At 35.0% G+C, this 72089-nt stretch overlaps 1 protein-coding gene and 1 non-coding gene across 2 annotated transcripts; both read left to right on the top strand.

Annotated features, from left to right (window-relative positions):
• The first annotated feature begins 25585 nt into the window (after window positions 1–25585).
• LOC121228615 (small nucleolar RNA R71) lies at window positions 25586–25692 on the top strand. The gene has a single exon (XR_005926191.1). It is a non-coding gene; the product is annotated as a small nucleolar RNA R71 (small nucleolar RNA).
• A 39571-nt stretch (window positions 25693–65263) lies between these two features.
• Window positions 65264–68141, top strand: LOC107948599 (ACT domain-containing protein ACR10). The gene is made up of 6 exons (XM_016883213.2): window positions 65264–65647; window positions 65908–66126; window positions 66220–66325; window positions 66517–66853; window positions 67048–67332; window positions 67654–68141. The coding sequence occupies exons 1-6, from the start codon at window positions 65494–65496 to the stop codon at window positions 67789–67791; spliced, it is 1239 nt and encodes a 412-aa protein (XP_016738702.1). The 5' UTR covers window positions 65264–65493; the 3' UTR covers window positions 67792–68141.
• The last annotated feature ends 3948 nt before the right edge of the window (window positions 68142–72089 follow it).

Genomic DNA, 72089 nt, shown 5'->3' with positions numbered 1-72089 from the left:
TTCAACAGCCCCGTTCATCTTTGGGCGATAGGGCGAGGAATTATGATGCTTTATTTGGAACTGCTCGCACACTTCTTTCATCATCTTATTGTTCAGATTCGTGGCATTATCTGAGATGATTCTTTCAGGCAAACCATATCGGCAAATGATTTCCTTTTTCAAAAACTTGCACACTGCAGTCTTCGTCACATTGGCAAACGAAGCGGCTTCAATCCATTTTGTGAAGTAATCGATAACCACAAAAATGAATCGATGTCCATTTGAAGCTTTTGGAGAAATTGGCCCTATGACATCCATGCCCCACATAGAAAAAGGCCACGGAGAAGTCATGACATGAAGGGGTGAAGGGGCTACATGAATTTTATCGCTGTAGATTTGACATTTGTGGCATTTTCTGGCAAAATTGATGCAGTCACTTTCCATTGTCAGCCAATAATAACCGAGTCTCATGATCTTTCTGGCCATATTGAAACCATTGGCATGCATTCCGCAAATTCCCTCATGGACCTCTTCAAGTATTTTTCTGGCTTCAACATCATCCACACATCTCAAAAGCATCTGATCCTTTCCTCTTTTATACAGGATATCCCCATCAAGAACAAATCCCGCTGCCATTCTTCTAATTGTTCTTTTATCGTTCTCATTCGCTTGTCCGGGATACCTTTGATTCTTGGTATATTCTAAGATATCATGGAACCAAGGTCGTCCGTCTACTTCTTTCTCAATGCTACAACAGTGTGCAGGGACCTCGTATATGCTCATTTTGAGGGGCATTATTTCTGCTTCTCTACTTGCTTTGAACATTGAAGCCAAAGTGGCTAGGGCATCAGCCAGTTGGTTCTCTTCTCGTGGGAAGTAATGAAAAGTTATTTCTTTGAATTCCTTGATCAATCCAGCCACTAAATCGCTGTACTTAATCAATTTTGAGTCCCTCACTTCCCATTCTCCACGGATTTGGTAAATCACTAGGGCTGAGTCCCCGTACACCTCCAAGATCTCGATGTTTCGTTCGATAGCTGCACGAAGCCCCATGATACAGGCCTCATATTCTGCGATATTATTGGTACAGAAGAAGTTCAGTCTTGCAGTGAACGGATAATGATTCCCGTCTGGTGATACCAGGATTGCTCCAATTCCATGCCCTAAAGCATTTGACGCACCATCAAAGCACATCTTCCATGACTTCTCTTTTGATGACTCGGATTCTATTTCTGTGATGCACATTAAGTCTTCGTCTGGGAAATCGAATCTTAAAGGCTCATATTCCTCTGTCGTTCGAGTTGCTAAGAAGTCAGCTATTGCGCTCCCTTTTATTGACTTCTAACTTACATAGGCAATGTCATATTCCGAAAGGAGGATCTGCCATCGTGCCATTCTTCCTGATAGTGCCGGCGATTCCATCATGTATTTTATTGGGTCCAGCTTTGAAATTAGCCATGTCGTGTGATACAACATATATTGTTTGAGTCTCCGAGCTACCCAAACCAGAGCGCAACAATATTTCTCAATGGACGAATATTTTGCCTCATATTCAGTGAACTTTTTGCTGAGGTAGTAGATCGCCTTTTCTTTTCTCCCTGACTCATCATGTTGCCCCAGTACGTAACCCATTGAGTTTTCAAACACGGTCAGGTACAAAATTAAGGGTTTTCCAAGGGTCGGTGGTACTAGCACAGGAGGATTAGACAGATACCGTTTTATCTTATCGAAGGCCACTTGGCACTCCTCGTTCCATTCTCCCGGGTTATGTTTTCGAAGGAGTCGAAAAATTGGGTCGCATTGGTTGGTAAGTTGAGCAATGAATCGAGCAATGTAATTCAACCTCCCTAAAAATCCCCTGACTTCCTTTTGTGTGCGCGGGGGAGGTAATTCTTGGATGGCTTTTATTTTATCTAGATCAACTTCGATACCTCTTTCACTAACAATGAAGCCTAGCAATTTTCCCGAGGTAGCCCCGAATGTACATTTGGCTGGATTAAGCTTTAGCTGAAACTTTCTCAGCCTTTCGAACAACTTCTTGAGGTTCATCACATGTTCTTCTTCTCCTCGAGATTTAGCAATCATATCATCGACGTAGACCTCTATTTCCTTATGCATCATGTCATGGAATAATGTCACCATAGCCCTCTGATATGTTGCCCCAGCATTCTTTAACCCGAATGGCATCACCTTGTAGCAGAACATTCCCCACATTGTTATGAAGGTAGTTTTCTCCATATCCTCAGGGGCCATCTTGATCTGATTATACCCCGAGAATCCATCCATGAAAGAAAACAATGAATGTTTTGCTGTGTTGTCCACCAACGTGTCAATATGTGGCAAGGGAAAATTATCTTTTGGGCTTACTCGATTCAGGTCACGGTAATCCACGCACATTCGTACTTTTCCATCTTTCTTTGGTACCGGGACTATGTTAGCCACCCATTCTGGATATTTGGAGGCTTGTAGGAAGCCAGCGTCAAATTGCTTCTTGACTTCCTCTTTTATTTTCAACAGCATTTCGGGCCTCATCCGTTTTAATTTTTGCTGGATAGGCTTGCATTCTGGCTTTAATGGGAGCTTATGGACCACTAAATCTTCATCTAGCCCTGGCATGTCCTGGTATGACCACGCGAAAACATATTTGTATTCGCGGAGTAAAGTGATCAAACTATGCCTGGTACTTTCTGAAATAGAAGTCCCAATCTTCACTTCTTGTTTCCTCTCTTCAGTGCCCAAATTTATTGTTTCCACAGATTCTTCATGAGGCAGAACCTGTTTGTTCCACCATTCTTAACAATTCAGGAGACGAGACATAATCTTCAGCATTTTCTTCGGCTTCAAATTCTCCTAAGCAAACAGCCTTCTCAAATCAATTTCAAGATTCGTAACGGGCTTATTCATGTCGTCAATATCTGAGCACCTGAAAGTTGAATGGAAAAGGAAGCTATCGGGGGACATCCAAGTATTGGAAACAACAAACAAAATGTTATGTCATGGCAATGAGGCAAATGTAAGGATAGGCTATGAAATGAGAAAATGATTATGAAATTAGTGATAATGCGAAAAATCTTGACAAAATGCATCTTCATTGATATTCACTTAAATGATAAAGAGCGAATGCAAGCTCCTACAAAAGAATTCTATTATATCTAAGGACACAATAGAATGTTAATGTTTGAGCATTACTCTGAAGACTTATAAACTACAAGAAGGTCCTCGGCAGTCCAATTGTTCAACATGAAACCAGGGGGACAAAGGCGTATCCTTGAGACATCTTTACTTGTGTCAGCTCCTTTGTCAATGACATTTATACTGATGTTCTGAAAACCCTTTCTGATCATTAACATTGTACCTTGTGCATTGTCCTGCCTCGGGTATATCATTCTCGCAGACGTAAATGTTCTTGACAAAGGAGGGAATTCCATAGGCTCCCATTCTGGTTCTCGGCCTAAGGTTCTCGCGATCCTTCTTTCTTGATCTTTCTTCCACTGTCTTCTTCTTTGACGCATGTCCGGCTGGAACCCCAAACCGTATCGGGCCTTATGATGCACTGGTTTTAGAGCCCTGACTATTCCTTGTAGATATCTCCCTAAACCTTTTCTCACTCGAGCTCCCCTTCCTACAGTCAACTTGACACCCATTCTAGTATTTCTCGACAATTTAGGCACGGGAATTTTGTTTCCCTCAGTGAAGAATGTGGCATTGACGAATTCAAGGGATCGGAAGGAGCATTCCACTACGTCCTTGCTCACTTCAAGGTATGGCGCATCAGCAGAGATAGATGCGACAATGTCTTCTTCTCCCTCGACAGTGACCAAACAGCCATCCATGATAAATTTCACCTTTTGATGGAGGGATGATGGGACCGCTCCAGCAGAATGGATCTAGGATCTTCCCAAAAGGTAGTTATATGAGGATGTAATGTCCATGACTTGGAACTCGACATCATATATGTAGGGACCCACTTCCAGAGGGATCTCAATTTTTTCCATGACTTCACGCCTTGTCCTGTCGAATGCCCTTACCGTAGAATGACAGGGCCTTAAATGGGACAGATCCATCGAAATTCTGGAAAACGTGGCCAAAGGCATAACGTTGAGTGCCGAACCATTATCAATGAGCACGTTCGGTATTATGTAGCCCTTGCAACGGGTTGTGATATGCAATGCTTTCACTGAGCCTCTACCATTGGGCGGTATTTCATCATCACTAAAAGAAATGAAATTATCCGCATTCAAGTTGTTCATCCACCTATCCAATTTTTCAACGGATACATTGTTTGCCACATAAGCTTGATTTAACACTTTCAGCAGAGCGTTTCGGTGTGGTTCTGAATTCAACAGCAGAGATAATACCGAGATTCGCGCTGGCTGCTTACTCAATTGTTCTACCATGTTGTACTCACTGTGCTTGATAAATTTTAAGAATTCCTGTGCTTCCTCCTCGTCCACAGGATTTTTAGCTTCTTGTTCAGGCGCAGTTTCATGTTCATCATCGGTCACATGCATCAGTGCTTTTCCTTTCTGTTTCAAGTCACTGTTCTTCTTTATCTCCTTCGAATAACATCTTCCACTATGAGTGAAATGACCTAATTCCCCGACGCTTCCAGTCATGGCTTTGGGTTTTTCATCTTCAGGTGTGATGATATTAACGTCATATTTCCATGGTACTGCTTTATTGTCCTTGTAAGGGAAAGAAGATGGTACTTCGATTATCATTTTTGGTTTCACCGGCTCTTTCGTTGCATCGTAATAAATTACTAACGGTTGATCAGCGCTATAAGGGGGACCTGATGACTGGCTATCAGAGGCGCATACTTCTCTTTCATTGGTCTCTTCCCTTTTGTTAAGGATCTTAATCTCCTTATTATCCATCCGGTCTTGAAGCAACCTTTTAAATTCCTCACACGACTGAATGTCGTGTCCCACAATTCCATGGAAATTGCAAAAACTTTGACCTTCTTCTCCGAGAATTCTATCGGAGTGACAAAGCAATCCTTTCTTAACCAGTACCTCCCAGATTTTCTATAGAGGCGTCCTTATTTCCGAAACACATCTTCTGACTTTCCATTCGTCCACTTTCCCCACTATGCTCACATCCCTTTCGATATGGTTAGGGAATGGGTTCCTCGTTGCATTACTGGCACTATCAAATCGTAGGATACCTGCATCAATGAGTCCTTGAACTCTTCTCTTAAAGGCTAGGCAGTTTTTCGTGGAATGTCCCTGGTTTCCCGTATGGTATGCACAACTAGCGAATTGTATGTTTTAACCTCAGCGAACGAGTATGGAATATGCAATGAATGAATGAATGCATGAATGTCAAATGACTGTTAGTCATGAAAGAAATGCAAAAAATTGGTGTTAATTTCAAGATAGCCCCTATTTAGGCATTTCCTTAATCAAAAGAGTCTATTACACAACGTTTCGGTCACTCGTGTAATTGACTCCTCTATCAGAAACCCCTTTTTGGCAACCAATCTCTAATCAACCCTTTCCTAACAAGATGTATATGATGCATGATGAAAATAGAAATACAGACAAATAACATTGGTTAGCAAAACACATATGATCAGAGAAAAATAGTGGAAAATCTAACAAATTAAGCTACTTGGTCCAATGGACTCGATTCCCTTGCATAGAAAGCGAAAGTGCAAAAGGTAAGAGGCGTTCCTCCCGTGCACTTATTTTGGTGACTACTAAACGGACGGAGGTTCAGCATGGCTCTAGTTAGGTGGCTCGTATGGTTCATTATATGCGGTTTTGGTTCTAGATAGGTACTCGAATTGCCCGTACTATCATCTACTAAGATTAACACGGAGCCTCGGTCATAGCCTATCACAGGCTCACGAGTTCAATTCGAGGGGTTACATTTACTTATGCCTATGCGGAGGGACAAGTTAACTCACGAAAGCATAAATCATATGTAACCCGAAAGTATTCACTAGCCTGTACGGAGGGACGAGTTAACTCACGAAGGCGTAGCGTTTACTTTCACTTAAACGGACGGAGCCCGGGTAGAGAGCTCATGTTATGCGAAAATGCAAGTGCACGGTGTGTGGGGAACAACTCATAAACCTTTACGTTTCACTTAAAGAAACTAAACCAAAATTAAAACCATAAAAATTAAAAACTGAAAAACAACCAAATAAGCAAGTTAGAAGAAATATTTACAGCATGATACAAATGCATGAATTTTGAAAACGAGATTTTCGGATCACGACCAAATATTTACTTTGAACAAGGAAATTTGAAAATTTTGACAAAACGTGTTTAATTCCAGACATGACTCTCAAAAAGGCTTTCCCCAGTGGAGTCGCCAGCTGTAGCGACGTAAAAATTTTAGCTTAGCTTGGTCGCTAATTGTGGCGATTTATTGAAAAAAGTTTGAAATTTGACGTTTGATTTTTGAAATAAACAGGGAGTCGCCACCGATCCTTTTTCCTAGGTGTGATCGGACACCTATTAGATCTCTTATTAAAACAAATAAAAGGCTAAGTTTAGGTCTACGTTGAAATCCAGAGAAAATTTAGGGTTCGGGAGTCGATTACACGCGAGGAAGGTATTAGCACCCTCGTGACGCCCAAAATTGGTATCTTATTAAACACATGTTGTCTTGATTTTCAAAAATACGAATTCAATTTGACATTTAAGTGTGATCCGATTGAAGGAAATGAGAAGTTGCAAGTTTTTTTGTTTTTTAGAAGGACGTCCCGTTTTTAACACGAGCCGATTAATTTCACCCAACATAGCGATGAAATCAATGACTTAATGTTAAAATCGGTACATTGCCTTATTCTTAAAATTAAAATGTAAAAAGTTTTTAAAATGATAGTAAAAAAAATCCAAGAATATTATTGTCAAAAAATGCGAATAATGATGTGAATAATAAAATATATAAAATATAAAATATCAAAATATCAAAATATTAGAATAATAATAATTAATATTGACAAAAAAAATAAAATAGAAATAAAAAAATGTACATAATATATATATTAGAAATAATAATGATGTTTAAAAATCAATACTATTAATAATACTACATCAATATGTACATATATAAAAAAATACGTAATAATATTAAAAATATGTACATAATATAGTGTTAAAAATACATACATAATATAATTAAGATATATACATAAGATAACACGTAAAAAATATATATATATAAATAATATAATATTAAAGATATATACATAAAATAGTATAAAATATATATATACGTAATATAAAATTTAAAATATACCTAATATATTAAAAGAATATATATAATATAATATTAAGAAATATAATAATAACAAAAAAGAGAGGGAGAGGGTGGGTGATTTTCGGCCACAAGGCCGGCCATCGTCCAGTCGCCGGACTGCCGCCGGCGCCACTGTACACGGCAGCCGGACCTCAAAAAAACTTTTTCGGTAAAAATGGGTAAGCTTCCTCCTTTTATTTTTTACTTTCGTATAAAAGAAACAAAATAAGATTGAAAGGAAAGCAATAAGTAAACAAAGAACTTAAAATGAGAATAGACAAAGAAACCTCTTTTGCTTTCATTTTTGATTAATCTCCAAAAAACTAGCTTCTCCAAAAACTAGCCTTCACAATAACTCTTCTCCTTGATTACTTTAAAAAGAAACCTCTCCAAAAATCCTTTACAATAACTTTCTCTCCCAAAAACTCTCCAAAAAAATCTCCCCCCAGTATACAAAATATGAGAAGGCTTATATAGCCATTTACAAAATATTTTTTTATTGTTTATGTCTTCATTTGTAGGTACAAGTGGTGGTGGAGAAGGTGTGGCTAGTGGAGTTGGTGGTGGAAAAAGAGTGGCTAGTGGAGTTGGTGGTGGAAAAGGTGTGGCTAGTGGAGTTGGTGGTGGAAAAGGAGTGGCTAGTTGAGAAAAGTTTAAGTTGTGGGCTAGGTTTTTTTATTTTGATTTGGGCTTAGGGTTTGGGCCATTGGGGTTTTGATGTAAATTGGGCTTTGGATAGTTAAGATTTTGGGTTTTGGGTTTAATTTTAGTGGGTTAGGTAAGGCTAAATTGGGTTTTGATGTAAATGGGCTAAAATTGGCCTACAACAAAAGTGATAGCTGAATAGTGTGATGAGATCTCCGACTACTCCTAAATCTGAGCAAGCTTCAATAATCACTATAAAACATGAAAAAGTAAACAGAGTAAGCTATAAAGCTTAGTAAGTTCGTATAGTAATAAACTCAACTTACCATATATACACAATTTAAGCAATTAGCATATCATAATATAACTTATATTAATCCACAAACTTATCACATATTCATTCACAAGGTTAGATATGAATTTCACAAGTTTCTTTGATTCAATGCTTGTATGGTTCATGTACATACATGTAATAACTCGTATCAATCTCATAATCATCTATATCCTTTATATACCCGTTGAATCATTCAGAATAATATCAGATACCCAGGAATCTCGTACCCTAAGTGCCAAATACATAGCCGAAGTTATCTCAATCTCATATCTCATATAATGCTTACTCTCGAGCTATCAACGGGTTTGCTCACACAAGCTGACAGTCATGACGTAGTTACATGGTGCTGCTCACACAAGATGACGAGAATTCGCAACACATGCCAGATAACTTAGCCACCGGTAGGACGTACAGACCAAAATCCAATACACATAACCCTTAATGACATGTCGTTCGTATCCTAATCTATTCCTAAGGTTCAACCGAGATTTCACATTGTTGAATCTTCGTCGAATATATTCGTAAGGTCGTATTCACAATTAATTCAATAATAAAGCATTTAAAACACAATTATATTAATGTTTATTAGCATACGAACTTACCTCGATTCACAAAAACGATGGAATGAATCGACTAGTCCAATACTTTGTTCTTTCCCTGATCTAGATCCGAACTTCATTTTTTTTGATCTATATAATATCAAATTTAACTTATTCAATTATCATTCTATTCAATTTATCTCAAAAATCATATTATGGCAAAATTACACTTTTGCCCTAATATTTCAACATCTTTACAATTTAGTCCCTAGCTCATAAAAATACAAACTAATGCAATTAGGTCCCTAACCATGCTAGCCGAATTTCTCTTATTAACATAGTAGCCCATATTTTTTATTAATTTCACAATTTAAACATGAATTTTTCACAATTTACAAATAAATCCCTAATTTGCAATTTCAACCAAAATCACTTAACAAATGTTATTTATCTAACAACAACCATTCATTTTCTATCATCAAACATCAAAATACACACATATTCATCAATGTTAAAACCCTAAACCTTTAACAGTTATGCAAATTAGTCCATAGGCTATCTAGATTAAACTACAATGACTCCAAAAACATAGAAATCATTAAAAACGAATCAAAATTTACTTACATGCAAGGAGGGAGCTTAGCCAAATGGATGAACCCTAACAATGGATTTTTCAACCCTAACAATGGCTTTTTCTTCTCAAATTATCAGTGGTGATATCAACTAAAGAAGATGATACCTTTTGTTTATGTTGTTTTACTTAACTTATTTATTAATTTGCTAATTTAACCTTAGTAATTATTCTTTGAAAACATCTATTTAGTGTCCATAAATGTCCACTCACTATAAAAGCCATCTAATTACCACATAAGGACCTCTACTTTAAGTTTCCATAGCTATTCAACACCTTTACCTATTAGAACACAATTTTTGCAATTTATGCGATTTAGTCCTTTTTATCAAATTGAGCACTCAAACGATAAAATTTCTTAACGAAATTTTCACACAATCATACTATCATGCTGCAGACATTAAAATAATAATAAAATAAATATTTTGACCTTGGATTTGTGGTTCTGAAACTACTGTTCCGATTTGACTAAAAATGGGCTGTTACAAAGTTAATAGCATTAAGCACACTTAAGACACATACATATTAATGACTCATACTAAATAAGAATTAATAAAAGTTGTAGAATTATAAATAAAATGAGATGGAAGATTTGACCTTAAAAAGCCTACATGCAAATGTTGTACAGGTTTTCAACAATTTCATCTTACATTTCGGCCCTTCAAGCTTAGACCATTCTCGAGTCCTTTTTGTCGAGTCACATTATGTGACCACGCTTACATCATACCCTCCCTCTTGAAATAGATTTGTCCTCAAATTGGGCCATTTGCTCGAAAAAAATTAATCCAATCACGGCCTTTTAAAGGACACTCCTCGAGAGCTGATTTGAGGAAATTACTTTTCTAGACCTGAAATCCAAACATAGTTTGAAAAGAGGAATGGTTAATTGAACACCCCTTATTGTACAAACATACGATTATAGGGTGATCTACCCTTAGAGCCTTTTTAAACCCTCCATATTTAAAAGGGTATGTCTTCGAGTTGTCACTTACACAGAAATGAAATAGATCAAAGACATTTCAGATTAGGAACACAATACATTTTCCCAAATCCCCTTTCAAAAATTGAACATACAAAACTCTGGGATCAAAAACTTGGCTTTACCTTTGTAATTCATCACAATTGAAATACTTCATTCTCGGAAACAAAGATGAAACATTGAGTAAACAAAAGTTGTTTACACAATTACTCAAAATAAATTCATGATGCTTGACTTCTCTCAACAATGACTTAAAAAAACAAACTCTGGGTTTAAAAATGTAATTTTAATCTATTGATTCACCATGAAACAAATGTCTTCTTTTCAAAAATATATCACCAATATTAACCAAAGAAAGGTTGGGTGGATGAATTTTCACATAAGAATCACTCACAAACTTTTCTTAAAAAGGAATGATCAACCATAAAAACTTTCCACAATGAATCAAAGGTGTCTCAAAATAATTAAAATCAAATAAATGAAAATTTGTATGTGACAATTCATTTTTGAAAACATTGGACCACGAAAATAATTTACCGTAAGGAAATTCTTTTAAAACAAATTTAGAAACAAACTTATCATCAAATTTTAAAGAATGCCTTCTTAAATCAAATTCCACAGTTTCCTTACCTTCTTTACCTTTTTGTTCTTGTAGAGAAACTTCAGTTTCCCACTTTCCTCTCTCACACAAATGGAATTGTCTTTCGAGAGTGGAGTAATGTAATGAAAAATTCGGCAATAGATTTTTGAAAACATGTGGCAAAGAAACACAACTAAACAAAACTGTGTTATGATTGGTTAGTACAAATTCACTCCTTACTTTTGCTTTGATAGTTTCTTGCTTTTCATTTTCTTCCCTCACTAAAGCTGTCTCCAATTTTACCTCGGATTTATTTTCACTCAACATACCATCAATCAAACTTTTTTTTCCTTCAACTTTATCAAATTCTTTTTCTTTTTTTTTCTCACTTTTTTTTTCGTGTTCTTCAATCTCTTTTTCTTTTCTCTCAAGCTCTTTCTTTCTTAATTTTGTAATTTCTCTTTCACTCGAATTTTTTTTCAATTTTTCATTATCTTTTTTTTTTCTCTCAAACTATTGTGATTTTATATCCTCACTCTCTTTTCTTTTCTCACTAACTTTTAACTTAGTTCGATCTTTAGGAATTTGTTGTGGTGTTAAAGATGCCAACATGAAGGTTTTTCCATGGAATCTGAATGAGTATCGATTGGTAATTCTATCATAGTTAGCTCGTCTTTCAAACTGCCATGGTCTCCTCAACAGGACCACCCAAACTCTAGGATATGAACTCATTAAGAGTAAGAGACTCAACCTTATATGCCAGTGAATTCATTAAGTCCGTCTTAATAGGACCACCCAAACCCTGGGATATGAATTCATTAAGAGCCATAACTCAACCTTATTCATGTACATTGTTCGCCATAGGGATAAGTAAAATGTACACTATGAGTCTTTCCATGGTTTCGTTATGCCTCTTTTTACCATTGTAAGCTTAGCTCTTAGCAACGCAAATTGCGACTTGTGAGTCACATAATAGAGATACGGGAGGTGTCAGTTTTTCCCATAAAGGAATCTCTGTAAGTAGATTATTAAGCCACTCAGCCTTTTTCTTAACTAAGTCTAGAGCTATAAACTTTGGTTTCATACACAAATTGTACCTTTAAGGTATTTAAGCAAATGCTTTAAAGCATTCTAATGCTTATTGCTAGGATTATGGGTATATCTACTTAGTCTATGGGCTGCATTAGCAATATCAAGCCGAGTGTAGTTCATCAAGAACATAAGGCTTCCAGTAACTTTAGCATATTCTAGTTAAGAAATACTATTTCCTTATTCTTTATCAGTTGCATACTAGAATTAAAAGGAGTTTTCAGAGGGATTACATCAAAGTTATTAAACTTATTTAGCACTTTCTATATATAGTGAGATTAATTTAAAGCAAATCCCTTTTTTGATTTAGTAACCTTAACTTTTAAGATTACATCCACCTCTCCCAAATTAGTCATATCAAACTTGGTAGATAAGAAATTTTTGGTTTTGTTAATGGCTTCTATATTAGTACTGAAGATTAACATGTCATCCACATATAGACTTATGATAACACAATCAGAACCAAACATCTTAGAATATATATGTACCATTAACAATAAAACCAAAACTAAGAATAGACTTACAAAATTTCTCATACTATTGTTTTGAAGATTGTTTGAGACCATACAAAGATTTTTTGAGTCTGCAAACTTTATCTTCCATACCATGTGCCACAAAACCTAGAGGTTGCTCCATGTAGATCTCCTCGTCCCAATCACCATTCAAGAAAGCCATCTTCACATCTATTTGATGTACCAAGAAATTTTGACTTAAAGCTAGAACAAACAAAACATGAATGGTTGAGATCTTAGTCACAGGAGAATATGTGTCAAAATAATCTATTCCAAATTTCAGAGTGAACCTTTTTACAACTAGTTTTGACTTATACCTCTGAATTGACCCATCTAGTCTAAATCTCTTTCTAAATACTCATTTATTTTTGATAGGTCTAAAACCTCTAAGCAAGTCTATTAGTTCCCAAGTGTGATTAAATGTAATAGACTCTAGCTCATCATTAATGAAATCTCTCCAAAAACTAGCATCTATTGATTTTATAGCTTTATAATAGGTTTTTAGATTCTTATCTATAAAAAATGCATGAGCAATAGAATCATTTGTCAGGTCTAAATAACTAATATCAGTTGCAAAGGATGTAAGAAAATCAAGTCTGAAACTAGTTACAGTTCTTTGTCTTTTACTCCTCCTAGGTTCAACATCATTGTTAAGAACATCTCTATTATGTGTACCAGAAGAAGATGCATGCTCATCTAATTGTATATCAGTTCTTATGTTAGATTTTTTTAAAGGAAAAACATTGAAGAAGATGCATGCTCATCTAATTGTATATCCGTTCTTATGTTAGATTTTTTTAAAGGAAAAACATTCTCAAAGAAAACAACATATCTAGATTCACATATAGAATAATCATGCAAAGAAATGAATCTATATGTAGAACTATTTCGAGCATACCTGTAACACTCCAACCTCGCTGGCAGACTGAGGCATTACACTTAAAACAGACTTAAACTTAGTTCGTACTTTTATTAAGGTTTCAACATATGCCCACTGAACTGGGACATTAACCTAAAAAGTTTTAAATGAAAAAACAATCAAATATGTGATACGCCATATAATATAAAACATAATTGAAAACAAATTTTTAGCTGAAGCTTTACAAAGTTGACAGGTTTGTATAAAAATTTAAGACGAGTTATTTCCCACACAAAAGTTTAAAATACAACACTGGTAGTTAAATATCGTCTAAATTAGTTTGGCGTATACTATTAAAAATGATTCATAAACCATAATTTATAAAGGTTTGACCTATACTTCAAGAGTACATAAACATTGTCTTTAAAATAGTGATTTGATGAAAGATGTAACTTATTGAAAATGTTGGTTACAAAATAGAGTTACATGTCACCCACCCAAAATGAAAGTATATGCATGTTACAAAACAAACATAGGTGAGGCTTACAATAGAGGTCGCGCTATTTGGATGAGTTATTTCTACAAGCCCTATATGCCGAGGTACCACTTGGAAAAGGGAGAGGAAGAAAGTAAGTTTGAAAGAACTTTGTGAGCTCCAGAACTAAAATGCTCGAACCTTTCCAATCAAGTTACAAGACAGAGATAACACATGTATATATATACATATAAATTATTAAGTCAACATTCTACACGTAGAGACATTTGGGTGTATACCCTTATACATAGATCAATGGAGGATACCTATCATTGGCGGATAGTATCCCCAAGCGAACTCTATTATCGGGTTAATACCTTTCGCCCTTACTTTCCCAAAAAATAGTTGCCTTAACATCAATAGAATAGATACTTCCTTTAAGAAACATGAACGCTATGAACTTTAACCCTTATCATCTCAGACATATTATTTGACCGGTACTTGCACGCTTATCGAATTCACTTTCACTAGGGCGAATATTGTACGCCAAGCACAATAACTTAACAGATACGCTATGTACATAACTTAGTAATAAGATTAAGATTTACCACTTATCATGCTATATTATCATACACTGCAATTTCATTATCAAACGTTCCTACCCATCGTTTAATTCCTCTCTTTAGATATACATAACATGCAACAAATCTAGGTTCACATTTTTCTACTCTTTTTCTCGTCCTTCCTTATGCTAACCTCGAATCCCATGTTTACATATAAAAACAGATATCATACTCTATATTATTTCAAACACATACATATTCCAATAAGTTTAAGGCTCTTTGCTATGGTTAACAACTAATATACCCTACCGATGGCAGCACCCATATCGCCAGGCTGGTTAGAAACTAACATGCCCTACTAGAGACCAAACACACACGCCAATCTGGTTAGCAGTTAACATTCCCTACCAATGGTCTATAACAACTACCACTTTGGTTAGCAACTAGCATGCCCTACTAGTGCCCTATCATATTCGGATATCGAGTTAGCACAATAAAGAAGTCATGTCTATTTCCTATTACTTGCATGCACATGCAGATGATTATATGGAACAACTTACCATATTCCATGAAGATAGTTTCACTTGAATTCATAAATTGTAACTATGACAATTAGAACTTAACCGTATACAAAGATTCAAAGGAAACTTACAGACAACTAACACAAACTGAATACTCATAGAAAATCTCAAAGTAGTTGGTTACACCATAAGGCTTTTGCTACACCCCATAACCTTTACTTGTTATTATGACACTCACAGGTTCTTTTCTAACGAGGTTATTCCCTATTAATTGAGGTACAATAATAAAAACAAAGTAGAAGAATGAAAAAGAAGGACCCTTACAGCACCAGCCACACGGATATTTATAGCCCTTACAACTCTCACAATAACCCTTTACGTGACCAACCATGCAAAGCTGAATCAGCACCCTTTTGTGGCAGACATAATTATTTTTAGGAAAATCCTACCTTAAACATCCATTGCACTTTAGTTAATTTTTAACTATATCTTAACAAGAAACCAATTAAAACTAAAAAATATACCCACGTGCTAAAAAAAAAAACTATCAGGTCAATGACCTAACAATTAGCCACTGGCAAATACTAATAGAAGGGTTTACTGATGCAGTCACAAACCAACTAAAATTTTGACTAAGATAAGTGCACCTGCAATTAATAGTATAGCTACGGTGGGCAAAGATATCGTTCCCACGAAGACTAAAAGTATTAGTAATTACCGCCTTTCTATTATTTAACTGATAAATTCGAGTGATTGATTAAAACTAAAATTAACTAAATTAATTAATTATGAATGTGACAAATAACAAATGAGGAAAATAACCGGTTAACAACGAAGAAACAAAACAATACCTAGGAAAGAATTCACCTAGATTTCATTTGTCACTATCAATCTAAATTACGCAATTTCTTCACTTAGTATCTTGATCCGTAGAAATCCTTAAATTATGCTAATATCTCTCTTCAAGAATAAAAGCAATTGACTTTAGGTTGATTAATTGAAATTTCTTTCTATTTAAAACCCTATTTTCACATTAACTCGATCTATAGATTCCCCTATTAGATTTAACTTTAATTTGGTATATTTATGTCATCCTATTTTTAGGATTGCAGGCAACTTCACTCAATTACATTAGATTTATTCTTAAACAGGGTCTATTCCTCCTTTGATTTAAGCACATCAAACATGGATCAATAGTCTAGAAATATTAAACTAAGAATTAAGCACACATAATTGAGAACAAGATCTAAGTCTTTATTACATAAAATAAAAATCAAACGACAGAATCCATCATAGGGTTCATTTCCCTAGGTATTTAGAAAATTAGTTCATGATCACAAATAAAAACATCCAAAATACATTATAACCACAAGAAACAAAGAAACTAATAATAATGTCCAAAGAAATCAAAAGGGAATCTTCAATCTTGAAAGAAATCTACTTTAGAATCGGTTTTAATGATGTTTTTCAAGTTATTTTCTTGAATATTCTATGACGGCTCACTCCTATCTTCTTATTTTTATCATATATAAGCCTCAGGATGCCCGAAAAACCCTAAAAATCATGTTTTTCGACTATTTGGAGTGCAATTCGTGAAATCGATATAGCCTACCACATGGCCATGTGGCATCCCGTGTGGATCACACGGGTGTGTGTCCAGGTCATGTGGAATGGTCCAGCCCGTGTGACTTCTGTAACTCGCTCCAATTTTTCGATTTTGGCTCCTTTTGCTCCTAAATGCTCTCCTAAGTATAAAAACATGAATTTAAAGAATTAGGAGCATAAAGTTTACCATTGACATCAAATAATCACCCAAAAATGCATTAAGAATGAGATTAAAACATTTTACTTTTAGCACCTATCAAATATCCCCATACTTAAAAATTTGTTTGTCCTCGAGCAAAATTCTCAACCCATAATCAAGTTAACTTCTCTCAATTTATTGTTTCCCCCGATAATGTATTAGGATAATTTACAGATAATCATGCATTGAAAATTTACACGAAAATGACACCAAACAGCACAAGCAATCAAAACAGAGAATTTTAAGCTTTAAAAACATTAAACATCTCCCTTATCTCAATAATTACCTGAAATTCAACCTCAACAAGAAATAACATCCTCACTAAAGATTCACTCAAAGTGCTTAAGGTTCAAGTAATATGCACTCAGTTGTCAAATGAGAAATGTCATTACCATAGGCTTGCTTGAAAAATCAAATCTTCACCACAATAGAATGAGATGACACACCAATCAAGAAGTCTTTACGAGACTGTAATGGGGCTTGGGTTAAGGGTATGGAAAAGATTAGAAAAGTTGGTTATAATTGAGAGTCAAGTTGATAAGTTACCAAACTAGAAAAAATCAAATGCTGAATTAAATTGATTTACATCAACAAGAAATAACGAATAAAAATGAGCTTTTCAACACAATATGAAGATAATGATTCAACCTTAATCAATTTTTTTTCATTTTTTTTGATTTCTTGATTTTTTCTCTTTTTCTGTTTTTTAGAGAACAAATAAAGTTCAGCAATAGAAAGAATGAAACATAGTCAAACAACTAACCAAATTAAATCTCAACAAAAAGGGATAATTTACAACATAGATATGAATTATGGGTTAACATTAACGAGATATAGAAAAAGAAATAAATATATTAGGATCAACAGGGTTTACTAGGGGTTAATACAACAGGTAAGTTGATTAAAGGTTAGATGGGTTAAAGCCTAAGTGCCTCTATCATTTCAGTATATAAAATCAATAATGTGATCTTGACATGTATAAACGAACAAGTTCTAGAATAACAAATCAAGTTGACATATTCACAACTAAAAATAAAATGAGCACGAAATAAAATATATGCTATATAAGCTCAAAAGCTCACAAAAAAAATATGGTTTTGATGTAAAAATTTCAAAGTTAAAATTTCAAGATAATGGTTCAATTTAGGGAGACAACTTAAAATAATAATTTTTGAAAAATAACTTATCATGCTTGACTCTCTCATGTCTTAAAGTACAAATCATAAAATTCACAAAAATCCACAAATTATTCCAAAGCAAAATAAATACAAACTCCAAATTAAAAAAGAAGAAGAAAAAACCAACTTCAATGATAGATGTGAGAAAATTGTTGAAACACAAACAACAATTCAAGGATTTTATCGCATAAGCATATAAACAATCTCCCCACACTTAAGATGTACATTGCCTTCAATGTACAAACAATTATAATCACAGAATAAGCAAAATATCATAATGATGGGAGATAACTGAAACTGGCTTGAATTTGGATGAATCTGCCAGAATAATGAAAACTGAAATAGTAGGCGAATCTAAACAATATGTTTACGAGAAAACTAATAAGAAAATGGAAAAAAATAAATAGGATAAAGATATAACAAACTTGAAAAGACAACCAACAAAATAATAAAACTAAAGTGCAGAATAAAAATAAAACAAAACAAAAAGTGTCACAAATAAAATAAAAACAACTAACACAAAAAATAAAAGTACATCTAAAAATAAAAATTAAAATAAATAAACAAAAAACTAAAATAAATCAGTGACCAATGTCCGGTGGTAAGTCCAAATCGTGAGGCGCAACATCAAGTGGAGAAATATGGAAATGCTAACACATCCGCTACAGATACGCCTCAATGCCATCAAACCGTGCTGACTGCTGCTTGACATACTCATAATGTAACTGCTTAAGTTGATCTATCCTCACTGTCTATGGCTGCTCAAAGTGTTCAAACTACTCGAAAATATCGCCAAGTGTAATAGCGAGCACAACAGTAGGAGGACTTGGAGAAAGAGTGGGAACGGGTCGCGGTGGTGGTAGTGGGGGGTCATCACCTAGATGTTCATCATCATCGTGTTGTTGAGTCAGACATAGCAATACATATCGATCATCAGAAGGCCTAGGCTTATGAGCGACCATCCTCATATGTTTCATAATATTCAAGCCCTGTAGTGTTATGTCCCCAATTAAAGAAAGAGTACCAATCTACTCGGGGGTCTCAAGGAGGCCGAAGTAACGAGGTAAGGGTGTAACATATGGGCCTAAACAGATAGGTCCTCTTTGTGAGCACTAACTTTGATTACGACAATACTGGGCTACGAGGTGGTTTAGACTGATCGGGTGTTGCCCATGCATGCTCCATAAGAAAATGCATTTAAAGTGCCCACGAAGCTCATACTCTTCTTTTGGCCAGTCAAAATATGAGCTAAAATGGCGTAAATGTATCGCAGGGCTGGAGAGAGGCATTGAGCCTTAGACTGGCTTGGGTTGTACTGAACGACAACTTTAAAGATGTTCAACCAGTAGAGGAAGGCCACTTGATAAATGTTTCGTGAAAGGTGGAAAACTCGAGCGTGGTCAAGAAATCATCAAAATATAGGCCAAGGGCAACATCGAATCTCGCAATACTAAAATGTTGAGTGATACCCCCAAGACGGAATGATATAGCTCATGGGTCATCCCCCAATGATTGAACCATCTCTAGAAAAAAAGTGGAGCAAAACTCTAATGTAAGCTCAGCATATGTTAGCTCCACGATCGCGAATAACCGCTCTCATAGAATCGCGTCTAGTAGAGTATGAACTAGTGTAAATAAACCCACAATCGAAAGGGCTACCTAATCAATACATTGACCCAAACCTAATGCTATATCCCTCAAATGTCAGTATCTCTCTTCACAGGGTGGATGGTCGAAAGTGAGGTACCAATGACGAATTGTCGAAGATGAGGAAGATGAAGTCCAGTAGCTTTTTTTTTCTTAGATTGAGCGGGTACCTTGCTTTTGCCTCGTGTGTTTGACATTATGTACCTAAAATAAAATATAACAACCAAGTATCAGAGAGGCAATAAAATCAACACCACCAATTAATCTAGAAAAATAAAAATAGAAACACAATAATAATAAAACTACAATTGATACACAAATAATAAAACTATACTAATGATAATAATAAACCTAATAAATACTACTACTACTAATAAAATAATAACATTAATAATAAAAATAATAAAACAAATAATAAAACAACTAATATGAAAATAATAATAACATAAACAAAAACAAACGGGGTTTACAAACAGTGGTATTAGGGGTTGATGATGGCGATGATGGTCGACGGAGGACGACGATCGGTGTGAGCAGTGGTGGTTGACAGGCAGGAAGAAAGGGGAGCGAACGGTGCGTGAGACGAGGACAAAGAGGTTGGCGGTGGGATGAGAAACGAGAGTAAGGGACGACGAGAAAAAGGAGGAGGGAGAAAATCACGATGGAAAAATAGAGGTGTGGAGGCCAAGGTGAATGACGACGGGAGTTATGTAAGGGAAAGTGAAGGGTTGAGGTTTTTTTGTCCACGAATGTGACGGGGAACATAAAACAGACAACATCGAGAAAGGAAAAAAGGTAGTGTATCGATGCTGCAAAGTTACAGATCTGATCCCTCACATGTTATTTCCTTGACTGAAGTTGAAATTCAGCCAGATTTATTGTACAGTGAAGAATTGATCCGAATTTTGGCTTGTGAGATTAAAGAGTTGAGAAATAAAAAAATAATGTTAGTAAAAGTCTTATGGCATCGACACGGGGTTGAAGAAGCTACGTTGGAACCTGAGGATGTTATGAGAAAGTAATATCCAAACCTATTCACTGGTAAGATTTTTAGGGATTAAAATCCCTAAGGGGGGAGAGTTGTAACAGCCCGATTTTGAGCTAAATCAGAATAGTGATTTCAGAACAAAAAATACGAGGTTAAAAAATTATTTTAATATTATTTTTGGTGTTTATAGCATGTGATTACATATGTGTGAAAATTTCATGAGCTAATTTTAGCGTCTGAGTGTTTAATTTGACGAAAAGACTAAATCGCGTAAAATGCAAAAGTTTCATTCTACTTGTTTAAAGTGCTTAATTGCCATGGCTTATTAAATGGAAGGTCCTTATATTGTGAATAAACCATTGATAGTGGGAATGAACATAAATGGGCATTAAATGGTTGTTATTAAATATTAAGGTTAAAATTGTAAATTGGTTAATTAAGTTATATTAAATAAAACAAAGGCATTTTCATCTTTATTTTCCTTCATCTATAGCCGAACGCCGAACATCAAAATAAAAGAAGCCAAAGATGATGTTTTAAGGTTTGGCCAAGTTGATGCTCAATTGAAGGTCCGTTTTTGTTCCGTTTTCGATGATTTCTATGTTTTTGTGATCGTTGCTTTAAGTACTAGCTAGCCCGTGCTTTAATTTTCAAATTTGTTAAGGATTTTATGAGTGTTTGAATCTATATGTTTTTGAGTGTTTGAATATGAAATATGAAAGCTTGGTGTTTGATATACATGTTTTGTAAAGTGATTTTTAGTAAAAATGCATATTAGGGATTAAATTGAGAAATTTGTAAATTGAGGGGTTGAAATGTGAAGTAAATGAAAAAATGGGCTGCTAGGGACCTATATGAAATTCGACTAGGCTTGGGTTTAATGAAATTTCATGAATTTTGTGTATTTGTGAAATAAGAACTAAATTGAATAAATGTGAAACATTAGGGGCTAAAGTGTAAAAATGCCTAAATAGGTATTTTTGGATGAAATTGAATAAATAGGTAATTAAATTAGTTAATTTTGAATTCATATAGATCCTGAATGAAAGAAATCGGGTATAGATCGAGGAAAATCGAAGGTTATCGAATAGTCGATCTAATCCTTCTATTCCAACTACGAGGTAAGTTCATATGCAAATAAAAGTCTTTAAATTGAATTATACATGCTTAATTTTCGTTGAATTATTATGAATGTTGAATGAGCAAGTACGAGCAAGAATTGATAGAGTTATGACATCCGAAAGTCCCGTACGAACCTTAGGAATAGTTTAGGATACAAATGTCATGACATTAGGTTACCGAGATGTGATTACATGTAAGACCATGTCTGGGACATTGGCATTGTATTGTGATTACATGTAGGACCATGTTTGGGACATTGGCATCGTTATTCGATTTTGTGTAAGACCCTGTTTGGGACAGTGGCATCGATATGTGATAACATGTAAGACCATATCTGGGATATGGCATTGTACGAGCTATATGTGACTGCTGAGTATCCTTAATGATTCCAAACGGTTCAACGGGCAAAGTCAAATCAAGAAAGAATGTGTGAATGAGTTAAGTAACTCAGGTACGTACGAAATTCATAAGAGAATTGAAAAGAGAAGTATTTGATGAATTTAATTATGATATTGAATATGTGCACTATAAGAAAGGTTTGTGAGCTTTAATGTGTTTTAGCTATGCTTAGCATATTGAATTGATACGTAAATATTCATATGATGACTTTATTTGTATATGGCTTATTAAGCTTTTAAAAGCTTACTATGTTTATTTTTCACAATTTTATAGATTATCGAAGCTAGCTCGGACTCGAGAAATCGTCGAGGAACGTCGTCACACTATCTATTATTTTGTTGGTACTTTTTGAAGCTTTGTATATATGGTGTATAGCATGTATAAGCTAGTGTCATTTTGATATGTTTTGAGATATGATATTAGCCATTTGTATTGGCTTGTGAAATGATGTAAATGTTGGTGTGTATGGCCATTTAAGTTGGCTTGAATTAGGTGTTTGGTAAGTAATTCATGATGTATAAGTTGTCATATGTTTTGGTTTGTTTGGTATGGTTATATGGTTGCTCAAGTAACTAGTTGTCATTTGGTAAGTTAATGCTTGAATGATGATATATTGTGTCTTGGTTTTGTGATGATGAAATAGTATAATTTGAAGCATGAAATAGATGATAAGATGATAAGATGATGAGGAAATGCATTTAGAAATTATGTAAGTTTGATGATTTTGGCATATTGATTTGGCATGTTTTGGCTACCTATAAATGTATTGAAATAGTACCATATTGGTTGCTAGGTGTGCTTGAGAAAAGGGTGGCAAATTGGCTTTGTAAATAGCCTATTTTTGTCCACATGGGCAGAGTCACAGGCGTATGTCTCAGTCGTGTGCAACACACAGTCATGCTCCACGGTTGTGTATCCCTTGGGGTACTCTTCAAATTTAAGTCAGTATACCCTACAGGTTTGACACAGTCTAGACACATGGGCGTGTCTACTAGCTATGTATGGCATACGAGCTAGCACATGGGTGTGTGGTTGGCCGTGTGACCCAAGTCAATAACCCTTCCAGTTTTCCCACGGCCGTGGCACACGGGCGTGTCCTCGGCCGTGTGGTGCAAGTCAGTATATATCCCCTGTTTTCACACGGTCTATGAAACGGGTGTGTCTGGTGCACAACGGCCTGTTCACACGGGTGTGTGACCCTTAAATGATTGAAAATTTTATAAGTTTCCCAAAGTTTGTAAATGTTATCGGTTTAGTCCCAAACCACTTTTAAGCATGTTTTAAGGTCTCGTAAGACCTTATAAGGGACAATATGGATGAGTTGAATGGATATTGATTATGAATGCATAAATGTATGTGAATGATGTGTATTATCTGGTAATGCCTCATAACCCTATTTTAGCGATAGATACGGGGTTAAGGGTGTTACATAGGTTGCCTCCCGAAAAACGCATATTTAGAGTCTAAGCTCGACTTCCCTTTTTAGCTAATGGTTAAGGTGGATCTCGGAGCCAAAGCTCCTTTCTCTCATTGTCAATATTAACACCAAAATAAAGTTTGATACAAAAACTATTTACCTTGAATGTGCTGTAATCAGGGTGTGTTACTCAATGGTTCTGTATGAGAATACGCTTTGTACCACAAATGGGTTCAACCCTCTTGATTTAAGCTCTGAAGGGAACATTCATGGATCTGATTTGTCTAGCAACACTTTCTCCCCAACTTTGAATTAGTTTGCTCTCTTTAGATGCACATGGCATTGTTTAGTTTTTTCTTTGTGTTTTTTCGATTTCTCATCAGCTTTCGCTTGCCATTCATCTAGTTCATTGAGCTGTACCATTCTCTCTTCACTTGTCTCTTGGTTTCTGTCACTTTAAAACAGATGTTTTTTGAACATGTATTCATTAGTGGTTTCCTACAAAGAATGTCGAGCCGCATGATTATTGACATTAACAGAATAATGACTATTATCTCGCTCACTAGAAACTCTAACAAGATCATATGCTTGAAGAGTAACCTTTTCATCACCTACACTCAACACAAGTTCACCATTACCTACATCAATAACAGTTCTAGTAGTGGCTAAAAAGGGTCAACCTAAGATCTTGGGTACCTCAATATCCTCATCCATGTCATGTCCAATATAACAAAATCAACAGGGAATATAAATTTATCGACTTTAATAAGTACATCTTCAATAATACCTCTAGGATACCTATTTAATCTATTAGCTAATTAAATATTCATCCTAGTGGGCTTTGGTTGACCGACCAAGTTGTTTGAACATTTTACAAGCTATAACATTTATACTAGCCCCCAAATCAACCAAAGCTTTTTCAACATTTAAACTACCAATAAGACAAGGAATAGTAAAACTCCCTAGATTTTTAAGCTTGTTGGGTAGTTTGTTTTGGAGAATGGCCGAACAATCCTCATTGAGCTTCACAGTTGACAAGTTGTCTAGCTTTCTTTTATTTGTTAATAAATCCTTTAAAAATTTTGCATATTTGGGCATCTACAAAAGAGTTTCAACAAAAGGTAAGTTAATATGCAATTTTTTTAAAAGCTCAAGAAATTTACCATATTGTTCTTTTATGTGGTCTTCCTTCAATGTTGCTGGATATGGAATTCGTGGCATGTATTCTCTAACCACCAACTTATGCTCTTCCTTTCCTCAACCCATTATTTTTTCAACAGTTTCTAAATTTATCTTCTATTTAAGCTGGACTAACCCTTCCATGCTTCGAACAGTGATTGCATGGATTGCTTCTTTGGGTTAGTTTCAATGTTATTAGGTAAGCTATCTTACTGTCTTTCCGAAACTAATTTAGCAAGCTGTCCAATTTGATTTTCAAGCCCTTGAATCAATGCTTACTGATCTTTCAAAGCTATCTAAGTGTTTTGAAATTGAGTTTTGGACACTGAAATAAATTTAGCTAATATCTCCTCAAGGTTTGGTTTCTTTTCTTGTTGATAAGGTTGCTGAAAACCCGGAGAAGGTTGTGACATTTGATTTCTTTGACCACCCTAAGAAAAACTTGGATGACTCCTCCATCTTGGATTATAATTATTGTTATGGGCGTTAATTTGAGGTCTAGAATTGTTACCCATAAATTTGACTTGCTCATGCTCCATGTTAGAACAGAAAGGTAAACATTCTAAATTACTCATTTCCGCTCCATTCGCATCGCATTGCACTATCGGATTCACCTACTTAGAAAAATTTAAACCATAAATTCTTTTACCAAGAGCTTCAACCTGATTTGCTAACATAGAAGCTACATCAATATTAAAAACACTGACTATTTTAATCAGTTTCGTTCTCATGACTTGTCATTGATAGTTATTTAATGACATCTCTTCAATATACTCTTGAGCTGCCTCAGGTGTCTTATTATTCAATGTACCGCTAGTTGTTGCATCAATTAGTTGCCTAGTCGAGGGATTCAATCCGTTGTGAAAGGTTTGAACTTGTAACCACAAAGGTAACTCATGATGGGGGCACCTTCTCAAAAGACCCTTAAATTTCTCCTATGCATCATATAATGTATCCAAATAAATTTGATCAAAAAAAGAGATGTCATTCCTTAACTTAGTTGTTTTAGCTGGTGGGAAGTACTTCAACAGAAACTTTTCAGTCATCTGATCTTAAGTCGTGATAGAAGCCCGTGGAAGTGAATTCAACCACTATTTTTCCTTCCTACTGAAAGAGATGGGAATAACCGTAAGTGTATGGCATCATCAGACACACCATTAATCTTGAATGTGTTGCAAACCTCTAGAAAGTTAGCCAAGTAAGCATTTAGATCTTCATCTTGCAACCCATCAAACTGGACATATTGTTGTACCATCTGAATTGTGTTCAGCTTTAGCTCAAAATTGTTTGTAACAATAGTCAGTCTGACAATACTCGATTCAACCCTAATCTTGGTAGGCTTAGCAAAATTTAACATAGTACGAAAAGCAGGAGGTGCAAGAGGCTGTTGATCATTTTGATTATTTTCCATCTCTATAGTAATATCATTTTCCTCTTGATCGTCTATTAAAATCTATTGATCTTGCTTTGCTTCTATAACCTCTGTACGATTTTTCCGAACATTCTTTTCAATTTCACTATCAAACACTAGCAGTTCTAATGGTTTCCTCTAGTCATAAACTAAAAGAACCTGTCAAAATCAAACAAACGAAAAAATTAGAATGAAAAATTAAAAACAAAAAATAAAAAAGGCTAAATTAATAGAAATAAAATTTTCCTAATATTTTAGTCCCTGACAATGATGCCAAAAACTTGATGCAATCATAAACCAACTAAGAATCTAAGGCAAGTGCACCTATCAATTAATAGTATAGCTACGATGAGCAAAGATATCATTTTCGCAAATACTAAAAGTACTAGTAATTACCGTCTTTCTATTATTTAACTGATAAATTCGAGTGATTAATTAAAACTAAAATGAACTAAATTAATTAACTACGAACGCAGAAAAGAACAAATCAAGAAAATAACCGATTAAAAACCAAAAAGCAAAATAATACTCAAGAAAGAATTCTCCTAGATTTTTTCTGTCACTATCAATCTAAATTACACAATTTCTTCACTTAGTATCTTGATCCGTAGAAATTTCTAAATTATGCTAATATCTCTCTTCAAGAATAAAAGCAACTGACTCTAGGATGATTAATTGAATATTCTATGACGGCTCACTCCTGTCTTCTTATTTTTGTCATATATAAGTCTCAGAATGCTCGAAAAATATTAAAAATCATGTTTCCATTGTTCAGAGTGCAACTCATGAAATCGGCACGGCTAGCCACATGGTCGTGTGACAGTCCGTGTGGAATGGTCCAGCCTATATGGCTTTTGTAACTCACTCCGATTTTCTGATTTTCGTTTGTTTTTCACTCATTTTGCTCCCAAATACTCTCCTAAGTATAGAAACATGAATTTAAATAATTTGGAGCATAAAATTCACCATCAACATTGAATAATCACCCAAAAACACAATAAGAATGAGATTAAAACATGTTAATTTTAACAACTATCATCCGCCAACACAAGATCTGCGAAGAGAATCCACTGATTGGTGGGTTCTCCACAACGACCATGCCAAGATGTATAGATCAGTAACCTATACTTCACCAAAAGAAGAACCTTCAACTAGGTCTTTACAAACTTACCTTATTAGCTAAACAATCTGCCAATCATGGCGTGACAACCAACACTAACTTAACTTGTCGGTTAGGGCGTAAATCAAATTTCTTTGGCTTATACTTTAGCCAACAATCGACCCACACAAACCACCAACTTGGAAAATACGCTGGATGGGGTGTTACAATACCCAACAAATATAGCATCAATAGTTTTAGGTCTGATAATGCTCTTTTTAAAAGCAGGCAAGCTTGCTTTTGCTAAGCACCCCCACACTTTCAAATATTACAAATTAGGGGCATAACTTTTCCATAATTCATATGGGGTATATTTTATTTTTTTATGAGGCACTTTATTAAGAATATGGTTTGCAGAAAGTACAGTATGCATACTATCAGGTAAACCAAAACTTAGGGGTAAAACATTCATAATTTCTTTTAGAGTTTTGTTTTCCTTTCAACTATTCCATTATGTTGTGGGAAATAGGGAGCAAAAAAACTCATAATATCGTCTATTTCAAAAACCTCTTTAAGAAAATTAATGTCATATTCACCACCTCTATCGGATCTAAGACATTTTATTCTCCTATCAAACTGGTTTTCTACTTCTGCTTTATAAAGAAGAAAACTTTTACCAGCTTCATCTTTTGATATTAGAATATAAACCTTTGTATATCTAGAGTAGTCATCCACAAAGGCTATATAGTAGCGTTTTCCACCTTTCCTCTCTGTGTTTTTAAAGTCTACTAGATCAGTATGAACTAACTCTAAAAGTTCAGTCTTCCTATCAAGAAGAGTTTTTAAGGAAGGTCTAGCACGCTTGGTTTTAACATAGATTTTGCATTTATTAAAGCTACTACTATCTAGATTAGGGAGCATATTTATTTTTATGAGTTTTTTTTACAGAATGAATATTCATGTGACCTAATTTAGCAAGTCACATATCAAGGGATTCAATAATATAAGCATAAGTGATGCCTTTATTATTATTAAGCATAGTCTTAATCACAAATAAACCTCCACTCAGATAACCTTTCCCAACATAATCTCCATTACGAGAAAGTAAAAAATTATTAGATTCAAAGACTAATTTAATGTCTACCTTATTTAGTAATTCACCGCTGATCAAATTTCTACGCAGGCAGATACATAAAAAACATTATTTAATGCTAATTTTTCTATAAAATGTTGTTGAGAGTGATAACTAGATAAAAGCTACTTATCACTTGATAAAGAACAAATTCAATTTATTTTATTTAATTACTTATCACTTAATAAATAATTATTTTATTTTATTTAATTTTATTTTACTATTATATTATCTTTTAAATATTGTACGTTTACTCTTTATCTATTATTCATTTTTTTGAATATTTTATTTAATCATTCTCATTTTTATTCAGTAAAATTTTGTGTGAACATCAATATTTGAATTTAAATATCAATATAATTTATTCCAAATATTTTATATGTATATTCAAAATGCTTTAGAATTTGTCTTTTAAAATATGCAACATGATCTCAAAAGCTCTTAGTCAAAAAAAATAAAATCAATTAAGCTATTAGAGAGAAAGTGCATCCAATTTGGTTTTCGATGACAAAAAAAAATCAATTAGGTTTTTTGGTTAATGGAAATTGTTAATTGATTTTACCATTAAGAGATGTTGACGTGATTAATGGAAGCAATTAAAAATTGACATGTGCCATGCCACATGGATAAGTATATTGTGTGGTGTCAATCAATAAAAAAACAGTTTAAAATTTATTTAAAAATTACTAAAATGAACATTTAGAATGAATCTAAACAAATGGAAGTTCAAGTACATATAAATATGGACATTCATTTATCTATATTCATTCTAAAGATGATTTAAAATACCATAAAATTTATTAAAAAATATAAAATTATTAGAAATTGAAAATAGCGAATTTATAAAAATTATTAAAAATACATCAAAATAATCAATTACGATAAAAAAAACACAATTATTAAGAAGTAAAATGAAACTTGGCACTTATATGTTATAAATATCAAATTAAGCATTAGTTTCATCCAATATTATCAAATTATTGCTCAACTTTTTAAAAGTTTTAATTGAAATTTTAAATATTAATATTATATCAATCAAGCCTTTCATTAGTTTAATCGACATTTTAGACATTAAATATCAATTCAAATATGACGTTAGCGTATGAATCAAATTATAAATATGCATATATCAATTATACAAGTATTAAAAAAATAATCTAGTACCAAAAAGAAAGAAAATGTCAATAAAATTCAAAACATGGAAAATTCAAACTATTTATTTCAATAAATAAACACTTGGATTTTATTTTAGGATAAGATTGGAATAAATTTGTGGGAGATGAGTGTGTAACACAAATGGTAATTCATTTAGTTTTGGTTTCATTTTGGGATTTATGGATGACAGCCCATCATTTTCAACCTATTTGTGAAGAGTTAAAGAGTTGAGACTTGTATTGGCTCCACTTGTTGGATGGGGGTTAATGTAGGTCCACATGCTTGGAAATTCACAACACTATTTTCACTTTGATTGGATTATCAAATGCATTGGACCCACAGTGAAATTGAGATAATTATTGTAAAGTGAAATTAAATAATACAATTATGATAAAGACATATGGTAAAAATTTAAATATCTAACATTTATAAAATTAGAAATAAATTAAAAATATTGTAACAAGATTTATGTCAAATTATGGATTTTTAATAAATAATTAAAAATTAAAAATAATGATAATAATATGTCAAATATTATTTTTATTTATTCTTGATACAGTTATTATTTTGTTTAAATGAAAAATAAAAGTTAAATGATAAAGATATATATTTTTTGGGGTATTAATAAAGATCTTTTCCATCTATATAAGGAACAATTTTTGTTATAAATGATAAAAGATTATTTAATATAATATCAACGCATTATTTTACTTAATCATTTATAAAAATATTTATTTATTATCATGAAAATACAAAAAACATTATTATAAAGAAACATTTTTAAAAATAGAATTTTATATGTAAATTTATGAAATTATCGCAAGTAGTTGAGGCAACTATTGTTTAACCCAAAGATTTGGGAGCATGGCGTCATTCACATCTCGAACGCAGAATTCACTTCCACTGGTTAGCCTGTCCCATTCTTTCCCTCTATCAAAGTGGCCGCCACTAACAGCAACCTTTATTCATTATTTATTTTTACTTTTGAAGCTAACTATTGAGTTCTTTAGTCCCCATTTGCATTCAATAATATAATTCCAATACAAAGATCATGCTTACACCCTTAGAGAAGAGGATCCACACTGGGTGGAGGACTGATGTCTTTCAACCAAAATTTACTCCAAGGATGATGTGCTAACTAAAAATGTTGATGCATCATTCGATTTTTCTAAAAGGGTGCATAAGTTAATAGAGGCAAGTATGACCCAGGTTTATTATCATTAAATTCTTTGAGATAAAAATTAGATTCAATTATTATGATCCATTTAGATTATCTATTAATATAAGTTATTTTCTCGTATTATGATCCAACCACATGATTCAACTTAATATTAGTTAAACATTAGATAATCAATAAGCTAATATTTTCTTTACATTTTGCTTTGCTTGTAAAAACCGTGAGAATATTATACAAAATGTATTAATGTAAAAAATAGAATTTTATTAAACCAATTTTTTTAAAAAATTACAAGTACATTTGACGATATTATTGCACTAATGGTATTAGACCCCAATATAGGCCACATTTCCTAAGCGTCAAACTATTCGGGCTAAGTCTAATTTGGACCAATCTCTTCATAAGGTGATGTAGGTAGATGAAATTTGTGACTTGAACATCATCTTTGTAATACCCCACACCCGTACCCTACGCCGAGACGGAATACGAGGCGTTACCTACCTTGAACACATGCATTCCTACGTTTCTAAATCATCAAGACCTGTTCAAATTTAAAACTTTGTCTAAACTTCTTCAATATAGCCTACGATACTCCAAACGTTCATTTAAAAACCAATTAGGACCAATTCGGGTCCTTCAACAAACTCTGAAAAATAACACTAGACACAGGGCATACACCCGTGTGGGAGGGGCAACATGCCCGTGTGACTAAATCGACATGGTCGTGTTGTTGGCCCGTGTGGCTCACACAGCCTAAACATACAGGGACACACCCATGTCCTTTACCCGAGTGGAATTAATTTCAATTTCGAACCTACAGGGGTTTTCACACGGCCTAGCACATGCCCGTGTCTATGGCCCGTGTCCCTCACACGACCATGACACGCCCGTGTTCTTAGCCCGTGTGCAAAAACCCGGACATTCTATTTCTAACGTCAGCAATTCTTAAGGGTCATCACACGGTCGAGACACACGGCCGTGTTTCAGCCCGTGTATTTACTATCATGCATACTAACTTACAAATTTCACGTGCAGGGGACACACGGCCGGATCGCACGCTTGTGGGGCATACCGTGTGTCACACACGGTCTAGACACACGCCTGTGTGTCTACCTGTGTGGGCAAAAAAAAATAAGGCTATCTACCAAGCCTCATTGTCACCCTTACTCACATAACCTACACAAAATCAATCAACACTAATATAAGAATGATCCATATACAGCCACAATAGACAACATTTTACATATGCAATATACTTATCCATGAAAATAACATCTTTTATGTATATATAACAAAACAAATATTAGCCCTCATTCAAGGCTTATTACAAAATAAAGGGTTTTAGCCCAAGCCAACACATTTGGCCAATTCCCAACGACACAAAACATTAAAGCCTAAGCCTTATACATGCCATACTCAAAACAAGTAATCTAACTATACCGAGTGCTTCGGCTGATAGTGTGATTGTTGGCTCTGACGTCTGTTGGTCCTTGAGCTATTTAGGCGGCGCTATAAGAAAATGGAAAGGAATAGGGTAAGCATAAAACTTAGTAAGTTGCATGCAATAAATATAACAACAACTTTACCATTCATCATCATACTCATAGTACTTAAGTAGGCATAAGCACAACTTACTCATCACTAGCCAATACATTTCACATAGTACATATTGAGCTCACATCTCATACATTTCAAATAGGTACCTGTACCACTCACAACATGATTATACTTTTCTTATTTAACTTAACCTGTGACTCTTCCCGTTGAACCATTCGGAATGCTATCGGATATTCATTAAGCCTAAAAAATAGGGTATAATACCAATTCCATGTTCCAGACACGATCTTACACTGGCTCACAAGTCAAGTCGATGCCATGTCCCAAACATGATCTTACACTGACTTTAACATACCCGTGCCGATGACATGTCCCAAACATGGTCTTACACTGACACATCTTGTAGCCGATGCATGTCCTAGACATGTCTTACACTGGCTTACATCTCGAGGCCGATGCATGTCCCAGACATGTCTTATACTAGCTCTCGTTTCAATGCCGATGCTATGTCCCAGACATAGTCTTGCACTGGCTCTCATAATGTGGTCGATGCATGTCCCAGACATGTCTTACATTAGTACACAATTAACCCGAATGTCATAGCATGAATATCTGATTTGTTTCTAAGATTCACCCGGAAGTTCTACTATCCCAAGATTCATCATACATGATCATTTCCACAAACAAGCAATTTATGCTATATCAATTCAAATACATATAATAACATTGTAGTTGTATTAATTACATACAACTTACCTCGGTATACAAAATGTAGGCTACTTGTTTGGCTTAGTCCACTTGCTTTGCTTTTCTCCGGTCTAGGCCCGGATTTTGCAATTCTTGATCTATAATGATAAAAATTCACAAATTTAATCATTTTAATGATCTAGGTACTCAATATTTATAATTGAGAAAATGACCATTTTACCCCTGGGTCTAAAAATCGATTTTTTATCAAATTTCTTCATATCTTAAGCCTAGTAGAACCCTTTTTACTCTTATAGCAACCCAAAATTTCCATTATTTCTCACATCTATCATCTAATTTTCAACTTATGCAAAATGGTCCTTAGTTAGGGTTTCCTTGAAAACTTCTTCACAAAAATTGTTTATTACACATCTAATACTCATATTATTTCATAAAATTTCATAAAACTACATGAACACTCTCATGGTAAAACCCTATACTTTCAACCATTTTGCAAAATGGTCCCCTCATTTGAAAGCTCATGCTTCAAGGGGTCCAAAAATGTAAAAATCATTAAGAAAATTATCAAAACCACTTACTTGAGAGAGGGATAAGTTGTTGAAACTTTCAAGCTTCCCAAGCCCCTCTAATGGCTGATATTTTGGTGGGAATAAAGAAAGAGTAAATAAGATGAAGGTAAATTTTTATTTTATTCAATATATTCACTTAAGTCACCAACCCACCTAATTTCTTTGACTTTTCTATTTCCTTGTCCCCATGGCCAGTCATGCTATTCTAAGAGGTCTAATTTCCCTTTAAAGATCTCCAATTAAGGTCCTCTAGCTATTTGATACCCTTAGCTATCAAAATAGGACTCTTGCACTTTATGCGGTTTAGTCCTTTTTCGTAATTAAGCTCATAAACGCTAAAATTTCTTCACCAAATTTTTTATGCACTAATATAAACATGATATAATCTTATAATAATAATAAAATAATTTCTCTACCCTCAAATTAGTGGTCTCAAAACCACTGTTTCGACTAGGCCCAAAATCGGGCTGTTACAATCTTTGGTTTTCAAGGTATGATTGAGGATTTATCGAGAACTGTTTAATCGATAAAACCATAGTCATTTATTTCGAGCATGGTTCTATTAGACCCAAGGGTGATTAGTCGGGGTCAAACCCAAAAGAAAACCACTAGGGGCACTCAAAAAGTTAAACCATTGGAAGAGACGCTTCGTTGCCAAAAAAGGATGTAGTGAAGATTATAGCTAATGGTTATCCAAAGAGAGGAGTGGTGCAGACATTACGTACGGGATACTGTGGGAATTGAAAGTCTTGAGAAATATGAAGATGAAACGTCCATAAGAGTAAGGTCAGCCTTGGTTTCTTTTTTTTATCTATTTTATTTTATGGCTTCTTTGAACATTATAGTATGGAATAGTCAATGATGTGGTCATCCTAGATTCCATAAAATTGTTAAAGAGTTGTGCAAGACCTTAAAGTGAATATCTTTGCCTTTATGGAAACCCATGTTAATGGTTTAAAGTTTGATAAAACTATAGTTAAGATGGGATTCTCTTTCTCTCATAGAGTTGAAGATAAACTTGAATGGTTAAGTTTCTTTGGAGGCATTATATAATCTCTCAATTTATTCACTTACAAGTAAGGAATGTTGCTAAGAAGGAGGTGTTTTTCTTAATAATAGTTTTTGGTAGTCCACAATGATCTAAAAAGGGATTTTTTGTGGCTTACATTAAACTAATTTTGAAGAAGCTTTAAGGGATTAGGTTTTAGCAAGGGAATTCAAATCAATCTTTAATAATGATAAAAAGAAAAATGGATATAAGATTCTGACGAGAAGGTGTAACTTGTTTGAATATTTTGTTTACAATTACAATTTGTAAGATATAGGGTTTGTTGGTCTAAAATTTTATTAGAATAAGGGCCAAATTTTTAAGAGATTGGACAAGTCTATCTATAATGGCTTATAGGATTGTTTCTCTCAAGATTCAACATTTTATCATCTCCAAAAACTAAAATTTCATCACAAGCCTATGCTTGGTATTTGGCTATCCAAGGATACTAACATGAGTTTGGTTGATTTCAATGATTTTGACTAGATAGGTAATATGGATGATGAGAAGAGTAAGTTTAGATGGTGCTTTTGTTTGGCTTTGAATCTGGTTTCTTGGTCTCGTCTATCTAGATCTTCCACTAAAGGTGTTAATTCTAGTGCAATATGAAATTTAATACACTTGAACAAATAACTAATCAAGGCATAGATAATAACTTAGTTAAGTAACTCACTTATCAACCAACCAATAAAACGATTTAGCACATGATTGAACTTAGATTCCACATAATCATTTTAACAAAAACATGGTAGGCATTAATCTATCATAATTTGATACATCAAATTAGGCTTTCTAAAACATTTAAGGAGCTTATTCTCAAGCAATTTAGGTATCTATTCTATTTTTATTTTTAATTTTCACTATCAATAAACATTTTTGCTTAGCTTTACTTGTCTTGGGACCCAAATTGGCAAAATAGTGCTATAGGGAAACTAACAAGGTGTTTGAGTTAGTGTAAGGAGATGAGAATGTCTCGACCTTGAAGAAAACAACATCTAATGTGGGTGTCACTATACTAATGCTATGGAAGACGTGACATCGAGTCCTTTTACTTCAAGGATGGAAAACTTCAACAAGAAATCAATTTGGAGCTTCTTGTCAAGAGAGTCGTGACACCAAGCATCCGAGGTCGTGATATCCTTGAAGGTGTTGAAGTGAAAAAATCGAGGCCATCACCAATGATTTCGTGGCACCTAGACTCTTTAGAACCAAACTTGTGTCACTGTCAAGGGTGTCATGACACCGAAGTCTAGATGTTACGATACTGCTACTTGACGGGGAGAAAGTTGTTGCAGGGGTAGTCTTTTGTCCAACATCAATTGAGCACTTCTGCCGTTGGCATGTGAACACTTGGGTGGAGAATCAACACTAAAATAATCAATCTACTTATTGTGTACTGCAAGTGTGACAGGCTAGTTGTAATATTTTTAGTGTTACAATGGAACACCCAAGTATTCCAAGGATCGAACCTAAGAGAGTTTTGTGACCAAGTGATTCTAATCTATAACATGCAATTTGGGAGTCTAGCTAAATACTCACTAGGTGTTACATTAGAGCAAGTCATAGTTGAGGGTGGATTACACTAATTAACTATCTAACAACAGAAAAGGACCAAAAATCGTAAATCACACAAACTATGAAAATAACAAATTCGATAACAGATATCGGTTGGTTGATTTCCATGTTGTTGGTTAACCTCTGAATTACGGATCTAAATCACTAATAATCCTAAATTTGCTTAATTTTACCTCTCGACCTCACTTTTATCAAAATAGATAAATTAATCTAGTTTATTTCTCGACTTCACCAAACTAACCCGAGACAATCAAGTTGGTACCCAATAAGATCTCCTCTCAGTCTCACTTACCTAAATTTTCCCTTAGGAGCGTCAAATCTAAGTTTTAAATTCTATTTGATTTAGTACATATTTTTCTCTTTAGTCATTGAACCCAAAAATCAACTACCCAACATTTCCATCAACTAACCACCTAGGATTTAGCTACTCATGCTCATATCTAAACACATTAGTAGCAAATAATCAAGCAAAAATGGCATTAACTTAAACTCAAAACAAAGTAATAAAAACCCAAGGTTTCTTGCAAAATCTTGGAGAACACAACAATGGAAGTAAGGTAAATGAAGAAAAACATCAAAGATATTATTTTTAATAGGTGAAACGAAATAAAGCTAAATAAGATTAAGCTTAAGGATTAAAGTGTAACTACAAGGAAAGTTGAGGTGTTAAAAAGCAATTAGTATCAAGCTATAATAAACTTAACTAACTAACTACTTAACATAAAATTAGAAAAAGTGAAGTAAAAACCTTAAAAAGATGAAGAAAATAGTAAACCCTAAGTTAAAAAGATGTAAAAGTTGAATAATCTAGAGTAATTTTTTCTTTTTCTCAACCAAAAGAAGCCTTTTTATTTTGATTACAACCCAAAAATTGTGTACAAAATACCCTTTAGTGTGTATTTTTATTGGTGTTGGAGTTGGACAAGAACTACCTCTACAGTCAATTTTTTCTTTCTCTCAACCAAAAGAAGGCTTTTTGCTCTGATTACAACCCAAAAATTTTGCCCAAAATGCCCATCAATGTGAATTTTTTATTAGTGTTGGAGTTGGACAAGGACTACCTCTGGAATCAATTTTTGTCTCCTCTCGTAAGGGGTATTGTGAGACTTATGGTTTGGTATTGGAATATAAATGTAAGTCTTGAAATGGGGGGTCTTTAGGTGTCTAGGTATTGCGATACCACTGTAGATGGCCTTAATCATCTTTGTTTCAACACTGTCAGGGGTATCACAACTTTCATGCTTCGATATTGCGATACCTCTTTTAGGTGATGTTTCTGTTCATGTTCGGGCCACAGTTGACTCCCTACAACACTCAATCAACTATTAGGGTCCCTATGACACATTTGGCCAATTCAAGTTTTAAAAGTAACATAAAACACACTAATTCACTTATTAAAGCAAAAAGCTAAAACTAAATAAAAAAACACAGGAAAGACATTCAAATTGCTCGAGAATAAGCTTATTAAGTGTAATAGAGAGCCTAATTTGACGTATCAAATTACAACATATCATCAGCCCAAGCCAAAACACAACTTTTAAGGGCATTTTTTTCTTAAATTTGGAATTGTATCTCAGCTGATAAAAGCATTTTTGGCTGAAAACTTTAAAAGTAGCCAAATTTTCTTTCATCTTTTAAGATTAGTAGTTAGTTTCTTCTTAATCTTTTAGGCTTTAGTTCATTAAATTTTCTAAGTTTTAGTTGGTTTGGTTGGTAGTGTAGTTAGTTTTTACTGTAGCTTTTCTATTATTTGCACTTTGATACTTAAACTTTGATTTGTATTTTGATTTTCATCCAAATCCCTTAATATATTTTAGTTTCATTTGCTTTCCAAAGTATAAAAATCTGAACTTGTATTTTCACCTCTATTGTTGTTGTTGTCATCTCCTCGAAGCAACCATCAAAGAAATTCCTAACCTTTCTTTCACCTTACTATTGTGCTTATTTTAATAAATGATTTGAGTATGTGTTGGACTGTTATTTTCATAAAAATGATGTTTGGTAACTAAATCTATTGTGGTTGGTTGAGGAAAATGTTGTTTGGTTAGTTTTTTGTACAGAGACTAAATTGTAAAAATTGAACTAAATCGAATAGACTTCAAAATTCAGAATTGACACCTTTAGGTGAACATTTAAATAGGTGGGATCGATAGGAGATCCTATTGAGCATGAATTTAGTTATCCCGAGTTAGTTTGGGGAAGTCGAGAGAAAAATCAAACTAGATTGTCTAATTTGGTAAAATGGTGATTGAGAGGTAAAAATGAGTCAATTAAGAGTTTAAGCCTTTAAGATCCCTAATCCAAAGCTAATCAACAACATGGAAGTCAACCAAACACTTGTGTTTCCTGGATTGTTGATTTCGTAATTTTGACTATTTTACAATTTGGTCATTTTCAGTGTTAGATAGTTAATTTAGTGCAATTACCCGTCTCGATTGTGATTTTCCGTAATATGATGCTTAGAAAATAGTTAGTTAGACTTCCTTTTTGCATGCTTTGACCATTAATCACCTTGTACCTAAACTCTCTTGGGCTCGATCCTTGGAATACTCTATAGTGTTCCATTGTAACACTACAAATATTACAACTCGACCTATCAAAATTGCAACATATTGCGAGATATTTAATTTTAATTGTGTTGACTTATAGCCTCGGTGCACGTATGTTAGGGCGTAGTCAGGCATAAAATTCAAAAGATAAAGGTTGAGAAAATGTTCATTAATAGATAAAAATATGATGAACCGCAAGAGTTGAATCCATCTTCCTCCACAAGGTTCTAGCAAAAGTGAAAAAAAAATCTACAATAAAAAGAATATAAAAAGAAGAGAAAATAAAAATGAAAACCTAAACTAAGGGTGGGTTTGGATGGGCGGTGTGTTTACCTATGGTTAGTGTAAAACAATGGTAGAGGTGAGATTAGATACTGAAGCGATATTGTAACGTAAGACAAAAAGTAAGCTAAACGTACTGCACTGCACCCCACTGCCCATCCAAATCCACCCTAAGAAAAGAAGAGTAAAAATTGTCTAATGTCTAACCTAAGCCAACCTCCCAAATATTTGATATAGGGTTGTATTTATAAGCAAAAAATATTTAACCTAACATTGACAATTATACCCTTAAGTGACTTAAGCTTGTTTGGACACAAAATTTCCTTTGCAATTTTGCATTCGTTAGGCTTCGATGTCATGACATTCAGGCTTTGGTGTTGCAACACCCATGGTAGTTTTCATAAAGAAGGCTTAAAGGACACTCGGTGTCACGACACGACCTTACTAGTGTCGTGACATGAATGTTAGGTCATTGGGTTCCTTTCACTTTAACATTTAGCTTGAAGTTACAACCTCGAGGGCTTGGAATCACGACTTTGTGGCTTAGTGTCATGACACTCTATACTTAGTGTTACGACATCTAACAAAAGCTAGTCCAAGTTGAGTTTTGCTGAAGTTCAACTTCCTCAAAGTGGTAGAAAGCTTAGTGTCATGACATACAAGCTTTAGTGTCGCAACCTCGGCCTTAGTAGAAGTCCTCTTTGATTTTTGACCTCAATCACCTCTCTACACAAGCTGAAATCAATCATTAGACTTCTAATGACACAATTTTGCCAATTTGGGTGTCAAAAGTAAAGGAAACAGAGTAAAACTAAATTCCAACATAATATTTATAAGTAATGAAATGCAATAAAAAACGTCATAAAACACTTGAAAACCAGCTTTTTAAGTGTTAAAAGAACTTACTTTGACATATAGAAACACACAGATCAAGCATTTGTTACAAAATTTGTAACACCTTATACCCATAACCCATGCTGGGGAGGAGTACAAGGCATAACCTAACTTGATCTCATGCATACAACCAATCTCAAGTCACCGAGACTCGATTCAAATTTAAAACTTTTTCAATATCTACCTTAAACTTCTTATTATGGGCCTATGAGCCTCAATCGACCGTTGAAAACTATTTGGGACTATGCCGGGTCCTTAAACCAACTATAAAAATTTTGTCCTTAAAATAGGGCACACGCCTGCTTGGAAGGGCAACACGTCCGTGTGACCAACTCGACATGGCCGTGCTGATGGCCTGTGTGGCTCACACGACCTAAGCACCCCAGGACACGCCCGTGTCCCGCACTCGTGTAGAATTAATTTCTAATTCACACCTACAGGGGTTTTCACACTGCCAGACACACGCCCGTGTCATTGGCCCGTGTCCCTCATACAGCCACGACACGCCCGTGTTCTAGCCCGTTTGCAAAATATGGACATTTTGTTTCTAACGTCAGCATGCTCATAATGTCACATGGCCAAGGCACACGCCTGTGTGCTGGGCCGTGTCCTTCACACTGGTGAGACACATGGCCGTGTCTCTACTCGTGTGTATATTACCATACATACTGACTTGAAATTGTTACGTGCAGGGGACATACGGATGAACAACACACCCATGGGGTTGACAGTATGTCACACACGGCCTAGACATACACCCGTGTATGTACAAGTGTGGACAAAATGAGGCTATTTACCAAGCCTCTTTGCGACCCTTACAAACACCTATTTATATAAGATCAACCAAGTTCAATACCAACATAATATGCATAGCCAAAACAACCATAACCATTAGGAATTTGCATCATCACATTGAATAATAATTAGCATTAGCCAACATTCATGCCCTATACAAACTGAGTATCATAATCACATATGAGCCAACACATTTTGGCTACTTAACCAAAACGCTAAACAAAAGACTCGAGTCTCTATACATGGTAGTAAACAAAAAAATTAAACTAACCATACCAAGGTCTTGAGTGATAGTGTGATCGAAGCTCTAGCTTGGCGGCACTATAAGGAAAAAAAGAAAGAAAGGAAGGTAAGCATGTAAGCTTAGTAAGTACATATATTCAAATAAAGTGTAATTAAAAGAAAACATATTTATCAAACGATAAATTAACATGCATAAAAGATTTGAGTCACTTAAACTTCTCGATCTTATTCTTCCTTTCATTTATATATGCTTAAAGACATCTCATCATAGACTCAGGCTTTATCCATGAGTTCAGTCTACGTACCTCATCAAATTTTCACTAACTAAATCTTTGTATTACCAGTTAAGTGCTCGGAATACATAGGAATACGTAGGGAATTTTTATATAAATTCCATATAGATAGTTAGGGCTACCTCATACTATGATGTGCTCACATTTGAGGTACTCACGAGCCTTTTTATCAGGTAAGGACCTGGACCCCATGGCTATTATGTAACATTCGCTCATTGAGCCACTTACGGGCCTGTGCACAAAGCCAATACCCGAACCCATGTTACCTATAAAATTCATCTCATGAACTCAGACTCAACTCATGAGTTCAAACCACATAATTTTCATGACATGTCCTATCGTATCCTATGCTATATCTAGGGTTCATTGGGATTTCATGTTTAACCGAATAGCATCGCATTTGCTCGCAACGTATTATACTCGAAGAACATGTCATTTACACATTCATGGCAACAATTTAAACTTTAGATACATAACCACAATAAGCTAATTGCACATGTATATCATCAAGGTATTTCTAAGTAAGTTTTGTTAACACATTATTTACATATGTACTTACCTCGATACAAAATGATGAAGACGAGCTTAGTCCTCGTAAACTTTATTCTTACCCCGATCAAGACCCGAATTATGTTTCTCGTGATCTAAATTAATAAAATTCATTTATTTCATCAGCACATCGATTTATACACTCAAATTTCATAATTAGGAAAAATCACTATTTTGCCCTTAGACTTTCATAAAATGACCATTTTACCCTTATGCTTGGAAATCGATTTTTATCGGACTTCTTCATATAATAAGCCTAGCCGAACCTTTTTTACTCTCATAGAAATCCAAAATTTCCACTATTTAACACATTTATCATCTATTTTAGAACTTATACAAAATAGTCCCTAATAGGGTTTTCATGAGAAATCCCTTAACAAAAGTTGTTTATTACCCATCTAAGACTCATATTATTCCATAAAATTTTAGTTATTAACACACATAATTTCATGGTAAAACCCTAGACTCTTGTCTATCTTGCAAAATAGTCCCCTCATTTGAAAGCTCATGCTTCAAGGGGTCCAAAAATGTAAAAATCATTAAGAGAACTCATGAGAATCACTTACTTGAAAAGGCTTAGAGTTGCTGAAATTTTGAAGCTCAAAAACCCCTCTAATGGTTGAAAATTTTGGTGGTAGGAGAAGAGAATGAAAGGATGAAGTAATCTTGTCTTATTTTATTCAATTAAGTCACCAAACCACCTAAACTTTTGACTTTTTGACCAAATTGTTCCCTATAGCAGGCCAAGCTCTTAGGAAAGGGTCTAATTACCCTTTAGAAACCTCCAAATTAAGGTTCATAGCAATTTAACACCTTTAGCTAATAATTTAGTCTTTTGTACTTTATGCGATTTAGTCCTTTTTCGCAATTAAGCAAGCAATTGCTAAAATTAATTCACCAAAATTTTCATGTACTTATCTAATCATGCTACAATACATAAAATAAAATATATAAAAAAATAATTTCCTCAACCTCGGGTTAGTGGTTCCGAAACCACTGTTCTGACTAGCCCCAAAGTCGGCCTGTTACAATTCTCCCCCTTTAGGGATTTTCGTCCTCGAAAATCTTACCGGTAAAAAGGTTTGGGTATTGGCTTTTCATGATTTCTTTGCGTTCCCATGTGGCCTCTTCAACCCCATGTCTTTTCCATAACACTTTCTCAAGGGGAACGCACTTATTTCTAAGTTTCTTAACTTATCGAGCTAGTATCTTACCAGGTTCCTCACTAAAAGACATATTCGATCTAATCTCTACTTGAGTCGAAGAAATCACATATGAAGGGTCTGAATGGTATCGATGTAGCATGGACACATGGAATACGTTATGGATCTTTTCCAATTCCGATGGTAAGCTAACCAATAGGCTACCTACTCGATTTTCTCAATCACTTCATATGGTCCGATAAAACACGGACTCAGTTTTCCCTTTTTACCAAATCTAAGAACCTTTTTCCACAGAGATTCTTTTAGAAATACCTTATCACCGATTTGAAACTCGATCTCTTTTCGTTTCGAATCCGCGTAGGATTTCTGTCTATCTGAAGCGGCCTTTAAACAATCACGAATCACCTTAACTTTTTCTTCAGTTTCCTTGACTAAATTGACCCCGTGAATCTGACTCTCTCTAAGTTCAGTACAATATAAAGGTGTTCGACACTTACGCCCATACAACGCTTCATAAGGTGCCATATTTAAAATCGATTGAAAGTTGTTATTATAAGCAAACTCCACCAGTGACAAATATTTTTCCCATCTGCCCTGAAATTCCAATACACAACATCGGAGCATGTCTTCCAAGGTCTGAATTACTCTATCTAATTAGACATCGGTCTGCGGGTGCAAAAGTCGTACTAAAATTCAACTTTGTTCCCAAAGCCTCTTGTACCTTTTTCCAAAACCTCGAGGTAAATCTCGAGTCCCTATCTAAAATAATCGACAAAGGTACCCTGTGTAGTCTCAAAATCTCAGAAACGTATAAGTTAGCCAATCTCTCAAGGGAGTAGTCAGTATGCACTAGTATAAAATGTGCCAACTTTGTTAGCCTATCACAATAACCCAAAGAACATCCTTTTTCTTTGGGGTTATCGGTAAACCCATAACAAAATCCATAGTAATTCGATCCCACTTCCATTCGGGGACTGTAATAGGCTGAAGTAGACCTAAAGGTACTTGGTGCTCGACCTTTACTTGTTGACATACTAAGCATTTGGATACGAACTCAAAAATATCTCTGTTCATCCTCGGCCACCAATACATTTTCTTTAAGTCATTGTATATTTTCATACTCCCAGGGTGTACTGATAAACAACCACTATGTGCCTCATTTAAAATCTTCCAAATTAATTCGGTGTCCTTAGGAACACAAATCCTATCCCGGAATCTCAAACAACCGTCAGAATTGACTCGAAAATCCGATTCAACATTCGACTCGCACTGGGTTCTCTTGGATAGAAATTCGATATCACTCTTCTGAGCCTTAAAAAATCTTGAAGAAACGTCGGTCTAGCTTTTAACTTTGCTAGAACTGAACCATCCTTCGACAAGGTCAATCGGGCATTCATTGCTCTCAAAGCAAACAATGATTTTCTACTTAATGCATCGACGACCATGTTCGCTTTTCCCAGATGGTAATCTATAATCAATTCATAATCTTTTAATAGTTCCAACCATCTCCGTTACCTCAGATTTAAATCCTTTTGGGTCATCAAGTACTTAAGGCTTTTATGATCGGTGTATACATGACATCTTTCCCGGAACAAATAATGTCGCCAGATCTTCAAAGAAAATACTATGGCGGCCAACTCTAAATCGTGTATTGGATAGTTCTTCTCGTGAGGTTTCAATTGTCTCGAGGCATAGGCCACAACTTTGTCCTCTTACATAAGTACACATCTTAACCCATTTAGAGAAGCATCGCTATAAATCACGAATTCTTTTTCTGATTCGGGTTGTACTAGCATGGGAGCCTTAGTCAACAACATTTTTAGCTTCTTGAAACTCTGTTGACACCTATCCGACCATTCAAACTTAACTCCTTTTTGCAGCAACCTTGTCATGGGAGTCGGAATCATAGAGAAATCCTTTACAAAATGCCTGTAATAACTAGCCAACCCTAGAAAGCTTCTAACTTCAATCACATTACTTGGCAGTTTCCATTCAACAATAGCAGAAACCTTGCTGGGATCAACCCTAATACCATTGCCCGAAACAATGTGGCCCAAAAAGCCGACTTCTCTAAGCCAAAACTCACTTTTGCTAAATTTGGCATACAACTGATTATCCCTCAGAGTCTGCAAAATGGTTCTCAAGTGTTCGGCATGTTCTACCTTGTCTCTAGAGTAGATCAGGATATCATCTATGAATACAACTACAAACTTACCTAGATATGACCTAAATACTCTATACATTAAATCCATAAACACAGCAGGGGCATTTGTTAAACCGAAAGGCATGACGAGAAACTCATAGTGGCCATACCGCGTCCTAAAAGCGGTTTTAGGCACATCTGCCTCTTTAACTCTCAATTGGTAGTAGCCTGATCTCAAGTCTATTTTAGAAAACCATGCTGCTCCCTTCAGTTGGTCAAACAAGTCGTCAATTCACGGCAACGGGTATTTGTTCTTGATCGTTCTCTTATTTAACTGTCAATAATCTATACATAACCTCATAGATCTATCTTTCTTTTTCACAAATAACACCAGAGCACCCCACTATGAAAAGCTTGGTCTCACGAAACCCTTGTCGGTCAATTCTTGCAACTATGACTTTAGTTTTTTTAGCTCAGTTGGAGCCATCTGATACGGAGCAATCGAAATAGGCGTGGTCCCTGGTATTAGCTCTATACCAACTTCAACCTCTCTATCAGGGGGTAACCCAGGCAATTCTTCTGGGAATACATTCACATACTCACTTACAACGGCACTGACTCAACCTTTAATTCTGATTCCTTTGTATTCATTACAAAAGCCAAATAAGCTTCACATCCTTTCCTCAAACATTTCTGGTCAGGCATTGCAGATATTACAATAGGCAAGTTTCCCAATTCACCTGATTCAATCTAAAGGATTTCACCATTTTTGCATTTCAATTTAATAGCCTTTTGTCTATAGTCTACTACAGCATCATGGAATGTCAACCAGTCCATACCCAAAATGACATCAAACTCATCAAATGGTAACAACATCAAATCGGCCGGAAAGCAATGACCCTTAACTACCAAAGGACATTTCTTACATACCTTATCGACTATCACATGTTTGCCTAATGGATTCGACACTTTAATCATAAACTCCGTAGACTCAATAGGCATATTCATGTTAAACACCAACTTCATGCACACATATGAATGAGTAGAGCTAGGGTAAATAAAAGCAATAACAGTATTATCGTAAAGAGAAAATGTACCAGTGATCACATCAAGAGAAGATACATCTTCACGTACACATATGGCATAGGTTCTAGCCGGAGCCCTAGCTTCAGACCTTACGGTGGTATCTCTCATCACATTCTTACTACCAGCCCTAGCTCCCACATTCTTCAGAGGCCTTCCTTTAGATTTTGTGCCGCTTGGCCTTGTACCTTGAAATTTCTCTTTGTCAGTCATCTCGGGACAATTTTTAATAAAGTGATCTTGAGAACCACATCGGAAACAGGATCCATCTTTCATCCTACACTTGCCGAAATGGTTTTGACCACAATGTTGGCATTCTGGTTTAGAAGGTCTAACATTGCCCACACTCATTACAGATGTCGCCCGAGAATTAAAATCCAAATCTTGCTTCTTACAGTCTCGATGTAAATGTCCTGCAGATGTGTGGGCACCAGAGTAGACGTCTCTGGATTTCTTAGACTGAGATGGAAATGACTTGCTCGCATGCCTCTTCCTTGCATCTCTAGTTTTAGCTTCGATTTTCTTCTTTTCCTTGATTAATTCCTCAAATTTATAGGCCCGATCAACAAGTACCACGAACTCTTTCAACTCAAGGACACCCACTGACAATCTAATGTTCTCATTGAGTTCGTCTTCGAACCTTCTACACATCTTAGCCTCAGAGGATACACACTCCTGGGCGTACTTACTGAGTCGAACGAACTCTTTTTCATATTCGGAAACCTTCATGCGGCCTTGCTTCAAATCGAGAAATTCTTTGCGCCCTTGGTCCATAAACCACTCACTGATGTATTTCTTCCAGAATTCCTCTTGAAAGAACTCTCATGTGACCCTTTCGTGAGGCACCACTGAGACTAACGTCTTCCACCAGTAATATGCTGAGTCCCTCAACAACGATATGGTGCACTTCAAACATTCTTTAGAAGTGCAAGATAATTCATCGAATACCCTGATGGTATTCTCCAACCAGAATTCTGCCTTTTCAGGGTCATAATCTCTATTAGCACGAAACTCCTTGGCTCTATGCTTCTGGATCTTATCCACTGAAGGTCTATTCCATCTCTCAAAGTCTGTACCCTGGGGTACTACGGGGACAGGTTGAGGGATAGGTGGGGGTGGAGGGGGTTGAGCATTCGGGTTCGCTCAGACGAACTCCGTGTACCACTCATTCATCATATAGAGAAAGACCTCCCGGGCCTCTTCTCCTCCTCCCTTACTAACCGTGGAAAGTCGATTGTCAGATGGCACCACCCCTTCAGTGGGAGCTGGTGCATTACTTTCTACGTCATCCACCATAAATTGATCGGGATCCATTTTTATAAGAAAACACATTTAAAAAGGTCAGGAGCCGTCACACTATCACAATTTTATTTATGGCATGTATATCTAGAATCATACACATGCTACGTTAGTCCAGACTAAACCGTAACTCTGATACCACTAAACATAACACCCTATACTCGTAACCTACGCCGAGAAGGAGTAGAAGGCATTACCTAACTTGATCTTATGCATACAACCAATCTAAAGTCACTGAGACTCTATTCAAACTTAAAACTTTTTCAATATCTACCTTAAACTTCTTATTATGGGCCTACGAACCTCAATCGACCGTTGGAAACTATTCGAGACTATGCCGGGTCCTTAAACCAACTATAAAAATTTTGTCCTTAAAACAGGGCATACGCCCGTGTAGAAGGGCAACACGCCCGTCTGACCAACTCAACATGGTCGTACTAATAGCCCGTGTGGCTCACACGGCCTAAGCACCCTGGGACATGCCCGTGTCCCTCACCCATGTAGAATTAATTTCTAATTCACACCTACAGGGGTTTTCACACGACTAGACACACGCTCGTTTCATTGGCCCTTGTCCCTCACACAGCCATGACATGCCCGTGTCCTAGCCCGTATGCAAAAACATGGACATTCTGTTTCTGAAGTCAGCATGCTCATAATGTCACACGGCTAAGGCATACGCCCGTGTGCTGGGCCGTGTCCTTCACACGGTTGAGACACACGGTCGTGTCTCTGCCCGCATGTTTATTACAATGCATACTGACCTGAAATTTTTACATGTAGGGGACACACGGCTGAACAACACGCCCATAGGGCTGACCGTGTGTCATACACGGCCCGTGTGTCTACCCGTGTGGACAATATGAGGCTATTTACCAAGCCTTTAAACCACCCTTATAAACACCTATTTATATAAGATCAACCAAGTTCAATACCAACATAATATCCATAACCAAAACAACCATAACCATTAGGAATTTGCATCATCACATTGAATAATCATTAGCATTAGCCAACATTTATGCCCTATACAAAATGAGTATCATAATCACATATGAGCCAACACATTTTTGGCTACTTAACCAAAACACTAAACAAAATACTCGAGTCTCTATACATACCAGTAAACAAAACAATCAAACTGACTATACCAAGGTCTTGAGTGATAGTGTGATCGAAGCTTTTGAAGTTACTGGATCCTCGATGCTAGCTTGGCTACACTATAAGGAAAGAAAAGAAAGGAAGGTAAGCATGTAAGCTTAGTAAGTACATATATTCAAATAAAGTGTAATTAAAAGAAAACATATTTATCAAATGATAAATTGACATGCATAAAAGATTTGAGTCACCTTAGACTTCTCAATCTAATTCTTCCTTTCATTCATATATGCTTAAAGACATTTCATCATAGACTCAAGCTTTATCCATGAGTTCAGTCTATGTACCTCATTAAATTTTCACTAACTAAATCTTTCCATTACCCGTTGAACGCTCGGAATACATAGGAATACGTAGAGAATTTTTATATAAATTCCATATAGATAGTTAGGGCTACCTCATACTATAATGTACTCACATTTGAACTACTCACGGGCCTTTTTATCAGGTAAGGACCCGGACCCCATGGCTATTATGTAACGTTCACTTATTGAGCCACTCACGGGCCTGTACACAAAGCCAGTACCCGAACTCACGTTACCTATAAATTCATCTCATGAACTCAGACTCAACTCATGAGTTCAGACCACATAATTTTCATGACACGTCCTTTCATATGCTATATTTAGGGTTCAACGGGATTTCACGTTTAACCGAATAGCATCGCATTTTCTCGCAACGTATTATACTCGAAGAACATGTCATTTACACATTCATGGAAACAATTTAAACTTTAAATACATAACCAAAATAAGCTAATTGTACATGTATATCATCAAGGTATTTTTAAGTAAGTTTTGTTAACATATTATTTATATATGTACTTACCTCGATATTCTTACCCCGATCAAGACTTGAATCACGTTTCTCTTGATCTAAATTAATAAAATTCATTTATTTCATCAGCACATCGATTTATACACTCAAATTTCATAATTGGGCAAAATGACTATTTTGCCCTTAGACTTTCACAAAATGACCATTTTACCCCTATGCTCGAAAATCAATTTTTATCAGGCTTCTTCAATAATAAGCCTAGCCGAACCCTTTTTACTCTTATAGAAATCCAAAATTTCTACTATTTCACACATTTATCATCTGTTTTAGAACTTATACAAAATAGTCCCTAATAGGTTCTTCATGAGAAATCCCTTCACAAAAGTTGTTTATTACCCATCTAAGACTCATATTCTTCCATAAAATTTCAGTTATCAACACAGATGCTTTCATGGTAAAACCCTAGACTCTTGTCTATCTTGCAAAATAATCTCCTCATTTGAAAGCTCACGCTTCAAGAGGTCCAAAAATGTGAAAATCATTAAGAGAACTCATGAGAATCACTTACTTGCAAAGGCTTAGAGTTGCTGAAATTTTGAAGCTCAAAAACCCCTCAGGAAATTTCGGTGGTAGGAGAAGAGAATGAAAGGATAAGTCATCTTGTCTTAATTTCTTCAATTAAGTGACCAAACCATCTAAACTTTTGACTTTTTGACCAAATTGTTCCCTATAGCCGGCCAAGCTCTTAGGAAAGACTCTAATTGCCCTTTAAAAACCTCCAAATTAAGGTTTGGAAATTTAACACCTTTAGCTAACAATTTAAGACTTTTGTACTTTATGTGATTTAGTTCTTTTTCGCAATTAAGCAAGCAATCGCTAAAATTAAATCACCAAAAGTTTCTTGTACTTAACTAATCATGCTATAATACATAAAATAAAATAATATAAAAAATAATTTCCTCGACCTCGGTTTAGTGGTTTCAAAACCACTATTTCGACTAGCCCCAAAGTCAGGCTGTTACAAAATTAATCAAAATGGAATATGATAAGAAGAAGCTTGTTGGAAAAGGAAAGGAACCTTTTATTCCCCAACCTCTGAAGAAAAAGAAAGCTTAAAGGAAGAGAAAGAATCTAGAGTCAATTCCTATTAATGACTTTGATTTTGAAGATAACATGCCCTTAGCAACATTGACACCTCAAGCTAGAAAACACAAAACCAAAATACCTAGTGCCCCATCCACTACCAAAAAGAAAAACAATAGGATGAAGGCTGCAATACCTGAACTAGTTCAACTAAAGCCTAAGTTCTTTTGTAACAACCTGATTTTGGGCAAAGTCGAAATAGTAGTTTTGGAACCATTAACTCAAGGTCAGAGAAATTATTTTTAATATTATTTTATGTATAGTAGCAGGATTATATGAGTGCATGAAAATTTTGGTTAAATAATTTTAGCAATTGCATGTTCAATTGCGAAAAAAGATTAAATCGCTTAAAAGAAAAAAAGTTTTTTTCTAAAAAATGGTGTTAAATAGCTAAATAATCATAATTAGGGGCTTTTAATGGAAAAATAAACCGATTTCAATAGGGTGGCTGGCCATACAGACAAGAGGAGTCAAAAAGTAAAAAAAATTAGTAGGGTTGGTATTTAATGACATTAGCTAATTGAATAAAAAATAAAAATCAAAGGGTCATCTTTTATCTCCATCTTTTCCACCAAAAATTGAAGTGAAAAACCCCATGGGAGCTTGAAAATTTTCAGCACAATAGGCCCTTACATGTAAGTCATTTTGATGGTTTTTTTGTGTTGATTTTTGTACTTTTGGGACTCTTGTAGCTTAATTTAGCTAATGGAGGAACTATTTTACAAAATGGTTGAAAGCCTAGGGTTTTTCCATGAGAGTGTTCATGTTTGCTGAATTTTTATAGAAGAAAATGAATCATGGTTGTTAAACAAACAACTTTTGTGAAGTAGTTTTCACGAAAACCCTAACTAAAGATCATTTCGTATAAGTTATAAATTATGGGGTAAATATGTGAAATAATTGGAGTTGTGGGCTACTTCTAGTATAAAACAAATTTGGCTAGGCTTGGTTAGTGAGAAAATTCGATAAAAATCGATTTACAAGCCTAGGGGTAAAATAATAATTTTGTAAAAGCTAGGGGCAAAATGGTTATTTTGCCAAAATATGAATCATGAAATGCATTGATTAATATGATGATTAAATTAGTAAATTTTATCATTTTAGATCAAGAAATACGAAATTCAGACCTAGACCAGGGAAAGGCCAAGCAAGTAGATTAAATCCAACTAGTCGCTTATTTTTTGTATACCGAGGTAAGCTGTATGTAAGTAAGTCAAATTTGTAGCTATTACGTGTTGAATGATTGATTTTGCATAATATGTTTGAACATGAGTATGAATAATACGTGATGAAATTAATGTGGTAAATTTTCGGTTGAGCCTAAAAATAGATTGGATATCCATGCCATGACATTTGGGTAATATATGTGCCAGTGTAACACCATGTCTTGGACATGGCATCGACCACGATATGTGAGCCAGTGTAAGACCATGTTTGGAACATGGCATCAGCAATGTAATAAGAGCCAGTGTAAGACCATGTTTGGGACATGGCATAGGTATTAAGGTGAGAGCCAGTGTAAGACCATGTCTAGGACATGGGATCGGCATTGAGACGAGAGCTAGTGCAAGACCATGTCTGGGACATGACATCGGCCTAGACATGTGAGCCAGTGTAAGACCATGTTTGAAACATGGCATCAGTAATTCACCCTTTTGTGTAAAGCTTGTCAGATATCCTTTAGTATTCCAAATGGTTTCACGGATTATTTTGAAGCTTATGATAATGATATGGAATGATATAATCATGTTATGAGTAGTACAGGTCCTTATTCAAAATTCATAAGATATGAGTCTAGTTACGTTGCAATGATGGTAAGAATGACATGAGTAAATTCCAGCTATGAAATAATTTGGGGACGATATTGAAATCTTTGGTTTATACTAGTGATATATAAGCATATAGTGATATCTACCCATGTTCACTCAAGAATGTTGTATTGATTTATAATATGCATGGTTGATGTAGCTACTTATTTATATGCAACTTACTAAGCTTTATGCTTACTCCATCTCTTTTCTATTTTCTTATAGTGCCACCAAGCTAGTATCGGGGATCAAGGGACGTCGGAGTCATCGATCACACTATCACCTAAATCTTTGGAATAGCTACTTTAATATTTGATTTTGGCATGTATTGGGACTTGAATATTTTGTTTAGTGTCTTATTAGATTAGCCACAAGGGTTGGCTCATATGATGGATGTGATATTCATTTTTGGTATAGGCCATTAATGTTGGCTAATATTGATTATTATTAAATGCATTTGATGCAAATTTCTTATGGTTGTGGTTGATATTGTGTAGGTTGGTGCAAGTAAGGGTGGCAAAAAGGCTTGGTAAATAGACTTATTTTTGTCCACACGGGTAGAAACATGGGCGTATGTCTAGGCCGTGTATGACACACGGCCTGCCCCATGGGCGTGTAGTCCGGCCGTGTGTCCCTTGCACCACAATTTTATAAGTCAGTGTGCATGGTAGTAAACACATGGGTAGAGACACGACCATGTGTCTTAGCTGTGTGGAGGACATGGCCTGACACACGGGCGTGTGCCATTAATTGGTTGATGACATTAGAAACAGAATGTCAAGGTTTTAACACACAGGCTGAGACACGGACGTGTCATGGCTGTATGGAGGACACGGGTCATGGACACGGGCATGTGCCAAACCGTGTGAAAACCCCTGTAGGTTCGAATCAAAAAAATAATTCGCATGGGCTAAGGACACGGGTGTGTCCCAATATGTTCAGGCCATGTGAGTCACACGGGCCTTCAACATGGCCATGTTAAGAAGACACAAGGGCGTGTCACCCTTCCACACGGGCATGTGCCTCTGTCAGCTTGAAATTTTACAAACTTTTCTAGAGTGCATAGATTAGTCCCTAATAAATTCCAAAGTTTGTTCGGGGCCTCGTAAGCCTATAGTAGGGACATTAAGGAATTATGAAAACTTTTAATTTGGAGCAAAATTTCATATCTAGGAAATGTATGTTTGTATGTGTTTAAGTCCGGTAACACCTAGTATCATGTTCCAGCGTCAAACTTAGGTAAGGGGTGTTACATTTAATGGTATCAGAGCTATGGTTTAGTCGATTCTCGGACTAGCCTAGCATGAGTATGAGTCTAGCTATACATGCCATAAATATATTTTAATAGTGTAACGACTCTTGACAAATTTAGTAAATGGATCCTGACGGAGCTATAGTGGATGATGTGGAAAGTAATTCACCGGCTCCCGCTGAAGGGACTGCACAAGTCAAAAGTAGACCCGTGACATTGAGTCAGGGCAGAGGGGCTAGAGAAGCCTACCTCCGTATGATGGATGCTTGGTCCTCGGAGTTTGTTCATGCAAATCTGAACACTCCACCTCCTCTACATCCTCCTATTCCTCAGCCTGCTCATATGGCTCCCCAAGGAGTAGAAGCGCTTAGGAGAGAAAAACATCCGGTAGATAGAATTCGTAAGCATGAGGCCGAGGAATTTCGGGCTAAAATTGATAATGACCCAGAAAGAGCAGAGTTCTGGTTGGAAAATACCATTAGGGTATTTGATGAATTGTCTTGCACCCCTGAGAAGTGCATGAAGTGTGTTGTGTCGCTCCTGCGAGACTCGGCCTACCAATGGTGGAACACCCTTGTGTCAATTGTACCGAGGGAAAGGATTACAGGGAGTTTTTCCAGGAGGAATTCCAAAAGAAGTACATTAGTCAGAGGTTTATAGACCAGAAGAGGAAAAAATTTCTAGAATTGAAGCAAGGCCGAACGTCGGTAACAGAATATGAGCGTGAGTTCGTAAGACTCAGCAAATACACTAGGGAGTGCGTATCTACCGAAGCCACTATGTGCAAAAGTTTGAAGATGGTTTGAACGAAAACATCAAATTGTTGGTTGGCATTTTAGAGTTTAGAGAATTTGTAGCACTCGTTGAGAGAGCGTATAAGGCTGAAGAATTGGCCAAAGAGAAAAGGAGAGCTGATATTGAGTTACGTGACTCCAAGAAAAGATAAATAGGAAGATCATTTTAGACATCATCCAAGAAATCGAGGGAGTTTCCTACTCGAACAAATGCGTCGATAGGATTCTCGAGCAAAAAGAGGAATAAGCAGTATGTAGCGTCTAAAGCTCAGACCACTTCTATTGCAAGCATTGGTAGTGCTCGACTGAATAGACCGGAGTGTTTACAGTGTGGTAGACGACACTTTGGTGAGTGCTGAGGTAATGATAGAGGCTGCCTCAAGTGTGGTTCACTAGACCACTTTATTCGAAACTATCCTGAGATAGAGGAGAAAGACAAAAAGGAAGATGTGAGAGCGAGTAATGCTCCCTCAAGGGGTAGACCACAGAAGAACCCTGGGAGCGGGGTTGGCAACAGAGGTACGCCTAGAGATTCTACTGTGAGGTCCGACGGCAAAGCGCCTGCAAGGATATACGCCATTCATATTCGTGAAGATGCCGCGTCTCCTGATATGATTATGGGTACCTTTTCTATCTATAATATATCTATAGTTACTTTGATCGACCCGGGGTCTACCAACTCTTATATTTGTATAAAATTTGTACCTAGTACGAATATGCTAGTGGAGTCTACTGAATTTGTAGTAAAAGTGTCCAACCCATTAGGCAAACATGTAATAGTTGACAAAGTGTGTAGAAATTGTCCTTTAATAATTAGAGGCCACTGCTTTCCAGCTAACCTCATGCTACTACTTTTTGATGAATTTGACCTAATTCTTGGTATGGATTGGCTGACTATTCATAACGTGTTAGTAAACTATGGTAGTAAATTTATTGAATTGAGATATGAAAATGAGGATATTATTCGGGTTGAATCAGGTGAATCAGACAGTTTACCAATACTGATTTCTTCTATGACTGTTAAAAAATACATGAGAAAAGGGTATGAGTTCTATCTTGCATTTGTGTTGAATTCCCAAGAGTCGGGAGTAAAGATTGAGTCAGTGCTAGTGGCATGTGAGTATCCAGATGTGTTTCCGGAAGAATTACCCGAATTACCTCCAACTAGAGAAGTTGAGTTTAGTATCGAGTTAGTCCCTGGTACGGCACCTATCTCGATTGCTCCGTATAGGATGGCTCTGATAGAGTTAAAGGAGTTAAAAGTACAATTACAAGAATTAACGGACAAAGGTTTTGCGAGGCTGAGCTATTCCCCGTGGGGTGCTCTGGTACTTTTTGTGAAAAAAAAAGATAGGTCGATGAGATCATGTATAGACTACAGACATCTCAACAAGGTGATGGTGAAGAACAAGTATCCCTTACCGAGGATCGACGATTTGTTTGATCAATTAAAGGGAGCCACGGTGTTTTCTAAGATAGACTTGAGATCCGACAATTACCAGCTAAGAGTTAAGGAGTAAGATATGCCGAAAATCATGTTTCAGATGAGATACGAACACTATGAGTTCCTTGTCATACCCTTTAGCTTAACAATTAATCCCGCCGTGTTTATGGACTTGATGAATCGTATTTTTCGGCCGTACTTGGATAAATTCGTGGTTAGTTTTATCGATAATATATTAATTTATTCTCGTGATGAGAGTGAGCACGCAGAGCATTTAAGAACCGTTTTGAAGACATTACGAGATAAGCAGCTATATGCCAAGTTTAGTAAAAGTGAGTTTTGGCTCCGAGAGGTTGGATTCTTGGGACACATCGTGTCGGGTGATGGGATTAGCGTTGACCCAAGTAAGATCTCGACTATTATTGAGTGGAAACTGTCGAGGAATGTATCAGAGATTAGAAGCTTTCTAGGCTTAGCGGGTTACTATAGAAGATTCGTTAAAGAATTCTCTATAATTGCTACTCCGATGATGAGGTTGCTATAGAAGGATGTCAAGTTTGAGTGGACGGAAAAATGCCAATAGAGTTTTGAGAAACTTAAGGCGTTTTTGACTGAAACCCTAATTTTAGTGCAACCAGAACCGTGAAAAGAATTCATAGTGTATAGCAATGCATCCTTGAATGAATTAAGATGCGTGCTCATGTAAGAAGGCAAGGTGATAGCATATGCCTCGAGAAAACTGAAGCTGCATGAGAAAAATTATCCGATTCACGACTTAGAGTTAGCAGCCATAGTGTTCGCACTGAAGATTTAGAGACACCACTTGTATGGTGAGAAATGTCGGGTATTCACTGACCATAAAAGCTTAAAATATTTGATGACTCAAAAGGACTTGAATCTATGGCAACGAAGATGGCTGGAGTTGATTAAAGATTACGAGTTAGTAAATGACTATCACCCGGGAAAGGCGAATGTGGTTGCTGATGCATTAAGTAGGAAGTCATTGTTTGCCTTGAGAGCAATGAATACTCAATTGTCTGTAATCGAGGATGGTTCGATTCTAACAGAGTTGAGAGATAGACCTATATTTCTTCAAGAGATTTGTGAGGCTCAGAAGAGTGATAAAGATTTACAAGCCAAGATGACTCAGTATGAGATAGTTGATAGATCTGATTTTCAGATTACTATTGACGGTTGTTTGATGTTCCGAGATAGGGTCTGTATACCTAGAGATGATGAGCTTATTGGGAAAATTCTTTACGGTGCACATAGTAGTTGTATGTCAATCCATTCGGGTAGTACTAAGATGTATAATGAATTGAAGAGATTGTATTAGTGGCCGGGCGTGAAAAGAGACATCTCAGAATTTGTGTCAAAATGTTTAATTTGTCAGCAAGTGAAAGCCAAGCACCAAGTACCTTCGGGTTTACTTCAGCCTGTGATGGTTCCTGAGTGGAAATGGGATCAAATTACCATGGATTTTGTGACAGGATTGCTATTGTCACCGAGAAAGAAAGATGTGGTTTGGGTCGTAGTCGACCAATTAATGAAGTCGGCTCATTTTATCCCGGTACGTACCAACTACTCGCTTGATAAACTAGCCGAGTTGTATGTTTCCAAAATTGTGGGACTTTACGGAGTGCCCTTGTCGATTATTTCGGATAGGGATCTGAGGTTTACTTCATGGTTTTGGAAAAAGTTACAATAAACTTTGGGGACAAAGTTGAATTTTAGCACGGCTTTCCATCTGCAAACTGATGGCTAGTCAGAGAGAGTAATTTAGATTATTGAGGACATGTTGCGGTGTTGTGTTCTTGAATTCCAAGGTAGTTGGGAAAAGTATTTACCGCTGGTAGAGTTTGCCTATAACAATAGCTATCAGTCGAGTTTGAAAATGGTGCATTATGAGGCTTTATATAGGCGTAAGTGCTGAACGCCCTTTTTTTGGACTGAACTCAGTGAAAACCAGATTCACAGGGTCGATTTAATCAAAAAGACTGAAGAGAAAGCTAAGGTAATTTGTGATTGTTTGAAGGCCGCTTCGGATAGACAGAAATCTTACGCGAATTTGAAACGAAAGGAAATTGAGTTTCAAGTCAGTGATAAGGTGTTTTTAAAAGTATCCCCATAGAAGAAAGTCCTCAGGTTTGGTAAGAAAGGAAAATTAAGTTCACGTTTTATTAGACCCTATGAGGTGATAAAGAGAATTGGATTGGTAGCTTATCGACTAGCCTTGTCATCCTAGTTAGAGAAGACCACGATGTTTTCCATGTGTCGGTGTTGCATCGTTACTGTTCTGATCCTTCACACGTTCTTTCACCAACAGAGGTTGAGATTCAGTTAGACATGACTTATGGCGAAGAACCGGTTAAGATTTTAGCCCGAGAGGTCAAGCAATTGAGAAATACAAGTATAGCACTCGTGAAAGTTCTATGGCATCGACATGGGGGTTGAAGAGGCCACATGGGAACCCAAGGAGACTATAGAGATCAACACCCTAACCTTTTCACCGGTAAGAATTTTCGGGGATGAAAATTCCTAAGGGGGAGAATTGTAACAACCTGATTTTGGGCCCAGTCAAAATAGTGGTTTCGAAACCACTAACTTGAGGTCAGAGAAATTATTTTTAATATTATTTTATGTGTTGTAGCACGACTATATGATTGCATGAAAATTTAGGTGAAATAATTTTAGCGATTGCATGCTTAATTGCGAAAAAGGACTAAATAGCATAAAGGGAAAAAGTTTTGTTTTTCTAACAAATGGTGTTAAATAGCTAAAGAATCATAATTAGAGGTCTTTAATGGGCAAATAGACCCATTTCAATAGGGCGGTCGGCCATAGAGACAAGAGGAGTCAAAAAGTCAAAAAAATTAGTAGGGTTGGTATTTGATGACATTAGCTAATTGAATAAAAAATAAAAATCAAAGGGGTCATCTTTCTTCTCTATCTTTTCCATCGAAATTTGAAGTGAAAAAACCCCATGGGAGCTTGAAAATTTTTAGCATAATAAACCCTTACATGTAAGTCATTTTGATGGTTATTTTTGTTGATTTTTGTACTTTTGGGACTATTGTAGCTTAATTTAGCTAATGAAGCGACTATTTTGAAAAATGGTTGAAAGTATAGGGTTTTCCATAAGAGTGTTCATGTTGTTTTCTGAATTTTTATGGAAGAAAATGAATCATGATTGTTAATCAAACAACTTTTGTGAAGTAGTTTTCATGAAAACCTTAACTAAGGACGATTTCGCATAAGTTATAAATTATGGGGTAAATGTGTAAAATAATGGGAATTGTGGGCTGCTTCTAGTATGAAAAGAATTCGGCTAGGCTTGGTTAGTGAGAAAATTTGATAAAAATCGATTTATGAGCCTAGGGGTAAAATAATAATTTTGTGAAAGCCTATGGGCAAAATGGTCATTTTTCCAAAATATGAATTATGAAATGCATTGATTAATATGATGGTTAAATTAGTGAACTTTATCATTTTAGATCAAGAAATACGAAATTCAGACCTAGATCGGGGAAATGTCAAGCAAGTAGACTAAATCCAACTAGTCGCTCACTTTTTGAATACCGAGGTAAGTTGTACGTAAGTAAGTCAACTTTATCGCTATTATGTGTTGAATGATTGATTTTGCATAATATGTTTGAACAAGAGTATGAATAATGCGTGATGAAATTAATATGGTAAATTTCCAGTTGAGCCTAGGAATAGATTGAATATTCATGCCATGACATTTGGGTGATATGTGTGCCAGTGTAACACCATGTCTGGGATATGGCATCGGCCACGATATGAGAGCCAATGTAAGACCATGGTTGGAACATGGCATCGGCAATGTAATAAGAGCTAGTGTAAGACCATGTCTGGGACATGGCATTGGCATTGAGACGAGAGCTAGTGTAAGACCATATCTGGGACATGATATCAGCCTCGACGTGTGAGCCAGTGTAAGACCATGTTTGGAACATGGCATCGGTAATTCACCCTTTTGTGTAAAGCTTGTAAAATATCCTTTAGTATTCCAAATGGTTTGACAGATTATTTTGAAGCTTATGATAATGATATGGAATGATATAATCATGTTGTGAGTGGTACAGGTCCTTATTCGAAATTCATGAGATATGAGTCTAGTTATGTTGCATTGATGGTAAGAATGACATGAGTAAGTTCCAGCTATGAAATAATTTTGGGATGATATTGAAATCTTTAGTTTATACTAGTGATAGATAAGCATGTAGTGATATCTACCCATGTTCCCTCAAAAATGTTGTATTGATTTATAATATGCATGGTTGATGTAGTTACTTATTTATATGCAACTTACTAAGCTTTATGCTTACTCCCTCTCCTTTCCATTTTCTTATAATGCCACCAAGCTAGTATCAAGGATCAAGGGATGTCGAAAGCATCAATCACACTATCACCTGAAGCTTTGGTATAGCTAGTTTAACATTTGATTTTGGCATGTATAAGGACTTGAATCTTTTATTTAGTGTCTTGTTAGTTTAGCCACAACGATTGGCTCATATGATGGATGTGATATTCATTTTGTATAGGCCATTAATGTTGGCTAATATTGATTATTATTAAACGCATTTGATGCAAATTTCTCATGGTTGCGGTTGATATTATGTAGGTTGGTGCAAGTAAGGGTGACAAAAAAGCTTGGTAAATAGCCTTATTTTTATCCACATGGGCAGACATATAGGCGCATGTCTAGGCCGTGTGTGACATATGGTCTGCCCCACGGGCGTGTAGTTTGGTCATGTGTCCCCTACACCTCAATTTTACAAGTCAATATGCATGGTAGTAAACACATGGGCAGAGCTGACACACGGGCGTGTGCCTTGGCCGTGTGCCCTTAATTGGTTGATGACGTCAGAAACAAAATGTTAAGGTTTTAGCACACGGGCTGAGACACGAACGTGTGGGGGATACGGGTCATGGACACGAGCGTGTGCCAAGCCATGTAAAATCCCCTGTAGGTTCGAATCAAAAAATAAATTCGCACGGGCTAGGGACACAGGCTTGTCCCAATATGTTCAGGCCGTGTAGGTCACACAGGCCTTCAACATGGCCATGTTAAGAAGACACACGGGCGTGCACCCTTCCACATGGGCATGTGCCCCTGTCAGCTTGAAATTTTACAAAGTTTTTTAAAGTGCACAGATTAGTCCCCAATCAATTCCAAAGTGTGTTCGGGGCCTCGTAAGCCTATATTAGGGACATTAAGGTATTGTGAAAAGTTTTAATTTGGAGCGAAATTTCATATCTAGGAAATGTATGCTTGTATGTGTTTAAGCCCGGTAACACCTCATATCCTATTCCGGCATCGAACTCGGGTAAGGAGTGTTACATCTTCACTCCCACATGCTAAACAAATGTAAGTAGTGGCTTAAAAAGACTCTATACTTGAAATGAATATCCATGAGAGTGATTTTTATGATAATGAAATAGAAATTTTCCTAGAACATAATCAACTTCTCTTTTATGTGTCTTATGTTAAGCCTTTTGTGAAGAATGTAGTCTTGGAGGTTTATGCCAACCTTCATTAAATGATAAAGGATCCAAATAGTGAGCACTATATGCATACTATGTTAAGGGTCATTTCTTCACTTTTAGTCCCAGTGTGATTACTACTTTTTTTCATTATCATGGTGTGGATGATGAGAATTTCTCTGCTGAAGAAGATTTCCTTACTGCTTAACTCACCAACAATTTTCCTAGAACAGAATCAACTTATTTTGCTCATGTTTGATTTTTTTTTAGTGTGAATTCTTTGTTTGTATGATATTCTTGTTGATCAGTTTACAACTAAGTTTTCAAAAGGAAAGTTTTAATGAGAGAGTGATCTAAATTGTATATAAAAGAAAGGTTGCAACTTGGTGAGAAAGTTGGGCTTAAATCACGTCTTGTACAAGTTCAACTATAGTGGATTATTATTTGGGTAAAGCTCGGTAGATATGATAAGTTTTTTAGCTCTATAACCCAACTTCTTTGTCAATATCTTATTTTATAACTATTAATAAATTAATTCGGTTACAACTAAACATGCATCTTAATAGACAAATTGGACGAATTCACAAACATTTGGTCCAAATTGAATAGATCAATGACCATTCAATCTCAATCCTTGATAGAATGAGTGCGCAACAGGATTGTAAGTTTGTCCAAGTCATAGATTTGACTTAGGGCTCTAAATGATTGGAAAGAAATTTAGATTTCAACGCAACTTGAAACACACACAAGAAAAATCCAAGTCAGATAAAAAATTAAAAGGAAAAAATTAAAATAAATAATTAAGATAGAAAACAAAACAAATAAATAAATCAAAGTTTTGAATAATTAAACAAGAAAAAAATAGGATAAAGAAGAAAACAAAGAAAATAGATGGAAGAAGATGAAGATGGCGCATAGAAGTCCTAAGGAGCTTTGGAAACCCAATGAATCCACAATCCCCTTCAAACGACTCTAATTTCTCCTCCATAAAAAAACTTGACAAGAAAAAGCTTGAAGATGATCCTCACAATCTGAAAAGATTGTTAAAATTCTTTTAAAATAAAACTCAAGAGAAATTCTTAAAAAGAAAATTTAAAGAGAATTTTATTAATTCAAAGGGAATAATGAATTAATTGCTTGTTGAATAATTGTGTACAATGAAGAGTCATTTATATAGGCTAATTAAGTAAATCCAAATAAAATTCTTAAGTATACTAAAACTCTAATTAACCTAAAGAAGTAGTTTTAAACTAAACTTTCTTATTGACATAAAACTCCTAAATAACTTAAAATATTTAAAAGTTATCCAAAATTCGGAATAAATAAATAATAAAACTTAATAAATACAATATTAGGCTCGTATATAAAAAAATTAAGCTTGAAATTCAAACCCAATATGATTTAAACTCGACTAAAAAGCCCAAAACTTGTAATTTTTGTAATATTCCCATCTAGAAATTCTACTTGCGCAGACTTCACTAAAAGGGTTATAACTTGAGTTCTGAAACTCAAAATCAAGTACTTCAAAGTGTGTTTTGAAGCTAAGAGATAGCTCTTCAACTCTATTCAGACATCTAAGCCTATAGATAGCTAGATCTCATCCAAAAATTCGTCGCAATTTGACTAATCTTTTCAACTTGAAAATTGATAGTTTGGTTGAATTGACTTTAATAAATTTCACTTATTCCATGCATGTATCATTCCCCCTTTTCTCGAAAAGACCTCACCTATTGTCTTTGATCGAATCTAGGTATGATTTGCTTGGCTTTTGACATTGAAATTAGGCATTGAGACTCGCATCAATCCTCCTCGGTCATTTTGCCAACTCTCAATATTTACACATTGTGTAATTTTTTTTTTGCAAATTTACTTTTCTTTGTGACATTGAGGGTTAATTTTTAAAAAAAATGAAAAAATATAAAATTTATTGTTTTGGATTTTTGGGTGTTTCCATTTTTGTATATTTTCAATCAAATGTAGATGATAAATTTGTTTTTTTAGCTTTTTAGGCAAAAATGTCAAGAAAAAAAAAAGCAAAACTCCAAATATGACCAAATTACAATGTGTTTGTTTAGAATCAAGACTTAATTGACATAATGTATAAATGTTGAAGGTTAAAATTGTTATCATGCTAATTTTAAAAGCTCCCATGTTAGCCTATTGGTGACCAAAAAAGATAAAATTGAATTGTTGGTGACCATTTTGTAACTTTTCATTGTTGGGTGACTAAAAAAGAAATTTACTAATAGTTGGGTGATTACTAGCAAATTTTACCCTTATTTTATTTTTCAACTATAATAAAAGGAAATAACATTTTAATGATGTGTCAATTTTTTACTGGCCGAAAGTTTTTTTTAAAACGGGTATAACATACGGGCCAATATTAGTTACGAAATACAGTTTAGGTACCTAACTCAAACAAAAACCATAATTTGAGGGCCAAGTATTAAATTAAACCTATCCTAAAATTTATTTATGCTATTATTTATATAAACTTTAAAAATTTACAATTAGGATAAACTATTTATATATTTAAAAAATTAAAATTTCGAGAAAAATAAATCTTTAAAAAAATTGAATAAGTTTCCTATCCTATATTTAATGCCAACACAACAATACAAATTCATAATATATACATATAACCATATATACATTATGCACATTTAATTAGACACCTATCCATATAGTACTATATACTATAATTTAATTTATATTTATTATTTAAATCAAATATGTTTTTAATCTATATGCAAACTTATTTTAATATTATATTTTTAATAGTATTTTTTTTTACTTTTTACATTCATTATTACATTTTAGTCCAAACACATCTTGTACCCTTAATTTACTACAATAATTAATTTTAATGTCATCATTTTTGTAATTTCACCATTCATCCATAAGACATGTGATAAATTTTTTTTATCTATTTTTATTAAAATTAAGATTTAAAAAATAATTATGCTAAAATTTCTCAAGTAATTTGATATTTTCTCTCGATTACTATTTCAACCGTATTTACTTAATAATTCATTGCAAGTGAGTTTTGTCTGTTAATAAAAAAAGTTTTAACAAATAAAAAATATAAAAAAATATGTTAAAAGAGATGAAGAAAGAAAGAAAATAGAGAGAGAATTAGAAGAGAATAAAAAAAAAAGTTAAAAAAAAACATAAAAAATTATTAAATTGCATAAAATAAAAAAAAATATGGATATCAATTATATAATTTAATTTAAATTTTTTGTTTGTAATGAATATTTAATGTGTTATGTCAATTTACCGTTATATCATTAATTATAATTAATAATTTAATGACTAAAATATTATAATACATTAAAGTAAAAAATTAAAATGTAACCTAAAATAAATAAAATTAATTACTTTAATAGTTAAAGAAAAAGTTAAATCTAAAATAGGGAAGGAAAGGCAACATATATGAGTGGGATCCAAGATCTAAAATGGGAGAAGTTAAATATTGATTAATACAAGGAAGCCCGATGGACAGCCATCCAACAGGCAAAAGTTTCCCGAGGTCTCGGTCATAGAGCAATCCAAGGTCACGTGACCATTAAAACACAACTTAAGTAAAGGACACGTGATGGCGGCTGATGGCCTATGTGCGGTACAGGTGATTTACCATCGAGTGACGTAACATGCTAACTACCTTACCCAGTGAAAAAGGTAAATTAACATATATCGTCGTTTTATCGTGATATATTGAGTTTTTATTTCAAGAAATGCTAAAAATTATTTATTTATATGTTTGAAATTAACTGTTTAAAGGATCCAACTTATCAGATTAATGGTATTTATATCCTCAAATGTAATTTGAATTCGCTTCACATAATTGGTTAGAGATGAGGATGGAGTAGTTGCCGAGATTTTGAGACCAACGGTAAAAACGAGAAAAGAAAGAAAGAAAAATTGACTGCTAAACAACTCCTCCTCCTACAAGTGAACCACAAGCCAAGAAACGCAAAGCAGTAACTTTCCCTCTCTCTCTCTCTCTCTCTCTCTGCTTTGCTTTGCTTTGCTTTTTATGTTTTGTCTGTCTGTCTCTCCACAACGCTACTACTCAAACAAGCACTGCAACTTCTCATTGAACCAAAACCCAAAGAATATATCAAATCAATTCCTAATCAAAACCAACTTCTTCACTGTTTCTTCAACCATTCAAGTTATACTACTACTATGGGTATTCTACATGACGACGTTGTGATTATAAGGCCGTCGGAGAAAGAAGGAGACCCCTCTCTTATCACTGTTAACTGCCCTGATAAAACTGGTTTAGGCTCTGATTTATGCCGCATCTTGCTCTTTTTTGGTCTTAGCATTGTCCGAGGAGGTAATTCCAAATCCCCCCCTCCCCTTGTTCTTTTAAACCAAGCTTGCATGTTTTTCCCCACTTTTTCCATTACTTTTTTAAAAACTTGGTTTTGATTTTGGTTTTAATGATGAGCATTTGGGAAGTATATCAAAAGTTTGATCATTTGGACTTAAGTTTTGGTCACATGGTTTAGACTTCTTTATGATATATATATATGTTTTAAAAAAAAAGAAAGAAAATTAATTAATGATTATGTTGGGGGGATTTGTTTTGTGAAGATGTATCTACGGATGGGAAATGGTGTTATATAGTATTTTGGGTGGTTTGTAAGCCAGCGACAAGGTGGGAATTGTTGAAGAAAAGACTAGTTCAGGCTTGCCCTTCTTGCTCTTCTGCTTCTGGAATTTCTTATTACCGTTCTGAGTTGCAGTCTCCTAAGCCTCCTGATGTCTTTCTCATCAAGCTTTGTTGTGTTGATAGAAAAGGCCTTCTGCATGGTAATCACTTTTTCCTTTTTCAAGATTTTGAGCTCTAAAATGTGGTTAAAAACTTTGATCAGTGAATGAATTTTAGATGTTTTGGTTTGGCAGATGTGACACAAGTTCTCTCTAGTCTTGAACTCAATATACAGAAAGTGAAGGTATCAACAACTCCTGATGGAACAGTGGTGGACCTTTTCTTCATCACAGACACCAGGTTCAGTTTATGTGTTATGTTTGTTAGCCAGGATCAGTTGTTAAAAAACAGCATGTATTTGCCTTCTATTCAAACTACATATGTGTATGTCTAAATGATATTACTGCTCGTGGTAACCCTGATACGCTAAGGCCTCTTGCATCTCTACCTTGAGTCATATCCTTTGGTAATATTATGATTTTTTTTTTCAGGGAATTATTACATACAAAAAATAGGCAAGAGGAGACTTATAAAGCATTGGAAGATGTTATGCAGGAAGCTGTGATTAGCTTTAACATTGAAAAGGTTGGACCAGAAATTACGGCATGTTCTCAAGCATCTCCATATCTTCCGTCTGCAATAACTGATGATATTTTCAACTTAGAGATGTCCAATGACCTCCCAAGTGTATCACTTACTTCCAACAATGTTTGTGTCACGATGGACAACTCACTCAGTCTTGCTCACACGCTTGTTCAGATTGTTTGTCAAGATCATAAAGGTCTTTTATACGACATAACGCGAACTCTAAAGGATTACAACATTCAGGTAGATTGTTTTTCCAAATTTTATTGTCAATGTTCAGTATTATGATGTGCATCTGTCTATCATAATTGGCTTGAATCCTTTCCAAACTGCGGAAGCTCCGTTTTACTTTTTAAATTTTCAATTGGGAAGGGAATCGTGCTTAGCCTGAAAACTAGTTCCACCCTGTTAATGCCTCAGTTTCGTTATGTGACTAGATTTCATATGGACGCTTCTATATAAAACAAGGAAGAAAGTGTGAGATTGACTTGTTTATAATGCAATCCGATGGGAAGAAGATAGTTGATCCTAGCAAGCAAACTGCATTGTCGTCGCGTCTGAAAATGGAACTGCTCCAACCACTAAGAGTAACTGTAGTGAGCCGGGGTCCTGACACTGAGCTTCTAGTTGCAAATCCCGTAGAGTTATCAAGCAAGGGCCGGCCTCTTGTTTTTTATGACATTACCCTTGCTCTAAAGATGCTTAATACTTGCATCTTCTCGGTACTTCCTCAACTCTCTCCCTGATATGCTTTCTGTATTTTTGTTGCTTAAAAACTAGCTTGCTTCATTGGGAGTTTGAACTTAACACTGCATTAGAGTTGATATAATGTGGCTGTAAGTTTTACACATCTTTTCTGCAATATGTGCTTTTCTTGATTATTCCTCTTCGCTGTTCCTGTCTGTCCGAACATAAATCAATGCATTACTTTTGTTATACCACTTGATTCGGACAAAAAACTGATTTATTTGGAATCTAGTGTCTGTCCCTTTTTATTCTGGAAATTTGCATGGTTAACCTTTTCGAGTCTGCATATTTTTCAGGCAGAGATTGGGAGACACATGATCGGAGATCGAGAGTGGGAAGTTTACAGGATTCTACTAGATGAAGGGGCTAGTTCATCCATTCTGAGACGAAAGGTTGAGGAAGAAGTTTGGAAGCGCTTGATGGGTTGGGAATAACTATGATTGGTCACAACATTGCCCCCTCCACAATGGCCGTTGCTAGCGCAGCTGTACAGTATACTTTACCCTGCCACCACCATGTGGAGTCGGTGTAAATATGGATCACTTTTCTAGAACTTCGCACCTTACACGTCCAGCTTCTGAGGCTAACCTTGCAATATAGGAACCAGTTGGTAGGAAGTAGATAAAAGGAACAGTAAGTTGTTATGGCCATGTATACATGAATGTATCATAGAGGTAGATATCATGCATATATTGTTTGTGTAAAGTATCTTTGATTGTGGACCCTTTTCTGTGGGTCAGTTTGGTTTTAAATGAAAAGCAATCCAACCAAATTTCTAGTGTCATTTTTCATTTCCACATCATTTTGGTGCCAATCTTTATATCCAACACCCATCTCCGAGTCCGGGTTAGCATCGACTGTAGTAAAAAAAGGGATCATCAAGTGGTACAAAGATAGCAACACGATTAACATTGTGGTTCCTGGTCATTAATAATATTCCTTCTTTCTTTGTGGTTGTTGGGAACTTCTTTGCTCTTGGTTTGCGACTTATCCAACAAAACTAGATAAATTTATGATGTCACATCGGAAACAGCTATGAATTGATCTTTGTCTAATTCGATCACTTTCATGTTGCATGTGAAGACATATACACCATGATATTTTTTTTATAGCAGCAAATGAGAAGACCAAGAGTGTCATAGATTCCACCTTTTAAAAGTTCTCATAGTTCAGTGAAGGTGTTGTCTTTTCTGATGTTCAACTTTGGTTTGTCCTTAGCCGGTTTGGGGAAGGGAAAAAAAGAAACATGTGTTAACTGTAGTTGATATAATATCTATGGGATTTTGACAGGATATCTATCTATTAAACAAACTTGAAAGCTGATGTTCTTCTGTTTGTTACAGACAAACAAGACCATAAAACAAAAATCCTCTAGTTTCATGAACACATTTTTCTTCATTACAGATTCCAGCCCAGGAGAGGAACATGTTTCGCCAGTAGGGTCTGAAACATTGTTTGGCAAATCGAATGTTGGAACTTGATTGAAACTTAAAAGGTGTTGCCAGACATGGCTCTATTACGCATGATTTATGCCCCGAATCATTTTGTCCACCGACTGGACTACTTCCCCAATCCAATCAACAATCAGCCACCTTATTATTATTATTATTGTCTACAACTTAAATTCAATAACTAAAATAAGCTTTAAATTTATCTAAATAAATAACCCAAAATGATCCTACAAATTATAAAATCACCTGACCAAAAAATTATAACATTAAACAACAATAATGATGCTAAAAACCAGCCAAAAGATTTTAATGGAAAAGCAAGTAGCTATGAAGGTGGAGGGAAATGGGAAGGCAACCCATCAGCTGAGGAGGCTGTCTTGGGTTGGGTCATGAACAGAATCTGTGTGGATTAGATTTCTGGAGGTGTTTGTGGATGACAGTTTTGGATATTCACATCCATTGTAAGTTTCACTTTTAAATGAGCTTACTAAATTTATATATTTAGCAGATTCAATCACTAATCAATTTAATTAAAATTTATTAAAAATAATATTTAATATTTAAATTAAAATTACTAATATCTTTTTGACCATCATAGCACAAACACCTTAATAAAAGCTTACTATCAAAGTGTATAAAGTAGGGATAATTGGTTGAAAATGGCGTTCTCCGAAAAGCAGAGGGGAAGTGCAACATTACTCAGCTTTTACCTTCCATAGCATTTGGCATTCGTTGAGAATTCTTTTTCAATATTTATAAATTATTTACGTTCGAATTTTTCTCTCTCCTTATGTAATTGATGTCAACATACTTTTTCATAATTCTCCTGTTTTTTTTTTTATAATCAACATGATTTTTCATAATTAATTACTAAAAAAATGTTTTTCAGTAAAATTGAAATTTATTAAACTTATTTTTTATTGATTTTTGGTCGTTTAATTTATGATGAGGTTTTATATTATAAGATAATTACAAGAGAGAAAAATATATAATGATGGGTGATAGATTTAAAAATTAAACTAGTTTGTGTATGCATATATAATCATTATTTCCTATGTACATGATTGTAAGGTAATTATTTATACTATAATAAAATATTTGATTAAGTTTGGTGTCTCAAGTCAAATCACACCAATTCAATTGATAAAAAAAAATGCTAAAGTTATTGTTTTATTAGATATAGAGATAATTGTATCATTTAAACATTTTATAAAATAAAATAAAATAAATTTTGTTAGTAATCTTAAATTAACTACTTAAAAAATTATTTTCTCAATTAAAACTATTAGTTTGTTTTTCTCTACCTGTTTTTATTTGTTAATTTCTAGTTATGAGAAAAAAATCTACTTTTTTAAAAATATTATTATTTCTCAAAATATAAAATTTATATATGAAATGTTATTTCTAAATTTTATATATATATATAATATTATACATTCATATTTGTGATAAATTCTAGTTGCTAATTATGTACTTTTCATAAATTTTTTAGAGATAAATCTGTTTAAGGGTCAGATTACTTACTAAACTTGAATGCGCACTCGAATTATGGGAGAGTTTGAATAAAAAGTACATAAAAATGAACTTGGAAAAAAAATAGGTTTGTTTAAATTGAGTTGGGCTTGGGCTCCAACATTAAAAGACCTAAGCTTGACTCTTTTTCTACTCTATCATATATATCTATATTATGTAATTTATATAAAATTAAATATATAATATTATAATATAAACATTAAAAGACACAATTACAGTTTAATAAAGAAATTAACTAAAATAATAATATATTAAATTAAAAAGAATTAAATAAAATTATATGGATCAGCCTAAAACAAGCTTGGGTCAAACATGAGTAAAACTTGAGATCAATATTTAAGTCGAGCCAGGCTTGAACAAGCTTGTCCATAAATTTTGCTAATATCACTACATAGTCTTCAAATAGAGTTTACTCAATTCACATATAAATGTATGCATATTATTTTTATTTTATATACGGATATGCATGCATATGAAATAACTTTAAATTTTAAAGACAATGTAACGTCTCAAAATATAGGGGTTAATTGTAAGAAATAACTAAATAATTGATTTAGTCTTAATGGTTGTGTAGTTAGTGCATTCCCAAAAGAACTTAGGTTTTATCCACATCTTTTCCATTTCTTTTCATTTTATTTTCAGCAACCAAAGATGAAACCACATTAGAATATATATTAATTAGAGTACAAATATAAAAAGAATGGGTAGTATACCAATTGGTTAAGCCTCCTTTCTCCCTTATAACCTAATTTCAACTCATGCCAAACTCTCTTCCCATTTCCATTTTTTCGCCTAAAGGGGTAATTTATCATTTAGCCCCTTAAAAGTTTGAAAACCTAGCTATTTAGTCTCATTTTTCTAATTATATTAAGATTTTGTTTTATTTTCCATTCCAAATTAGAATTCATCCATCTTTTCTCTATATCTTCATCTTTTCTTTTCCCTTCCCCCTTTTCTTTTCATCATATTTCACATTATCTTGTTATTGAAAATTATTTTGCTTCCCAAACCCAAAAATCTATTCTCGATTCAAGAAATTTTTCAATCGAATTCATAGTCGCCCTTAGAAACATTCTTAAACATTGCCAAAGATTTGGTAAGTCCAATTCGATCCTGATAATTAAATCCTAAATTCTCGTATGATCTATATCCGGTGCTAATCTTTCATTCGAATTAATGGATCTTTTAAGAATTTTTCCAAAAATCTACCAAAATCTTGATTTTACTTGAAGTTTGTTATTAATTCTTGCGTAATTGTCGGTTGAAAAACCAGTTTTAAGTACCCCAAATCAAATTTGAACGTAAGGAACATTGCCCGGGTTGCTGAAGAAAGATGTGTGTTCTTTTACAAGCGAATTAAGGCAAAATCATGTCTAGTATAAGGCCACACAGACATGTGGACCACACGGCTATGTCTCCCTAAAAACCCTAGAATAGTTCGTTTCTCACACAGCCAAGACCTCTCCACACAGTCTGTTGTACAGTCGTGTGGACCATGCAGTCCACCACACGACCATGTGCCCTAGAAACCCTAGTGTAGTTTGTGAACCACATAGCCTAGACCCATCCACATGGCCTACCACATGGTCGTGTCATCCTTATAGCTTAATTTTGCAATTTCCACAAGGTCACAATCTGTTACACGGTCTGGCCACAGGATCGTGTAACCCTTTTACACGACTTGGCCAGATGACCATGTGTCCCCTATTTCACAAAATTTATGGTTTTACCCAGAATTTTATGATTTG

Source organism: Gossypium hirsutum, chromosome A04 (assembly GCF_007990345.1).
Source record: "Gossypium hirsutum isolate 1008001.06 chromosome A04, Gossypium_hirsutum_v2.1, whole genome shotgun sequence".
Lineage (NCBI taxonomy): Eukaryota > Viridiplantae > Streptophyta > Magnoliopsida > Malvales > Malvaceae > Gossypium > Gossypium hirsutum.
The sequence above is the reverse complement of the archived record's forward strand: the minus strand, read 5'-3'. Positions and strand labels throughout refer to the sequence as shown.

Excerpts from the sequence above, each read along its gene's own strand:
- LOC107948599 (XM_016883213.2), top strand. The coding sequence starts at position 65,494 with ATGGGTATTCTACATGACGACGTTGTGATTATAAGGCCGTCGGAGAAA. Across the intron at positions 66,127-66,219 it reads TAGAAAAGGCCTTCTGCATG|ATGTGACACAAGTTCTCTCT; the intron begins GTAATCACTTTT and ends TTGGTTTGGCAG. Across the intron at positions 66,326-66,516 it reads TTCTTCATCACAGACACCAG|GGAATTATTACATACAAAAA; the intron begins GTTCAGTTTATG and ends TTTTTTTTTCAG.